The 72,089-nt window shown below is 40.5% G+C and overlaps 1 protein-coding gene across 1 annotated transcript; it reads left to right on the forward strand.

The window, feature by feature from the left end:
- Positions 1-17,836: 17,836 nt before the first annotated feature.
- Tnfsf11 (tumor necrosis factor (ligand) superfamily, member 11) lies at positions 17,837-50,868 on the forward strand. Its single transcript, XM_013032764.1, has 5 exons — positions 17,837-18,222; positions 26,220-26,384; positions 44,997-45,042; positions 45,123-45,218; positions 49,359-50,868. Exons 1-5 carry the CDS (start codon positions 17,992-17,994, stop codon positions 49,778-49,780), a joined length of 960 nt encoding a protein of 319 aa, XP_012888218.1. The 5' UTR covers positions 17,837-17,991; the 3' UTR covers positions 49,781-50,868.
- The last annotated feature ends 21,221 nt before the right edge of the window (positions 50,869-72,089 follow it).

Raw genomic sequence — 72,089 nt, forward strand, 5'->3', positions numbered from 1 at the left:
TCAAGTTGCTTCCCTTCCACATGCTTTTATTTTTGGCCTTTTTAGAATATGCTGGAAATTATAAGCAAACATGTATTAGTTCTGCATGGGAAAACAGCTCCCTCTCCCCATAGGTAAAGAATAGCATGTAGTCTTGCCAAGAATCACCTGCCCCAAAACCACCTGTGACTGTCAATCACCTGACTGTGAGTCAGCAAAGAACCCTAGGCTCAGAGGTCACTTCCTCATCCACTGACATCACTTCCTCATCCTTCTTCATCTGCCTGGTCATGCCTTCTTCAGACAGGCTCTGAGGTCACTTCCGCATCTGCTGCAGTTACATCTCCTTGCCTTTCCCTATATACTTCCTCGCCCTCCAAAAGTTCACTCTCTGCACACACACCTACATTTGGTGCAGGCCAGAAGTCTGGCTCTTCCAAATAAATTCTTCTTTGCTTGGACTGCATGGCAATCTCATTTCAGTAACCCTTCCAACATGCAGGGGATGGATGTATATTTAGTTTTACATACAGCCTCATTGTTATTTCCTGGTATTCTTCCAAGTTATCTTACAAGTTATCAATCTCGCCAGGACAGAGTGTGTTTTCTGACCACTTCCCTTTTGCAATTAAGGACTGTGACCACTCGCTTACGCAGAGTGAGACCAGCAGCCCTAACCCCAAAGGAGGTCAGAAACTCCCAGCTCTCCCCGCCAAAGGGGCTAGTTGAGAATCTGATACCATGTGTTTTAAGGTTGCGGCAAGAGCTGTGACCATAGGAACTGGGAACACCCACCAACACCCTGTCTTCCCCTAGCCTCCCTTCCTTCTCTTCAACATCATGCAGCTTGGTTGCAATGCATCTGTGAATGTTTCCAGTGGTGTTCGGTTTCTTGTTGAGTAGCTAAAATTTTAAATACTTTTTTTATTGTAAAAATACTGTACAGAGGGGTTACTGTTACATGAGTAAGGTAATGAGTATATTTCCTATCAGCATTGTTGCTTTCTCCTTTATTTTTCCCCTTCCTTCCCCACCGCCCTAACTGCTCCCCCGAATTGCTAAAAATTTGAAGACAAAGAGACAAGCAAAGAAACAGATGGCAGGCAATCCTGGACCAAACTGCACTAGGAGCAGATACACTCAGGATGAACTGAGGCCAGGGTGAGCCCTGTAAAGCTCTAACCAGAGCCCCACAAATAAAATTTGCCTTTGATATGCACCGTGGAGGTTTTATTTGCATAGGAAACCTGCCAGTCTGGCCACAGAGAGAAGGGGTCATAGTCAGAGTGGTAGGAAGTTTTCCTGTTTACTGGCTACCTTCTGTGGACGTACTGAATGAGGGGGCTGAACGTGGTTGACTAGGGCTGTCTCCTTGTCTTTTGCTAATTCTGCTGTTTCTCCAAAATCCACACTGTGCCTCTGCTCAGTGCAAAGCTTAGAGGCAAGATAAGTTCACCAGACTCATCTTGAGAAGAGGTGGGAGGTGATGGTAGAAAGGTCAGAATGCATTGTGCCATCCACAGACTTTCTCATCTGGGCAGGAAGACTGCCCCATCTGACTTCATCATGGTACCACTGACACAGCGCCACCCACAGGAACTAAACCCCATGTGGGTGGAGATGGTGTCTAGGCTGCTCACCGCTGCATGCCCAACATCCCTTACAGGACTAGGTGCATAGACTTTTAGTGACAAGTTGTTGAATAGATAAATGTCAATAAGTAGATTCACTTTCTATCAGTGAGATGGGTGTTATTTTAAAATATATAATGAGACATTTTTGTTTTCACCCCCTCCTCACAATCATGCTAGCTTTAGGCTTAGTCAGTTTGATCATAGTACATGCTGTGCAGTTTCTGGGGGGGGGGAGGGTAAAAGAAGTAACCTTCTGAGATCTGAGGGGAAGGTCACATTTGGAAGTACCACATACAAACTGTGTGTAATTTCCTGGGAAAGGGATGGCAAAAGCTCTGGTTATTCTTCCATTTGAAGGATTTTGTGTTATACAATCTTCTCCATCCATGATCGATTGCATTTCCTTAGAAACCTGGACTTTATCTCGCCTTACTGAGAAACTCAAAATTTAGAGAAATTGAAGTTACTAGATCTGTTGAGGATAAAGTTGTAGAGCACAATTGAAGATTATGAAACGTTATACTCTTTTAGACATTGTGTTGACTACAGAGAGTATCAATTACAGCCTAACACAGAATTGAGAGTCTTTTCCTATAGGTATAGTCTAGGGATCAAATGTAGAAATGAACAAAAGATCCATATCGAACAAAGTGGATTGCGTTATTCCATATGAGAATCAGAAGTTGGAAACAATTTCAATGTCCAGCAATAGGCAATAGTAAATAAATTATGGGGTATATCTAGTAAAGTAGCAAGCAGGACATTTAGTTGTGACCATTTTTATATCATGAATAGTTTCTGTCCTCAAACAACAAACCATTGAAATTCTAAGTTGAAAAATAAGAGTGATGAGTTTGTCTCAGTTCTAGAACTCCAATTCTTGTTTTCTTTGGCTCTCAACAAGATTTAGATGGGTTGGATATGCAAATAATTTATGACCAAGAGTCAAAATCTTAGTAATTTGTTTTTAATGTCACCAAGTAGCTATGGATATTAAACATACCTAATAATAAAAGAACCAAACCTTTATCTATGAAGGTTTTATTTCTAAAAAGTACTTATCAATACACATATGCTAAATCATTTGCATTATTTTTTAACCAGTGAGTAGTTATAAATAACTTGTTTCTTCTTAAGGTTTCTATTTTTAAAGACACACATACTGATTTCATATTGAATTAACTTTATGTTAAGTATAGTTTTATACTGAAATTATAAGAGCATTAAAATCACCATATGATGAAACTGGGTTAACGCCAAAGAACTAATTGATGAAAAGTGTTTTTCAATGTTGAGGCAAGTTCCTCTGGTAAAATGAGTGATTACTTCCTTACTTTCCCATGAGAAAAGTAGCTATGAGGGATTTTCTACCTAAAGGGTTAGTGAACCTGAGATGTGGGAAACTAAGCTTCTCAGTACCTCTTACATTAAAATTATCTGTTAAGTTGTGGAGGATAACTTGGTACTGCATTGAGAAATGGGTCGCTGGATTGCTTGGTGATGGTGGGCTCCCCCTCACCCCCGTCCCGCCTGGCAAGTGCTGTTCTAGTGAAGTTGTTCAACAATCTGTCCTATGGTATTTGTAACCTGCCCAAATCTCCTTTCAGCACGTCCACTTTCCAGCTCTCCTTCTGTCTACGGTGGGTGATTCTATATCTCCAATAGACATATTTACAGTATCAGACATAAAAAAACAATGACAGTTTTAGAAAACAAAGCCAGAAGCAGCATAGGCAAAGCTTCTGCCTTATGCTCCAAGTATGTGTTCCTTAGGAGGTTGCTATTCTTACCCACAGTAGAAAAGGGACAAGAGTGTGTTATCAATCCCAGAGGTTCAGTTCTCTCAGAGGTATGGATCCAGACAAGAGCAAGCATAGGAAGAAAGCAGAAGAATCTTCTGTGGTTGATGATCGCCTTTGTGGTTCTCAAAATCAGTCTATCTCTCCAACAAAGGGTCAATAACATGGCAATCCTGCTTGTGGATGTGCAATAAAATGAAGACTTCTCATCTTCTGAACAAAGTTAAGGACAACATGGCACTCATATTATTCATGATATGGAGGTAGTATACAGAAGAAGGAATTTTATGAAGCATGGATTTTATTCCTAGAGTTTCTGACAACATAGCAGTAGACTAGAAGTATCTGTTTAGAGATACTTTTCTGTTAGCCTGGATTTTTCTAGGGCCGTGCTTGGAAGAACTGGCACAGCCTTTGGAAATTCTCAGGATCTTCGTGGATCAAGCTGGATCCAGGAACTGTTTTCTCGGGGCTCTAAACACATATTAAATCTGGACATAGTGGAGGAGAATACAAAAAAGCAAAAACAGAGTAATCAATTTATTTGCCACATTGTGGTTAAAAGTGTTCATGAAGGAAACATATGTTCAGCCTCCTGAGAAGCTAGGATTACAGGTGTGAGCCACTGGCTCCCAGCCCTAAGCAAAGTAATCTTATCTCAACTAAGAAGTCTGTGACCCTACAGAGAAGGTGCTGGAAGAAGAGGACATGATTTTTCTAGGGTGATGTAATAAAATACCACAGAAATTTATTCTCTTGCCATGGGGAGGAGAAATCCAAGATCAAGGTAGTGGCAGAGGTATGGTGAAGGATTGGTTCCACAATCTTCCTGTCTCTTCTGGGTGACTTTCCTCTGTATGAGTCTATATTCAAATTTCTTGTTTTAAGGACAGTCAAGTCTGGCTAGAGTTCATCCTAATGATTTCATTTTACTCTTATTTTCTCTTATACAGACTCTACTTGTAAATATGGTTGAATTTGGAGGCACTTGAAATTAGAAATTCAAACTATGAGTGCTAGAACACAATTCAGCTTTAGCAAAGCCTATTTGTTTCTGACAGTGATAAACTCTGATATAGGAATAGTCCCCAGTCTTTAGAATCTGTAGGTACGGGGTCCTTCAACTCTTTTTACCAATGAGAGAAGGATGGAGAAAGTCAGTCAGTAAACAATGGCTTGCAATGAAACACTGAGGCACAAGACTTCCTGGAAGAGCCATCTATTCAGTCCCAGCCTACATGTGACCTGCTCTCTTACATAGAGCATTCGCAGAGAAAGCAGAGCCCTATGGTGAATCCAGACAGTCAGAAATGATGAAGCTGAGCAGTTTGGCTGTGCGGTGGAGCCCATTAATTATAGTGGGTTCTGATCATGTTTGTCTAAACTCCTTCTTGGTGTTGCAAAATTTACTCTACTTGAATGTAAAACACCAAAATGGAAGAGCTCATGCCCAGTATTCATCTTCCTATCCCCTGTGGCTTCAGGTCTATGGTGGGGAGGCTCAACCAGACAAACAGGAAGATATGCTAACCCTCACTGGGGCCAGGTCCTGCAAGGCCTGGGCTCACTGTGGCCCCATTGAAAGACATCCTTTGGAGCAGTGTAGGGGTGAATATAGTGATCTGTAACACCAGCTACCATCTCTCTTATCATCAGTCATACATTTTGCACATTAGGCTGACACATTGGGAGGGGACTAGATGGTGAAGGGAGGGAAACACTCTCAGCTCAATTCCTAAATGTCTTTTATCCTTGCCCCAGACTGTGGTCAACTAGAGCAGTGACCAGCTGGCCAGCCGTGTTTGTTTAAGATGTTGACTAATCTCCGAGTTCATGTGCTGAACTGGTTCATGAAGTTCTTGAGCTTTTATTATCCTTGGACTTCTAGCACAGAAAAAAAATGAAATAAGAAACTAGTACTGGGCTGGGAAGGTGGCTCAGTGGTACAGCGCTTGCCTTGCAATGCATGAGGCCCTGGGTTCAATTCCCCAGCACCACATAAGCAAAAAGAAAAAAGCTGGAAGTGGCACTGTGGCTCAAGTGGTAGAGCGCTAGCCTTGAGCTGAAGAGCTGAGGGACAGCGCCCAGGCCCAGAGTTCAGGCCCCACAACCGGAACCAAAAATAAAAAAAAATAAGTTTAAATTCCTAACCTATGATGTATTCCAAATAAAATAACAAATTAAAAAAAAAGAAACTAGTACTATCTTTTTAGTATTTTTTTAATTGTAAAAGTACTGTACAGAGGGGTTACAGTTACATGAGTAAGGTAATGAGTCCATTTCCTATGGAACATGGTTACCTCCTCCTTTGTTTTTCCCCTTCCAGCCCTTCCCTCCCCCTATCTTTTTTTTAAGAGCTTTGATAAAAAGAGTCACATTTAAGAAATGTGCACAATATCCATTGAGGGCTATTCTGGACCAGGCATGGTGCTAGGCTGTAGAACAGAATGAAATTTAACTTTCTCTTATCTCTGTCAAAAGCTCTATGCTCTCAGGCTGCCTCCAAAGCCAGTGGTTCATGCCGATGCCTCAGTGTATTTGAAATACAACGATTTAAATGTGCAGCATAGTAGACAGACATAAATGGTGAGATTTTACAAAATGAATATAGGCATGCGCTCTCTAGTGGGGTAGCCATTTGTGCCAGGGGCTAGGGAGGAACTGAGGAAATTCAGTTCTTCAGTTTTACAAGCCAGTGTCCAGTGTTCTCAGACAGGTATGCCTAACATCTGTCATATTGGACAAGACAGATATAGGACAGCTTATCATTGCAGGATGCTTTATTGGATACAGACCATGAACAAATCACTATGAACTTTTTTAAGACTATTTTTCACTCCAAAAAATTTTTTTTGTAATCTGTGGTCTGTATTACCTGAAGGCCAATAAAGATTGCTAGTTTATATCTCAATGCTAGTCACTATCGATTATTTAGATTAATCACTCATCTGGACTGGAATTATTGTAGATTTCCTGGACTAACTATTCATCTGCCAGCCTTGATCTTTTTTTTTTTTTTGTCAGTCATGGGTCCTGAACTCTGGGCCTGGGCGCTGTCCCTCAGCTCTTCAGCTCAAGGCTAGAGCTCTACCACTTGAGCCACAACGCCACTCCTGGATTTTTTCTGCTTCTGTGGTGCTGAGGAATTGAACCCAGGGCCTCATGCATGCAAGGCAAACACTCTACCACTGAGCCACCTTCCCAGCCCCCAGCCTCAATCTTTGATGGGCTTCACAATTCCAGTAATGGAGATTATTGTCCAAGGTAGAGGCTCTTGCCAGGGAATTCTTTCCAGGCTAAAATAGGAGAGATAATTTGATACATAGCTCTTAGAAAAGCTCATTGTTCTTTCAAAATATGAAAGAATACCAAAATTCTTATTTGTGTCTTTAGAGACCATTTACACAATTCCCATCAAAATTGTTTATAGGAAGAGTAAATGTCAAATGTGGATATGAATATCAAATAAAAATGGGTTATACCATCTGCCTATTTGTCCTGCATTTTCCTTGTGAATGCCAATTATTATAATTAAAAAACCAGAGATATTATCATAGACTTACAGATGATATATTACTACTAATAATCTTGTATGTTTCTGAAAATACGTTTTATGATTGGAACATGAACAAGTTTTTTGAATTAAGAAAAAAATCAAGCTTACCTTTTATAGCACTTATTTCCTAAGAATTTGGATTCATCATGGTAGGAATAGTATCATGTGTGTGCTTGAGTAAACAGGGTCTACTGGCACACCCCAACTTTTCCTCAGGTTTGTTGCTCTTAGTGCAATCTACTGGATCAGAACCTTGCAAACACAGAAGCTAAAAGCTTGTGACCTGCAGTTGCCCCTTGTGTGTGCTCACATTTCCTTTGGTCACCTTCCTGACTTTACCTCATCTTTCCCTACTATTTCTTTTTTTTTCTTTATAATTTTTTTAAATTGTGAAAATACTGTACAGAGGGGTTACAAATACATGGGCAAGGTAATGAGTACATTTCTTATCAAGCATTGTTGCCTCCTCCTTTGTTTCCCCTTCCCATCCCTTCCCATCTCTTCCTACTATTTCTAACTGCTGTTGGCTATGCTTTACTATAACTGAGAACTATCTCAGCTGCTTTAACTCTTCTCTCTTTATACATTCTAGGTATCTTCTCAAAGATAAGAGCTTGAGTGATTATTCCACTAAGATTTGTAGTTTCTGACACTAGGTAAAGTGTATGGTCTTTGTGGCAGCCAAGTTCCTCAGTGTCTATCCTCTTACTTTCTGTACTGACTGATATTAGCAGCAATTCGGGTGGCTGAAGCCAGGTGTAGTATGAGTGTAATCCCAGCTACACAGAAAACTGATGGTCTGTGTTTGTCATAGTAATCATTGTAATAGTAGTAGCAGCAAGAGCAGTAGTTGTAATAATAATAGTAAGATGGAGGAAAAGGAAGAGGGGGAGAAGGAGATGGAGGAGGAAGAAAAGGAGGAAGAGGAGAAAAACAGTACAAATAGCAGTGACATATATCATACATCGTTCTGGAGATTTTGTATATGTCAATTCATATGAAACTCATAGCAACCCCCAGAGTACAGGGTCCCAGTCCACCAGTAAGCTGTTCTGAGTGTGAGCTTGCAGCCCATTTACCCAGAAATAGAGGTCACTCAGCCTGTAAGTAATACAGTCTGGATTTAGTTATAGGACAAGTGTTTTCAGAGTCCTCACTTTTGTTTTTGATTTTCCTTACCTTGACACTTGATTTCTTAAAATTTCATTGTAAAGGTGATTACAGATGGGTTACAGTTACATAAGTCAGGTAATGAGTACATTTTCTTTAGAACTGTGTCACCCCTCTCTCATTCTCTCCCAGTTTTCCTCGTCCTGTCTCCCCTCCTCACCCGAGTTGTAAAGTTCAATTCCAACATAGCGTCTAGTGGATTTTACTACTGGATTAGTTCACCCTTTGTCCCACTATTTCTGTGCTTCTCCTTCTCTTCCCCAAATCAGATAAACTTATACACAAAGGGTACAGAAATAAAAAAAGTGACAGAAGGAAATAGACCAAAGAAAAAAGAAATGAAGAAAAAAGAGAACTGCAAACAGTAAAATATAAATCCTATTGTTTCCATTTCTTGGAGTTCATTTCAATAAGCATCATTTTATATGATCATATGCACATAACTATTGCGCCCTTGTGATCCTCTCCTAAGAATATCATCCTTTGTACTCACTGTGTGAATGTTCAGACTGGTGTTTTTATAATTAGAGTCCTCATTTTTAACTACTTGTTTTAGGGCAGATTTCTAAACCTCAACTTTGGAGTTGAACATAGGTCTATCTGTGCTTAAAACAATCACTTATTTTGGCTCTCTATTGTGAGGTGACACAGTGCAAAAGAAAATGTACTTATTACCAGACCCATGTGCTGCTGGGCAAGAGGCAGCTTGTAGTTACAGGAAGTCCATAAGATCTGTAGTCAGCCTGCATTCATGGGACTTTTGCTGAGATGTACAATCCATGAGTGTTTGAAGAAAGTCCTACTTGAATATCTCAGATTTCAGTCTTTTCTTTATGGGTATGACCGTTATCAGTGATACATGTTTGCGGTTGGTATGATGACAGCTGTGACACAGACTGTTTCTACAATAAGCCTACTCAGAACTATCACATCACAAATATGTTTACGTCTGTGTTGCTGCTACCCTATTTTAAAAGTCAGGAAGATCCACTTTATTCAGCAACATTGATTAAGTGTCTACCCTGTGTCAGAAATTTTGCAGCATGAGAAGAGTGTACACATAAGGATGATGGATGGAAAATACAGACTCCACATCTTCAAGGCTCCTATGGTCTACTGGGGAAGACACTAAGATACATAATTAAGTCTTGAGAATGACAGAGGTGAAAGGGTAAAGGTGAGGGAAAGACAGGAGACAATAGGCTCTTTAGAAAAATCTAGGGATCTGGGGAAAGCCAGAAATAGCCATGAGCTGAGCTGAGACATGAGGGTTGAATAGGAGTCAACTCATTATCAGCACAGGGTCATCAGCCCTGCAGGTGGAAGGCAGAGCTTGTGTAATCTGCTCTTCCTCCTGGGTGCCCATTTCAGTGTATGCAACCTGTGTGACCCCCTTCCTCTTTCTGATATCCTTATGGCCAGTCAAATCACCCATATCCAATGGATTCCATGTCTGAGTGTATCTGGGACCTTTCTCAGCTCTCTATGATATCCATCTGTCCACCAACCATTTCTTGCCTAGATTTCCCATTAATGGTGCCCACTAGATGCTTGGTCTACTGGTCTCTCACCACCATTCTCCTCCAAGTCCATTCTCCACACGAAGCAAAGCACATTCTGTAGTGCAACCCAATCCATGTTATTTCCCCAAGGGGAAAATGCTAAAGGGATCTTGTTGATCTTAGAATACAATTCAAATTTTTATCATGACAGAGAAGTCTTTATGCTTGCTTATGCAGTGTCAGATGCCCCTTTGCCTTCCTCTCTCTCCTGAGATAGACTAAACTTCTTGTAGTTCCTTGAATGCATCCTGTTTTGCTTCTTGGCTTTATATGTGTGTTCTCCCACTTTGTTTGAATACCACCATTACTCATCCCACAAGTCTCATTTTAAATATGGCTTCCTCCAAGAAGTCTTTTCTCGACTTCAAAGTCTAAGTTACAAACTCCTCTCATGTGCTCCCAAGACACATCGACTAATCACATGGTACAATAAGTGGCTGTTTTGTTTGACAGGCTATTAAGATAGGAACTAAATCCTAAGTGGCAAACTCATCCTTATTTCAAAGAATGTTGCTAGCACAGAAGGAATGTGGAAACCAGGTTAATAATGTATATACTGAGCTTGAACGAATCAGGAAATAGTTTGAGGGACTTTGACAGAAGCAAATTGGGGAGGTTGAAGTTTGTTGTAAAGTCTGAAGTGACAAAGAGATTGGGATTTGTCCTATTTCTAAGAAATCTAAATGTCAACAATTGTGGCTGAAGTTGCCCGTCTGGTGGCAGGGCTAAGACGAAGCCACACATAGTGAAAACAAACTATGTTTTCACTGACAACAGTGATGAGTATGTGCCCAGGACATGATGTAGACAGCCAGAGAGGAGAGAGTCTACAGACAAACTTTAAAGGATCCTGATCCAAGATAGTCTCAAGGTGGGCTGTGTCCTGTAGAGCATGCTGACCAAAAGAAAGAGAATGGGATGTACCATTCGATGCAGAAATAGAGAGGTGAAGGAATTGTAAACAGTCAGTGATGGAGAAAGATAGAAGGCTGATGGCACTAGTGGATGAAACGCTAAGGAATTATGGGAATTCATCATGAAGGAATTAAACATTTCATCGTGCCCAAAGAGCATCAACTCAAACTTTGAACTTTACCAGCTAAACATCTTATGTATTGTCATTCCATGTCTCACCCCACACAGGGCATCTCCCTTTAGGTAAATCTTTCAGACTGACTGCGATAGGAGGGAAGAACTTCAAATTTAAGTAGAATCCTTGTTTTTGTTATTAAACTGGATTACTTTTTTTTTTGGTGGTGTTAGGGATTAAGTCAGGACCTTAGGCTCACTACGAAAGTATTCCACTATTTGACCCATGCTGCTACTTAATTTTTTTGTAATTTTAGTTTATCTTACACATAAGATAACACATGTTTTTTCTTTTTTATTGTGAAAATACTGTACAGAGGGGTTACAATTACATGGGCAAGATAATGAGTACATTTCTTATCAAGCATTGTAGCCTCCTCCTTTGTTTCCCCTTCCCATCCCATCCTCCCCCCACTCCCCCACCCAACTCTCCCCCCCCCCACCAAAGTTGTAAAGTTCGTTTTTGACATAAGGACTTGTATGTCTCATTGTTGCAATGGGTCCACCTGTATCTGTATTTAAATGATTTGATTTTTCCCTTCCCCTCCACAAATTATAACAACATCAAAATACAGTGAAAGCAGGGGTTATATCGTGGGGGAGGGACAAACAAAGCAACAAAGAAATAATCTTATAACTGTGTTAGAAACAATTGCATGAAAGAAAAAAACATTTGAATACATATCTTAGGGTTCATTTTCCTAACATCAACTTATCTGACCTTTTCTGCTTGACTCAGACATATACTAGTTATTGCAAATAAGATAACACATTTTTATTTTTTGTTTTGGTCATGGGGCTTGAGCTCAGGGCCTGGACACTATCCCTGAGTACATTTGCTCAAGGCTAGTACTCTACCACTTTGAGCCACAGTGCCACTTCTGGTTTTTGAGTGGTTAATTGGAGATAGTCTCAGGGGAACTTTCCTGCCTAGGCTGGCTTAGAACCAGGATCCTCAGATCTCAGCCTCCTGAATAGCTAGGATTACAGGCATGTACTACCACACTGTTTTGTTCCTATCAAATCATAACCTCCCAAGATATGATTTCTTCTACATCTATTTATTTTCTTCTAGAGTTCCAATTATACATATTGATAATGTTCTATGCTTTTCCCCAAAATTATTTTTCCTAATATTTTTCCTAATACATTTCCTAATACTGCAGTTTTGTAGCATTCTGTTGAACTGCATTTGAATTCACAGGATTTGACTCAGAATGGCTGTTCAGTTAATGTTTGTTGAATGGATACATTATCAGACATTTGAGATCAATAGTCTATAAAAATTCTAAGTTCTCTATGCTCTTAAACTAGAATTGTAAGTGCAGTGCATAAAGTAAGTGGAAAGTGAAGCTAAAGATACAGAAGTTGCGAGTTTGGGCTTCTGAAGTTAGAGATGCCAGGAATGTGGAAAATCTGCCAAGTAAAACTGTAGGCAGTGATCAGAGATTGCTCCAGAGAGGGACCAAGTGGACTGCTGTCAGCAAGGCCATTGGACTTCACATCACACCATTGTGTGCCTTAGATGCCAGACACAGAGCTATAGGATCTAATTTCCCCCCTCTGAGTTTCCATCTTGTTTCAGTTCCTTTGCCCTCTCGATAACACCATTCCTCCCATTTGGGATACTAGTAAGTATTGTGCCTGAGTGTTTTATATGGAAAATACATAATGTTCCTTTTTATTTTTACAGAGGCTCACAGCTGAGGATTTGTGTATCAGGAGATTCTGAATTTGGACTTTTGAAAAAATGTTGGAAGTACTTAGACTTTGGGGACTCTTGGAGATGGACTAAATTCATTATGAGTTTCTGGAGGACTTAGGGCAGAATGTTATGATTTGAAAAATTGTTATTAGCCTGGAAACATGCATATATGTCTTGTAAAACCCATGCTTATGAGCCAGGTTTTAGGTATGCTCGGTTTCGGATTTAGCAAGTACAGTCATCCATTAGTATGTATGGATGCTAGTGGTATATTTCTGGACTTATTACATATGTGATCAGGTTAAGAACACTGAGATGAGGAGAAGATCCTGGATTGTCCACGTATGTCCAATGATACCACAAATCTCCTCCTGAGAGGGAGATAGTAAAAAGAGTCAGAGGTCAGAGGTTACATTGGTGAGCTTTGAAGATGAAAGGATGAGCCAAATAATGTGCATGGCTCCTAGAAGTTGAAAGAGGCAAGACAAGGGACTCTCCCTAAAGACTCCAAGCAAGCAAGCAAGCAAGCAAGCAAGCAAGCAAGCAAAGTACCCAACAGCTCTGCAGATCTATTTTAGACTTCCAAACTCCAAGATCCTAAAATAATATTTTTGAACTATTTAAAATCCATACATTTGTGATAATTTGTTAGAGTAGCAATAAAATTAATACACATCCCTTAGCCTACAAGGATAAGGAGAGAGGAAGGTATTACTAGGGCCTAGAAAGATTTGGAATTGTGGAACAGGAAGGGCCAGATGGGAGCTGTACCAGGACAAGCCAGTTGGGGCTAGAATCATTCATATTAGAGCTGCATTTTAAACCTAGACTACCTACCTCTAGCCAGTATGTTTGACAGCCCATTTGATGGCCATTCCTCAGGCTGCATGTGCTTTATCAGAGTTCTTCCCTCTCTGTCCAACTAACCCGCTTCATCCTCCTGGCTAGTTGCCTACACTTCCTTCTAGCAAGTTTACCTGTCTCCTGCCTGTCACATTGAAATTCTAACCTCAGCTCAGCCCTAGGGAGACATATTTAGATTGCCCATCCCATACACCTTTCATACTTAAAGTCCAACAGTGGTTTCTTATTTTAAACTTGTTTTTATTTTTGGTGTTGCTGAAAATAGTATGCCTCAGTGATTGCTGGTCATAGGAACTATTCTTTAAATAAAGGCTTAATTAGGAAACACATAAAAAAGAAACTTGACTGGCTCAGATTGAAGTAAGGGCAAGAATATTTCTGATGGAATCAAAAGCGATCTATGTGAATGCACAATTTTTATAATATATGTTAAAAGATATTAATGTTTGTAAGATCTTTGGGATTCCTGAACTACTACCATTTTTGAAATGACCAACTCCTGGTGTTCAAAATCATTCCTGGATAAGCTATCCATTCAAAGAAGAAGAAAGAACAGTCGATGTGATTTTGAGTGGAAACGCATCACCAGTGGTTTCAGCTTTAATAGGGAAACTAACACAGTAAGTCAGACTGTTAAATTTTGGTGCGGTAAAAAATGACTTCACAATTATTTCTCGCTTTTCTAATTATCTCTTTGTATGAGGCTATATTCTCATCACAGACTCAAGTGAAGTAATGTATCTCAAAAGATAGAGCACAAAAGTAGAGTAGGGTTGCTTTTTATTAAAGGGATTTGCAAACTACAGGAAGACAATGTTTTTTTCACTAGTAGTACAGTATTTCAAAATCAAATTTGTTTTTCATAAAAAGTTGCATTTTATTTCAAATGAATAAAGGATGTCTTTTTTGAGTTTTAGCCATTATTATAGGATTTTGACATACTTTATTATTTTGAAAATAAATTGATTGATATATTACTATACTAATAAATAAATGAGTAAATTCATGAAAAATCCAACAGACATATGCAAGTGAGAAGATACGTTAAAGGATTAATTATAGCAATACAACCACTTTTGTTTAAGATAAGCAAGCTCTGGCTGTTGCTGTTGGATTAACTGTAATCAATATTTGTGTCTCAGAGCCTTATCTGTGTCTTTGGAATAGTTCTGGCCCCACGATTCCAAAGGTTATCATTGTACTTAAAGTTTACCCCTAAAACATTCACCATGGCTTTGTTAATTATATATGACAATTTGTGCAATATTTCCCCCTCTCTTGTATAAGCTTCATGTTCTATCTCGATGTCCGTGCTCCAGGAATCCAGCACAATGCTTGTATATAATCTGTACATTGTGTGGGTACTGTTTATGACTACCACTACTGCCACCACTGGGGATTGAATTCAGGCTTGCTAGGCAAGCATTCTGCCGCCTGAGTATCTGTGATCATCCTATCTCTGCTTCCAATTAGCTAGGATTACAGGTATGTGCCATCTTGCTAACACATTTGCAAAGTGGATGGATGTGTGCATAAACGTCTATGGCAGGAGAAGTTAAGGGTGACCTGAGAACAAAAATCAGAGGGAGCCACTTTGAGTGAAGGAAGCAGGAAGGACATCTGGAGAAGTGACTTGGCAATTGAGACAGGATGAGTAGGAGAGTCACCCAGGTATGGGAGATGGATGAAAGCATGCTCTAGATAAGGGCAGCATTTGAAACGGATAGAGACAAACGAGTCTTGAGCCAGCTTGCTGAAGGACCATTTGAGGCTTTTAATCTCAGGATGCTAAAGTGTGTGCAATGATTAGAAGCTATTGTTAGTGTAGATATAATGTGTAGATGTGTATGCAGGTACACTATGCACATGCATACTTGCTTTTAAAGCAAGTTCTGATCAATGTGTACAGAACTATTTGGAGCTGAGCAAGACGAGAAGCAGTGGGATCGGTTTGCAGATGTGATGGATAGAGGAAATCATAGTGTGGCTTGGGCTTGGAGAGTGGCAGAGGCTTCGAGAATTCCTTCACTCATTTTTCCTTCAACAAGAATTTACCACACTTCAGCTGACAATATTCTAGGAAATGATGAATGTCATAGAGGTGAATGATACAGAAAATGTCCTTGAATATACAGGGTTGGTACATTAATGGGGGAATCAGATATTGACAGATGAATGAATAAAATGGCCAGGAAAGATAAAAGTACCTGAGAAGCAGCAGCTAGAGGACTGGCTGGAATTTCCAATACAGACTATGGGAGCCTATGTACTATGGAATGGCATGTTCTCTTTACTAATGAGAAATAAATGCCAAAAAAGTAGACATGTCTTAGGAATGTTTTAGGAATGTAATGCATATTTTATACCAGGTTATGAAGCTCGTGGGTGAAACATACCTGAATGTGATTTAGAAAGGACCTTTTGTTGTAATCTAAAGATCAAGATGTCAAGGAATGAAAAAAGATATAGCAATACTATTATAGAAAACTCAAGAGAATAGAAGAGTGCTGTGGGTTTAATTGTTAACAACATATTAGAAACAACCTTTCATCTTAATAAAGATTCATTAGAAGGATGAAATGTAAAACTGTCTCCCACATAAAGAAGACAAATAAGAGGAAGAAGAGGAAGGAAGAATATTAGGAAGAGGAGGAGGAGTGGGAGAAGCAGAAAGCCAATGATTTCCCAGTGTTAACCGAGAAAAAGTAGGAAGCAGTTAAGGATGGCATGGAACGGATGATTAATGCTGTTTCTGTGCTGGAGTTTGAAAAATTATTTCCTTTCCCTATCAACAGCATTTTAAAATTGGAACAGATCATTTCATTTGCATCGTACCATTTCTTTAGTGTCCAGGGTCTCACTATATAGTTCAAGTTGACCTCCAACTTGAGATCTTCCTGCCTCAGATTCTCCAGTGCTGATTACAGTGTGCAACCATGCCAGCAAAATGACCCAAAATCCATTTTCCATGTTCAAATAGCTCAACTCAATCACTCTTCAACATGTAAGGAGATGTACCCATTCTATTTAGAAGATATGCTTTAGTAACTCAGAGATGTGTCACTTGTGATAAATGTGGTGCCCATTAGAAGTGGCCATTAGAGAACTGGGCAGAAATAGGATGCAAACAAAGTATAATTAAAAAGGAGGGCATGGCCAGACGCTGGTGGCTCATGCTTGTGATCCTAGCTACTCAGAAGGCTGAGATCTGAGGTGGAGGTATGGCTCCAGTGGGAGATTGCCAGTCTTGAAAAAGCCCAAGGACCCCCCCCACACACACACACATGGAGGAAACATCATCAGTTTTATATGTGTTTAAAATTAGACAGCCCTCCTCCTCCTCCTCCTCCTTTACTATAGATATATATATAGTATACTATATATATAGTATATATATATAGTATATATATACTATATATAGTATATATATACAGTATATATATAGTATACTATATATATATATGTATATATCTTTACTATATATATAGTAAAGATAATGTACAGGGGGTTACAGTTACATGAGTAAGGTAATGAGTACATTTTCTTCTTTCGTTCGTTCTTTCTTTCTTTTTCTTTCTTCTTCCTCTTCCTCTGCTCCTCCTTCTCCTCCTCCTCCTCTTCCATCTTCTCTTCCTTCTTCTTCCCTCTCTGTCTCTGTCTCTCCTTGCTGGCATTAAGGAATGCTGAGCTTATCGTTTGGCCCCTCCACCTCTCATGACTTGTTGAGCCTCCTTGGGTGCTGGCTTCTCTTCTGGATGGACTTGCATAGCCCTCTGATCTTCCTCTGCCCATCTCCTTCCTTCCCTCTCTCCTCCTTGGCAGTCAGCTGTCTCTAGGTTGACCACTGCTGTGGACACTCACACTCTGCCTCCCTAAAGCCACTTTGAAAAGATGCAAAAGCAGGGATTTGCAAAGGGAGTTCAGAAATTTACCAAGTCACCACAGACAGGGGATTCACATCTGGAACCAGACGGAGAGGACAAACTTTTAAGATGGATGAGAGGTCTCCTCGGTGAAGTTTTGGAAGGAGAGGATTGGAAGGGTCCTGGAGTGGTCCCCAAACCTAACTTTCTGGATCCCGGCTGGGGGGTGGGCGGGGGGGTGGTGGATGAGCACTTCTGTGAGGGACATGCAGGTGGCCATTCGGGTCCTCTGCCACGCCCTCGTCTGCATCCTCCACAGCCCACCACCAACATCCCAGGAGAGGCCTCTGAGGGTGGGCAGAGCCTGGAAGCACCGGTCGCACCCACAGCCTCGTCTTTGGAGGCCCCCACGGGGACGGGTGGGGGGAGGAGGGTTTTGGTAAGAGTGAGGGAAGGAGGGAGGGCGAGAGGAAGGAAGCGGGGCAAGAGGTGGGAGTGGAAGAGGCAGCCTCGCCGGGGCTGATTGGCTCTGGAGCCAGCCCTGCCGATGTGGTTTATAAGAGTTGAGGCTGCCCAGGGCGCCCCTGCCCGCTCGGTCACCCGCGCGCCCCGGGAGCCACGGCCGGGCATCCAGCAAGCTCTCCACGTCTAGGCCCCGCCTGGCCCCGAGTCCGCTCCGCGGCGGCTGCTTTGGAGCTGGCTGAGGACCTCGGAGTAAAAGGAGGGAACCGCAGAGCCAGGAGAGCGCCCGGAGTAGCGGGCCAAGCGTCATGCGCCGAGCTAGCCGAGATTACAGCAAATACCTGCGAGGCTCAGAGGAGATGGGTAGCTGCGGATCCGGCGCCCCGCACGAGGCTCCCCTGCACCCCGCGCCGCCTCCCGCGCCCGCCGCGCCGCCCCCGTCCCACGCGGCCTCCCGGTCCATGTTCGTGGCGCTCCTGGGGCTGGGGCTGGGCCAGGTGGTGTGCAGCGTGGCTCTGTTCCTGTACTTCCGCGCGCAGGTGAGTGGCCGCTCCTCCAGGGCGCGCCCGCCTCGTTCTTCCCGCGCGCGCAGGCGCGAGACGAGGGTCGCGGCCTCCCAGACCTTGCCCATTGGGGAAGGGGCAGTGAGTTGGAGAGAGGGAGCTGGCGGAGGGGGGAGTGGGGGGGGGCTCGGACACGGTCACTGTGGGGCGCTCTCATCGGAGGCTTGAGGTCTGCGCACATGCGCTTCCCCCTGGCGCGCAGCAGCGGCTGGGCACATCTGGGCAGCTGATGGGGTTTGAACATACCTCCCCCACCACACACACACACCTGGAAACTATACTAGCCTCTCTCACTAGGAGTTAAGATTTGAGCAACTTTTAATTGAGTTGGGGAAAAAGGTGTGCGCCTTCCCAGGGGGCCATGGACAAGAGATCTTTTCCTTCCCTCCTGCCACCTGGTGATTCCCAGGGTTGGAATGGCTTTACAAGGACGCTCAGGTTCAAGGTGCTAGAGAGGTGCACGGGGCCCGTGTCCCGATATCCAAATGGGCAGAATGGGATAGCCCTAATTGAGATGCCCCTCCATGGTCTGTGGTACTCTGCATTGGACTACATCATGAGCCTGACAGCAAGCAATGAGGTGGGTGGAGGAAGGAAGCAAGGGTGTGTGTGTGTGTGTGTGTGTGTGTGTGTTTGTGATGGCATAGCCTTGCTGCTGCAATCTAGCCAGCAACCGACCTTTGAAGAGGCCTTACCCCGAAGGCTCAGTACTGCAGGGAGATGGCAGAAAGGAAGGGGTGAAGTGGTAACATTATGCTTTCTTGGTGGTTTGTGCTCTTGTGTTTTCTTGGAAATTGCAGAGCAGTTGGTTGGATTCATTCGAATCTTCTCGTCTGGTGTTGTAAACGCTTTCTCAGAGGAAGTGGGGGTGCTGACTGTGCGTTTTTTATGGGAAAAGAAAGTTGGGTTTGGACTTCATGGGTTTTCAGATTCAAAGGTGATTACTAAACCAAGCTGGATGCCTTAAACTGTGGCATGGCTTCCAACACATGGGTTTTTAACATGTGCCAAGTCTTGATTTCTACTTTTAATCATAGGTTCTTTTTTGGGGGGTTTAATATTCATTATCCACAAATTTGCATCTTATATTATTGGTGTGGTTTTCTCCTAAAGGAAAAGTAGCAATGATATGAATCCTACTTCAGAAAATTGTATTATTAGTAGTCATAACCTTACCTGTTGAAAGGATAATATTTGAATGGTTTATTTGCAACCTGAATTACACAAGTCCACGTGAAAGTGACTCCACTTTTTTTTTCTTTCACTGGTGAACTTGGCAGTCAAGAAGGAATGGCTTATCCATTTTCCCATCCAGCATCTTGCTAACAACCCTTGCTTGCACGTGATGCTTGTAAGTGGTGTGAGATAGGACTTACGAATCACTATTCAATACCTGTGTGAAGTCCAGTTGACAAGGGGGTCATTATTGATCTAATTCTTGGTCCAAGGAACAAGCAGTATTCACGACCGAAGAGGCATTTCTCTACCTTTGATCGTTTCTAACATTTGGGGCATGACATTTTCCTAGCAGTCATAGTGACATGAGGATTCTGTGTAGAAAGAGCAGCAGGGGTTGAATAAGTTCAAGGGACCACGAAAGCGTAGCTTGCCAGGAAGGATGCGAGGGAAATTGGCACAGCCATTGCAGGCAAGTGACCAGCCGGGATCTGGTTACAGTTGTTCAGCTTCCTTGAACAGTAGGGATGGGCCAGATGCCTGTCCCTCTGTTGTCACCTCCCATCACATAGCAGTCTAGGTGGCAGAGGAATAAAAATGAGACACTGAAAATACAAATCTCTCCAAGGTAAACAAGAAGGTTTTCATTTACAGAATTTAATGCCATCTGAGTTTTGAGTGCCATTTTCCTAACTGTCATGATATTGGGTTTCTCTAAGATTTTGTGCCAAGTGTTATAATCACTATTCTGAAACCAATTCTGTACTCTGTGAGTGTGTATGGGGGGTGTGGGTACTGAGGCTTGAACTCAGGCCTTGTGTTCTTGCTTAGCTTTTTTGCTCTAAGTCAGTACTCTATCACTTAAGCCATACCTCCACTTCCAATATTTTGCTGGTTGTTTGGAGATAAAAGTCCCTTGGATTTGTTTGCAGAGGCTGGCTTTGAATTGAGATTTTCAGATTTCAGCCTTATGAGTAGCTGGTATGGCAGGTGTGAGCCACCAGTGCCTGGCTTGTATTGCATTTTTAAAAAGGTCATCTAAGAGTAGCGGGCTCATCTGAATGTACCAGTAGATCTGAGTGAATTTTAAGAGTGTGGTATCTACATTTACTACCTAAAGGAATGCTCATCATTTAGAGATACATTCTGAACCAGTAGCAAATGAAACACCAGGATGTCTGGTATTTGTTTCATGGTCTATGGAGTAAATAAATGCTGCTTATAGATGAAGCAAATTTCCTCTTGGATTGGAAATTGCAGAAGCCAGGCTATGAACATGTGAGGCTCTGTCTTCAATACTTTCCATCTTTATATGTTTGGAAGGCTCTCTTTCACAGTTCTAATTAAGAAGATTCGATTGGGCTAGTCACTGATTTAATATTTTTGCTTTTATTGATTCCTTTGAATGAGATCTTGGTGCCAATTAACAGAGGTGTTTGGAAAATTGTGGATCCAAGTACTTAGGTTTCTGAGTGCATTTGAATGAGAATAAAATCATGAAGCACTAGGGGACATGTTCACAATTCTAATTTAAAGAAAAGAACTAGCCAGCTACCTGTGGCTTATTGCTTGTAATCCTAGCTACTCAGGTGCCTGAAATCTGAGGATCTTGGTTTGAACTTAGCTCTGTTAGGAAAGTCCATGAGATTCTTTGCTCCAATAACTTCCTATCCCCCTCCCCCCCAACCCCCCCCCAGAAGTACAGCTGTGGCTCAAGTACTAGCATGCTATACTTGAGTATTTAAACTCAGGCCCTGAGTTTAAACCCCAGGATTGGCACACACACACACACACACACACACACACACATGTATAAACACATACATACAAGAGCTTCTTTTAGAGTCAGTTTTACCCTTATAGTTTAAAGGTGGGGGAAAAACTATGCAAATTTATAAGGAAAAATTATTCAGTGTATTCAAAAAAATGCCTGGAGTAGTGTAAAAATTATGGTGACTTAATTTTTTTTTTTACTTTCAACTCGTGTTTAAGCTGGGCATGGTAGTACATACTTGTAATCCCAGACCTCACAAGGCAGAGGCAGTAGGATTGAAAGCTTGAGGTCAGACTGGGTTACAGAACCAATCTGAGGCTACCTTGGGCTACACAGTGAGAACCTATCTGGGGAGTCAGGGTGGGGGAGGGGAAGAGTCCACTGGTTTTGAATAATTCACAATGAACTTTGTGGATGTTTCAGATTGGCTGTGCTCAGATTTTTCTTTCTTTCTTTTTTAAAATGTATGTACTAGACCCTTTGTAGATTTGCCAAAGTGAAAATAACATGTGGCTTGTGCTATATATTTAACCACATAGTACTCATACTTTGGTTTGCAAAGGAAAGGAAAAAAAAAACTTTCTAAAAACGTGCTTGTAAAATGTGTGTGTGTGTGTGTTTAACGTCTGTGCAACCACACTCAAAGGGGGAAGGTTCATCTCTAAGATAAGCTTTTCAAGCTCTGTTCCCTTTTAACTCCTTCCCTTAACCTCCCAGCATGCCCCTGCCCACCCTGGGTGCTCTTTACCTAGGACAGCAGCCACTGCTGAGAATCTGAAAGGAGGCGCCTGGGCCAGATAAGGAAGTAGGGCAATGGAGCATCCTGCCTCACTCAATCTGCCAAAGGTTCTGTGTGGAGGATGGCGTATTAAATAAAAACATTCCTTTCACAGCTACTCCCTGACCTGAGGAAAATGCACTTTTAGAGTGTGTGTGTGTGTGTGTGTGTGTGTGTGTGTGTGTGCCAGTTGTAGGGTTTGAACTCAGGTCCTTGTACTTACTAGGCAGATAATCTTTCCACTTAGCAATGGCTCTAGCAAATAAATGTATTATAAAGTCAATTTAAAAAATCAGGTATTCAGGATTGCCTAGGTACAACGAATTCATTTGGGAATCAGCATGGCTGTCATCTATGTGGAACTTGAGTTTTCAGCTGGCTGTAGTTTTCACAAAGACAGGGTCTGCCTAGTGTATTTAATTGACCTAAGGGGCCTTTCAAATGACTTGCAACACTGCACCAAAGCCCACTTTTAATTTATGGCTATGTACATTATCCTCTCAAAAGATAAAATAGCAGTCATGCAACTCCTCTACACAGACTGCGGTGTGCTGAGAAACAAGTTGTTGGGTGAGAGACACACTCATTGGGTGGCCTGGATGCTGGTTGAAACTCCAGCAGCAGTTTTGCCCTAGCCCTGTGGTGTGTTGGCCTCATTTACTTGTGAGTGTGTTTAGTATCATACGCCCCAGCCCCTCTCAAGCTTCCGTATTGGCTTTTCTCCTGGGCACTAGAGTGAAAACATGTGGTCATAAGTTACACATCTATATCCAAGCTGAGTATGGTGGTTTATGCCTGTAATCCCAGAAGATCATGAGTTCCAGGTCAGTCTGAGCTATGTAGAGAGATTTTGTTTAAAAGGCAAACCACCGAGGATCAATAGCTATGCACATATGACCATATAAAATGATGTTAATCTAAATGAACTCCAAGATATGGAAACAAGAGGTTTGTTGTTGTTGTTTTTAATGTACTGTGTGAAGATATTTCTTTTTTTGCCCCCTTGGTTTATCCCCTGTTGTCACAATTGTATATACGTTTATCTGATTTGGGGAAAAGAAGGGGGACAACAAAATGGTGAGACCAAGGACAAAGGGTGAACCAATGCAACAGCGATACTCATAAGACACTATATTGAAAATGAACTTTACAACTTGGTGGAGCGGAGGGGAGAGGATAGGGAAGGGAAGGGGGAGATAATGAGGGGGGGTAACACTGTTCAACAAGCAATGTACTCATTTCCATATGTATGTATCCATAATCCCTCTGTACATTGCCTTTACAATAAAATTATATAGCAAACAACTCCCACCCAAACCAAAAAAACAAAACAAACACACACACTGAGAGAGACAGAGACAGAGAGAGACAGAGAGATGGAGAGAGAGAGAGGAAAAAGTCAGAAAGAAAAAGAAAGTCTATGTCATCCAATCATGGGTTCTTTGAGGGAATAAACAGTTGATAAAGTTGAAAACATATTTGAGCTCTAACCAGTGGCTCTCAACTGCATTTTTGAACAACTTTAGGGAAGATGCAACCACTGGACCTGTGTTAGGGGTCCCAATAAAGCCATTCCCAATAAGGGGAATGAATGAGGTCTGGGCATAGTCATTTTTAAGAGAAGGGACAAGATATTTGCATTCTACTTCTTTCTATCAAACCATGAACTAGGATGAACTGTTTCTGTAACTTTTGTACTACTTACTGATAATTGTGAAATGATATGAAAACTTGTGTCCTGGGAAATTGAGTCATTTTCATAGCATATTATCAATATGGACTTTAAAGCAGTATCTTTCAAACAGTTACATGTTTGAAAACCACCTTGGCTTTAGTTAAAATGCAGCTTCCCTGGCAGTGTGCCAGGGTAGAGCCAAAGATGCTGCTTTTTATTGTTTTTGTCATACTAGGAATTGAACTCGGGGTCTAGTTGTGCTAGGCAAGCCCTCTACACTTGAACCATACCCTTAGTGCCTTTGGGTTTTGCCTTTGAAACGCTCTCCTGCTACATTTTTGCTGGCTGCCCACAAACTTGCCATTCTCCTGCTCCTGTCTCTGGAGAAGCTAGGATTGCAGGTATGCCTATCATGCCTGGCTCCAGATTTGAGAACATGTGTTTCTGTCATGCTCCTAGTGAGCCCATGTAGCTGTTGGTGCTTAACTGCACTGTGAGCATTGACATTGTATGTTCCTGCTGCTTCTGTTAGATAGCTCTTAGTTTCTCAGCATGAGTCAAGCTTAGTCAGTGCTGGAGTTCCTAGGCTTTTTCTCACTAGTTGTATTGTCCTCTTTGCTCAGCTCTTATCTAGGCATGAGCCAGCTCTGGCCTTTGCATGATAATACTTGGCTGAAGTCTGAACCCAATGGGCCTTCCCTCAGATGCCCTGCTTTTCTGGTTTTGTGGGGTTACTTATAGGCTTAGTGACACTTTGTCTTCCCTCCCTCCTTTCCTTCCTTCCTTCCTTCCTTCCTTCCTTCCTTCCTCGTGACTGAGTGCTGTCCTATAAACAGTCATATAGTCTGACTCATACTAATTATTCTCAAAAATATGGATTGCACATAGATTTGCCATGGTGATATCTCCCCCATGCTTATAGATTATTGTTGCATTTAAAAGCTTAGCACAATACAAGGGAGTGGTATAGTGGATGCATGTTTGTTAAAGGCTATCACTCCATTTTCAGTTTCAAGTATAGCTAAGGTACTTTCTAATTTATTGCTGATGGTTGGTTGATAAATCTGCACAATTTCCTGATTATGTTTCAAAATCTAATTAAATCAAGAAGAGAATTCTTATTAAGTTGGATTGAGCTCTAGTTAATATAAGCTTATCAAGGCTTTTCTTTCATATTTCTTTTATTTTCTATATTTTTAGTGTCTTTAAATAGTCATGCAGAGGTGTTTCAAGCGAACATGTTAGTTTATGAGTACAATGCATCTAGATCAATGATCAATGTCACCCCTTTTGTTATTTTTTGACTAGGGTCTACTATTAAGTAAATACATGGGAAATACATAGAATTTCTGATAATAAGGACAGGTCAAACTATTACGATTCAGGCAACTGAGAGATAATTATCACTTCCATTTCCTTGGTGGTTGAAACTAGTGCAAAGACTGCCAAGCCCCAAAGCAGCCAACAGACCAAATCCGTGAGGCAGTGACTAGAGACAGACACTTGTTTTTGGCTCCTGCTTTAACCTGGCGATCAGCTAATAATACCAGAGGGGATTTGGGGTAGGAGAGTCCCTTCCTTCCATCCCCAGCACTTGTTGTATGGTCTACTTCTGCAGCCCTCCCCACTCCAGTGTGATGTAAATGTTACCTACACATGTCCAGACACCTTCTGATGGATGGACCACTCCAAACCAAGAAACGTGGATGAAGGGTTCAGCTAAGAGAAATTGCACAGGAACTAGGAAATGGATTTTTCTCTCCTTTGTTTGGTTGATTAAAATACTCACTGAAGTCAAGTGCAGGTGGCTCACGCCTGTAATCCTAGCTACTCAGGAAGCTGAGATCCGAGAGTCCTGGTTCTAAGCCAGCATGACTAGGAAAGCCCTTGAGATTTGTATCTCCAATTAAGCACCAAAAAAGCTAGAAGTGGAGTGGTAGCTCAAAATGGTAGAGTGCTAGCCTTGAGCAGAAATGCTCAGGGACAGTCTCCAGGCCCTGAATTCAAGTCCCAGGACCAGCACACACACACACACACACACACACACACACACACACACACACACACACACACACTTCATCGAGGAAAAGAAAAGGGTAAGCCACACACAGTTTAAAGATGATGTTAACTTTGCCTTATTTATGTAGCTTCATGTTCTAAAACCTCCAGGTGAGCTGCAGGATACCACCTGGCCCAATGAATAGAGATAAACCTTTTTCTCTGTCTGTATGGACTGATTACATGTGATTTCCTTGATGGTATCTCTTGTCTCTTACTTCACTGTTGTTAGACAATTTTGAGAAGAACCCTGTGAGTCACATGTATACATTTCTCTTGAAGATCTACCAGGGATATGCCTGATATTGTGGGTGACAGTCAGCTCCTCATCAAAATAAATTAGAAGCCAATGTTTTCATCAACCAGAGGGTAATCATATTAACTGTGAATCACCAGGGACATAAAAACTCTTCTAAGAATAAACATTTTTATTCTCACCATTTTTCATTCAATAGCAGACTAATTAACAATAGCCACTCTCATTTTCTTTTCTGTTTTTTTTTCCTTTTCAGATGGATCCTAATAGAATAGCAGAAGATAGCACTGAGTGCATTTATAGAATTTTTAGACTTCATGAAAATGATATGCAAGACACAAGTGTGGAGAGTGAAGACACTAGGTTAATACCGGATTCGTGCAGGAGAATTAGACAGGCTTTTCAAGGAGCTGTACAAAAGGTAAGTCAAGGGCCCTTGCTGACACTACAGTTCTCAAATATTAAAATTTACTAAGTGCTATTCACTGTTCTTTTTCTTTTAATAATATGCAAAAAAGAGTGCTTTGAAGAGATTAGCAAAATCTTCTGATGGTGGTGGTAGTGATTTATTATGACACCGAGAGACATTCATGCAAATTCTTTTCTTTCTAAGAGGAGGGATGTACATTAACGCTTGGAAGGAGTTCAAGGGTAGCTTGTGCTTAGTACATGGATCAGTTTGTTCACTGGAGTTGCTTGGCTTAGGTTCCCAGGGCTTTCTGGTAGGTATTTCTTTTACATTTGCCTTTGCTTTTGGTTCACTGTGAGCAGGGCTCTGATGAGAAGCAGTTGAAGTGGCCCTCTGTTGTCTTGTGTGGTGAGGAGGTAAACATGCAGGCCAGGAAGTGATGTTTGCAGAGTTGGAAGTTATGTGTCTGTGCTCTCACATTTGGGAGCGTGAGTTGACTGAGAGGAGATGGGGGACACACAAGACCAAGGGCTTTCCTTAACCCATAGCTTAACTGAGATAACTCTGTAGACACTGCTTATCTTGTTTTCCTGAATTTAGCCACCTGGGAATTCTGCAGCCTTAGAATTAGTGTACTTACTGACTCCCAAGAATTAGGTAGAACCCAAATGCAAGGTAGCTGTTGCATTTTTGATACTGCTTGTCCATAGGTCTGCATCTGTGTACCCACTTATCTCCCCAAACGTCTACTCTGCCACTCCCTGGATTAGCTCTTATCATTCAGAGTAAATCTGGAAGTTCTCAAACCTTTAAATCTTAAGTTTCTTAAGATTTAATAACTAAATCTTAAATTTAATTCTATTACATTTATTTAAATTATTTATTTAAATGAATTCTATCAAATTCTATTAAAAAGTCACATAAAGTATAACATATTTTTAAAAGAGGGTGGGGCTAGGAAGTTGGCTCAGTAGTAGAGTGCTTGCTTTGCATGCATGAGGCCCTGCATTTGATTCCTCAGCACCACATAAGTGGAAAAAAACCAGAAGTGGCGCTGTAACTCAAGTGGTAGAACACTAGCCTTGAGCTGAAGAGCTGAGGGACAGTGCCCAGGCCCAGAGTTCAGGCCCTACTACCAACAACAACGATAAATAAATAAATTAATAAACAAATTAATTAATTAATAAAAGAGGGTGTCAGAGCCAGGTGCTGGTGGCTCTGTAATCTTAGCTACTCAGGAAGCTGAGGTCTGAGGATCGAGTTTGGAGTTTCAACTCTAACCATGGTAAGAAAGTAAAGTCAATGCTATAATTAATCTCCAATTAATCTGACTCCAATAAAGATGGAAGTGGAGGTGTAGCTCAAGTGCTAGAGTACTAGCCTTGAGCACAAGAGCTCCGGGAAGCACACAGATTCTGAGTTAAGCCCCAGGACTAGCACCAAAAAATAAGTAAAATAAAACACAACAACACACAAAAAAGAGGGTGTTAGTCAGAGGTAGAGGATGAGAGGTGAATCTGTTTTATAAAACTAAAAATAAATATAACACCTATCAAGTTGAGATTTGCTATTTTTGGGGGGGGTTAAATTTAGGCACCATTTTCCAGCTTATTTCATTATTTCATACATCACTAAGGAAGAACCATCATCAGATTTTATTGGTATCTTCCTTTTGGAGAAACTACAGTGAGAATTGTACATCATAGAATCGATAAAGTACATATTATTGTAATATGTATAAAAGAACAAGTACATCTGAAAAAAATGTTTTGTTATAATTAATATGTGGTTGCTTAGCTTTATTAGTAAGTGTGTAAATTTGGGCTTAAATTCACTGACTATTTTATATTAGATGATAGCCTTCAAGCTATACCACAGTCATTTTGCTGATCTAGTCATTGCTATGTTCTGTTTTATATGCATGGTTTTTGTTTTTGTTTTACCCCATTTGTGAAGCTTATCTCTTCAATACTGAGTACTACAAATGACCATTTACATGTGCTAGGGCTAATCCATTACTTCAAGACTGAATCTCTTAAGATAATGTGGGTTAGGTAAATGATTGGGTACTAATTTTCTGTTTATATTGGCCCATATTGAATCGTATAAAATGAAGAGATAAAAGTTTAATGAGCGCTGGGAAGGTGGCTCAGTGGTAGAGTGCTTGCCTTGCATGTATGAGGCCCTGGGTTCAATTCCTCAGCACCACATAAGCAAAAAGAAAAAAGCCGGAAGTGGCGCTTGGCTCAAGTGGTAGAGCGCTAGCCTTTAGCTGAAGAGCTGAGGGACAGTGCCCAGGCCCAGAGTTCAGGCCCCACGACTGGACCCCCCCCCCCAAAAAAAGTTTAATGACATTGATACTTCAGTTCTTCAAAAGTATCTTTTGAGTAAGCTAAATTCGAAAATGCATTATTAGTGAGAACCAACACTATTTTTAATACCATTTATAATGTAAGAATTGTTATCTCTTTGCTGGCCTAAAAAGAAAAAAAATATATTATCTCATAGATCTTAAAAAGTGACTGAAAAAATTCATCTACTTATGTTTAAAATCTACTGATAAGTGAATATAATTAGATGGGCTCTTGAGGTTATCACAAGATCTTAAACAGAAAATTAGTTGATGAAAAGTAAGAGCATATTTTTTAAAGTTAGGAAGATAATAGGCAGACTCCAGAAGATTGTAGTTCAAGGCCTTGGGGACAGAGAGTGAGTTAATGAGACTCTGTTTCAAAGAACAAAGCCATATATGTTAACATGCACTGGTTAACCTAGATATTCAGGAGGCCTAGGTAGGAGGATCATGTCTATGGCTGGTTCTAGGCAGTGAAACACTGTATCTAAAAATAACTATGGTGAAAAAGGCTGAGGTGTGGCTCAAGAGTGGCAGAGTGCTTGCCTAGCAAACATAGGCTGAGTTCAAACGCTGAGTACTGCTGAAAAAAATGAAATAAGAATAGTTAGGAATACAACAAAGATACCCACTGCCCCACTTCATTTAACATTGTTCTGAAGGTGTTAGCAAATACAATTATACCAGGGAGTGAAATGTAAAATATGAAACATGATTAGACCTAGATTTTACAATAAATTGAAGGGCTTAGACAGTGTTTTAAAATTAATATCAAATTATACAGGGGGGAGAATAGGATGGGAAAGGAAAACAAAGGAGGAGGCTACAATGCTTGATAAGAAATGTACTCATTATCTTGCCTATGTAATTGTAACCCCTCTGTACAGTATTTTCACAATAAAAAAAGAAATGTACTCCTTAAAAAATAAAATAAAATTAATATCAATCATTAGCTGTCTCTATACTTAACAATATTTAGAAGTTATAGTTAGAAAATGAATGAGTCCCTTTTAAATTTGTAGAAACAAGAAAAGAAAAATACCTTATACAACACAAAAAAGTGTTAATGTTTATACAAATAAAACCCTACCAAGGCATTTACTGTGGATTTGTACAGTACAACAACATAAACATGTAAAATCCTGACAATTACTGCCATATTAACTTGGGTTAAGTTTCACAGAAAAATATAATCACAAAAATGCCTTCAAGTAGATCGTACTGTGTGTGAATGTATGTATGCATATACTTTAATATAAAAGTATCAAATAAGTGAACATAGTTTTGATTATTAAAAATGGATTGGAACAATGTGTTCACATTTGTTTTCTAACAAATGTCTTTATAATTTTATTTATATTTTTATTGTCTTTATGTAGTTGTACAAAAGGGTTTCAATTTAACATGTCAGTTTGTGAGTACAATGCGTCTTGCTTTAAAACAAATTATAGCTTTCCTATGGTTTAATGGTAGAATGAATGTTTAGTATTTAAGAGGCACTGTGTTAAACCCCCAGCCCACCCCATCCCTCACCCAAAATTAAAATAAAAGTACCACCCATCTATTATCTTCTAGGGACAACAAATTCCAGGCAGTGGAGTCCTCCAATACTCTTTTTTTATTTTTACATTTCTTTTTTATTTTTTATTTTTTTTTATTTTATTTGTGAACATACTGTACAGAGGGGTTACAATTACATGGGCAGGATAATGCGTACATTTCTTACCAAGCATTGCAGCCTCCTCCTTTTGTTTACCCTTCACATCCCTTCCCAGCCTCCCCCCTCCCCCCCAATCCGTTTCCAATACTCTTGCTCTAGCGAGCGTTTCTCTTTTTCCCTGTACCCCCAGAAATTCCCTGTCCATTGGCTTCTGGGCTTGAGATTTCTGATTGCCTGGTTTGATAGTGTGAACAACTCAATCGTACTCAAAGATTTTGAAAGGATTGCTATAATGGCAGAATTTTTTTTTTTTTTTTACAAGTTGAAGTGCTTGTTGGAGGAATGGTTCCTCATTTAAAATTAGTAAAAATACTAATAAGAGATTTGATTACTGGCAGCCAAGAGGACAAAGACTTTGGGGCAGGCAAGAGTAATTAATGACTCTTCAAAGACAATAGTCTTAGTTATAGTACTAAGACATGTAGTATTAATTATACTATTATGCAAAGATATATAGTATTAGGTATACTACTAGATTTTTATCTAAAACTTTATTTCGTTTGTTTTCCATTTGCTATGGGATTTTTTTTAGGGGTGGGAAATCATATATACAACCCTTTTTAAAGAACAAGGAGCTATTAACTACTAGTATAATATACCAATTAGCTTAGTATACAAATGTATACTGGAGATAGAACATTCCATTTATTCTCCCAGACCACATCTTTATGAAGGAGATGAATGTTATTGGTAACTTATCATTAGCTTCAAGCAACAGCCATTAAGTGCAGATACTGACCTAGGCATTTTGACATATCATTTCTATGAATACACAAGGGTTTTTTTTCTTTGCCTAGTTCAGTGGACGGTTTGCCAAATATCTTCTTCTTCAACAAGGATTGTTAGCTGATGTGACATTTTAGATATTTTGCCAAAGCAGTCAGATTTCTCATTTCTCTTGCTAAAATTTGAATGGATATATTAGCCATTCGGAAGTAGGTTTGTGTATAACTTTTAGTTTAGACATAGATATCAAGCGAGCCCATAAAACAAAATTATATGTGTGGCTACCAAAACTATTGAGAGATCAACCGATCTGGTGGTAACAAATACCAGACATAAGCACAATATTACATTATATGTGTGCAAAAAGTGGTGTTCACCCAGCCGGTTTGGTCAGACAAGTAATGCTGTTTTTTTTTTCTCTCCCCTCCCCCCTTTTTGTTGTTGTTTGTGGTTAGATTTTCTTGGCTTTGTTTTTTCCACTTTAGCACAGAACTCTGAAAGTCTCTTAATGATCCAGCTCAACCAACCACAATTTATAAAGTCTACCATAACAGTCTACAACAATAAAGACAGCTTGAGCACAGAGATGATGTCTGATTTGTAAAATGATTCTTCTTTTGTTTTGGGAGCCTTCCTGGACTTGCCTGGCTGGCTGGGGTTGGGAGGCTGGTGAGCGCAGGCCTCCCAGAGGACTGCCCTGGAATGGCAGGGAGGATACTTGGCCTCAGAACTGCTGGCCAGACTCGGTGGAAATCTACCTGTTTATGCAGTAACTATATTCCGGGCCTTCAGAAGTGTGACTCTACTTGAGTTCAGCATACAGAGCTGTTGATTTCACATTGCGAGCTTGTTTGCTCAGGACTCTGAAACTTTACTAGTGAAGGCATTTGGATGAGTGATACATGGAACAGAGATGAATATAAGAAATGTCAGCTGTGTGCTGGTGGCTCATGCTTGTGATCCTAGCTACTCAGGAAGCTGAGATCTGAGGATTTCCAGTTTAAAGCCAGCCAGGGCAGAAAAGTCACCGTGAGACTCTTATCTCCAATTAACCACTTAAAAACCAGAAGTGAAGCTGTGGTTCAAAGTGGTAGAGCACTAGCCTTGAGCAAAAAGTGCTCAGAGACATTGCCCAGGCCCCGAGTTCAAGCCCCATGACTGACAAAAAAAAAAAAAAAGTTACAGAAATCACCTCATTCTTTAAAAGGTATGACCCTTTAGATATTAGGAGGGAGGAAGGAGGCATGAGGATTTCCCAGTAAACTAACTTACCTTTCTTTCGTTCTTTCATTCTTTCTATTTTTTATTTTTGTCGGTCATGGGGCTTGAACTCTGGGCCTGGGTGAGTGCTCTACCACTTGAACCACAGCACCACCTCCTGTTTCCTGGTGGTTAATTGGAGATAAGAGTCTCACGGACTTTCCTGCCCCAACTATCTTTGAACTGCGATCCTCAGATCTCAGCCTCCTGAGTAGCTAGGATTATAGGCGTGAGCCACTGGTGCTAGGCTTCCCTGTATATTAAAAAAAATTGGTTGATAAAGGCTGGGTTTAAATTGTAAATATTATAATGTAGATAATACACTAAGTTTTCAATAAGAATAGTGTTTAATGTTTTTAATTAGGATGTAAGTAAATAAGTACATTTTGGAGTAGAAAAATATTGTTTCTGATAAATTTGAACCACCAACGTGATGGTTGATGCCTATACTCTTAGTTACTTGAGTCTGAAATCTGGATTGTAGTTCAAAGCCAGCCTGGGCAGACAACTGTGGAAATATGATCTCTAATTAGCTAGTAAAAGGCTGAATGTGTAGGTGTGTCTCCACATCAGACTTAGTGAAAAAGCCAAGCTAGAGTGTGAGGTTCTAAGTTTAAGCCCCAGTTCCAGTGCATATGTATATATGCCTGCGTGCGTGTGCACACACGCACACACACAATTGAACAACCAGAAATGTTGAGAGACTGTGGAATGAAACTTACAGCTCCATGAAAACAGGAACACATTTGAATATATTGTGAGGGGCTTATTGAACTCTGTACACTAATTCTTCTGAGTGAAATGGAACATAGGCAGGGTCTTATTTATCTGGTGTCTCATCAGAGTGACACTGGATCATAATGGATACATGAGGCAGGGGCAGCCATATTCCTCCCCCTCTCCCTTCCACCCCCTCAACAGCTCTGTTGACCTCTCCATAGCTTATTCCCTTTAGACCTGAAGACTGAGGGACTACAATGTGAACTAAAAACTTGTTTCTGCCTCCTTAGACAGTTTTTTTTTAACTCTTGGATAACACTTCAGAATATAAAATGCCAATGATGTTAAAGACTACCAATAAGTTATCTTCTTGGCTTATTCTAGAGTATAGGTGTTTGAGCTTTTAAAGATTTAGTAGGGAATGGGAGGGGTGGGGGCATAAGACTGGAGAGCTACAGTGATTGAATAATTCACCCTTACCTCAAGTTCTTTTTTATTCTCTGGGGGATCAGTATATATTTGCCTTCATCTCCTCCAGAATACATAATGTAAATGATACTGTTTATTGATATGAAGAACAATGTTCCCGAAGATTTTCAATGCTTTGAACTTCAATAAAATATTCACTGTTATTTGGTATGGTCTAAGCTGAGTAACAAAGAGACCCATAAATTCAGTACCTAACGAAGATTTTTTTTTCATATATTAATCCAAAAGTGAACCACCCAGGGCTTGTCTGGGTTGCTTCTCCTCCCTCAAGGTGTACCTTCTACCTCTGGGTCCAGTTTGGCTTCTCCAAATTATTGGAGAAAGCTTACAAAAAAAAAAAAAGTAAGGGCAGTACCTGGGAATGAGACATCGCTACTAGTGCATCCTATTGGCTAGACATTACTCATAATACCACACCCTGCGCAAAGCAGGCTGGGCAATGTAGTCTCCAGCTGACTGGCCATGTGTCAATACAACTTGAGAAAGAGGCTGCCTATAACTAGTAGAGGCAAGGTGAGGATGGGGAGAGGGGAGGAGAGGTTAGTATGAGCAGTCTCTGGCATTCACTAATCCTGGGTAGGTAGGAAAATAGATTCACTAATGCTGAGTTTATGCTGAGAAGACTCAAATCTGGAAGAACTTTTATTGGTCAAGATTTTTTTTTCTAAAATTAATTTACTTGAGGATTATTTGGATTGCAGGTGAGAAAATTTTTTTAAAGTAGATTAGACAGTTTTTTGGATCCATTTAGACATATGAACCTATGGTTTTACCATTTGCTCAGGTTTTTGTAGTTCTGTGGATTATAGGAACATCTTTGAACACTACTAGAATTTGAATTCAGAGTTTGGGGCTTTCTTTGGCAGGCCTTTTACCACTTAAATCATGCCCCCTAACCAGGAATATTAATTTAAAACTACAAATTTTATCAGGTTAACTGATAATATTTCATCAAAGTATTTGCCAGTTCTGGGGCTTGAACTCAGGGCCTAGGCACTGTTACTGAGCTTCTTTGGCTCAAGGATAGCACTGTATCACTTGAGCCACGTGCCTCCTCAGGTTTTTTCTGTTTATGTCCTACTATGGAATTGAACCCAGGGATTCATGCATGCTAGGCAAGCACTCTACCACTAAGCCACATTCCCAGCCTTCCTCATATGTAAAACTTATCCCTGGATAATCAAGATCAAGATCTTGATTTAAAAAATTCCAGTTTTTGTTAGAGTTATTGATTATAGCCTTTCTAACTGGGGTGAGGTGTTATCTCAGTGTTGTTTTGATTTGCATTTCTTTTATTGCTAGGGAAGTTGAACATTTCTTCATGTGTCTATTGGCCATCCTTCTTTCTTCTTCAGAGAAGTTTCTCTTTAAGTCTTTAGCCCACTTATATATTGGGCAGTTGTTTCTTTGAGGATTTGTTGTTGCGGGATTTAATTTTTTGAGTTCCAGGTATATGTTAGATATGAGACCCTTGTCCGTTGTATGGCTAGTGAAGATCTTTTCCCAGTCCATGGGCTTTCTATTGATCTTGCATAACAACAGATGCTGGAGGGGCTGTGGACAGAAGGGAACCTTATTGCATTGTTGGTGGGAGTGTAAAGTTGTTCAACCACTTTGGAAAGTAGTATGGAGATTCCTCAAAAGACTCCACATAGAGCTCCCCTATGACCCAGCAATCCTACTTTTGGGCATTTACCCGAATGATAACAAACAAGACTATACTAAAGCTACCAGCACAACTATGTTTATTGCAACATTATTTACCACAGCTAAGATATGGAACCAACCCAGGTGCCCCTCAGTAGATGAATGGATCAAGAAAATGTGGTATATATACACAATGGAATTCTATGCCTCCATCAGAAAGACTGACATTGCCCCATTAGTTAGGAAATGGAAAGACTTGGAAAAAATTATATTAAGTGAAGTAAGCCAGGCCCATAGAAACATAAGTCCCATGGTTTCCCTTATTTGCAATAACTAGTATGTGCCTGAGACAAGCAGAAACGATCAGATAAGTTGATGTTAGGGAAATGAACCCCAAGATAAGGACTCAAGTGGTTTTTCTTTCTTGCTATTGTTTCTAACATATTTATAAGGTGCTTTTTTTGTTATTTTGTATGTCCCTCCCCCACGGTATAACCACTGTTTTCACTGTATTTGATGTTGGTATAATTTGTGGAGGGGAAGGGAAAAAACAAATTGTTTAAGTAGGGATACAGGTTGACCCATTAGAACAATGAGATGTACAAGATGCTATGTTGAACAGGGAACAAAGGAGGAGGCAACAATGCTTGATAAGAAATGTACTCATTACCTTGCTCATGCAATTGTAACCCCTCTGTATGGTATTTTCACAATAGAAAAACTTATTAATTAAAAAAAGCAAAAAAATTCCAATTTTGGCCATGTATCACTGGCTCACGCCTGTAATCCTAGCTACTCAGGAGGCTGAGATCTGAGGATCTCAGTGCAAAGCCAGCCCAGGCAGGAAAGTCCATGAGACTCTTATCTCCACTAACCCAGTAGAAAACTGGAAGTAGCCCTGTGGCTCAAGCAGTACAGCCCTTGCCTTGAGCTGAAGAGCTGAGGGACAGTGCCTAGGCCCAGAGTTCAAGCCCCACAACTGACAAAAAAAATCAATTTTGGACTAAAATAAATAAGAAATCAACTAAAATTTAGACAGATTGTCTTCTTATGAAATTGCTATCATTGGAGCTGTTATATAATTTCTAATTTGATCTTGAGTTTAGTTTTTGGTGTTTTTTTTAAAACAAAGACATAGGGAAAAATGAGCCCTCCTTTATTGTCTCTTTGTCTTCAGAGACAAGAGTATACGTTCCATGAAATTTTTTTCATAAACCCAAAAGGAAACTGGTGTTCCCAGATCAAGATGTTAGTCATGTAGTGGTTTTCCAATGGGATTTTGTCTCTGTTTGCCATAACAGTTTTGGGAACTGCAATTCAATCCCAATCACAGTTAGCATTTATAAAAGCTGCCTTTATGGGAAATCTGAAGTAAAACTCACAGGGTTTTCCTTCAAAACCCAGGCCATCCACTGCCCTTGGCTGGGCAGTAAGCTATGGAAAGGGTGCTCAATCTCACAGGATACCCAGGCAAGAAGAACTTCCCTAATCTGACTGTGCTTCACCTCTCTACTTCTCCGCTATGACTTCAGCACAGCCAGAACCGAGAGGGCTCTGTCCTGTGAGTGGGGTAGGATTCTATCTGCTCACAGCCATCCTTGAACTTAAGTGGATGGATGACTGCATTAGATACTTTGTACCTGGCCTTTCAATTCCATTTTGGGCCCTTTTGTGAGGTCTGAAAAAAAATTTTTTGGTAGTCTCAAAATTCAAGTCAGGCATTATTTCCCAATGCAAGTCAGCACTGGTGCCTGCCCTCCTCCCTAGGGGATTGGAGGTCACACCTGGGGCTTCTTAGCATCAACCATAGTGGACAGGGGTTACTCTGCCTCAGACACCTGTGACTTTCTGAGAACAGGGGCTCTGTGATGTTTCAGTTCCCTCCCCGCCCCCACCCCCCAGGAGCAGGCAGATGCCTGACAAATTCTCAAATAACATATTTGATGAATGGACTCATCTTTGCCCAGACTTGCTTTCAGTGTCATCTGGTATCTGGTTATTCACTATTGTCAGAAGTAGGCACATAGTAAATTCACAAAATTCTATCCGAGTATGTGAGAAGAAGATTTTTTTTTATTTTTTTGCAGAGGAGATGGAGTTTTGAAAAAATATAGAAGGCACTGCCAATGTAAAGGTGGTGTTATTATTTTTCATTTGGAAGAGGAAAGCAGAGACATGGTAAATAGCACAGTTAGCTCAAGATGCCTTAGCTCTGCCAACTCCTAGATTAAACCTTTTAACCAAGCAGAGTTGTGTAAGACATTTGAAGATCGGAGCGCTTTATGAAGACTAATATTGCTGTCATAGGGCTACTTTTTGAAAGCCCAAGGGGACATTTAACTGTAGCAGGAGCTTTCTCATTTAAACCATGAAGGTTAAACAATAAAAACTAATTTTCTATTCCCAGCATACCCATCTCACTGCCAGGAAAAGCACTGCTCTGCTGAGGGCATGCTGGCCTCTGCCCTTTGGTGGGTAAGAGTGCATTAGCTGTTCATAGACATGGATCTGTTCCACCCAGCACACTTCTTCTAAAAGAGATGGTATCCCAGTTGATTGTATTTGGACTGACAGGAGATTCTGTCACCAATGATTCTTCCTAAGGATTTAGGGTGGTCTTCAGCCAGCTTCATCCAAGCCACGTTAATTATGCATCCCCCAGCCCCCAGATCCTGTGGATTTGAAAGGTCAATATGTGCTTTAGAGGAGGGAGGAAAGCTGAGCCAGCAGTTCTAAATCTTGTCTCTTCAGTTGCTGCATTAGCCCTGGTCCTGGCTGTGCTTTCTGTACCATGAACCGAGATTGCCTGGAAATAAAAACCAGGTAGGTGGTTAAAAAGGAGCTATTGCAGACGAATGCCTGAGGCATCCTTGCCAAGAGTGGTGGAGGTCAAGGTGTAAGTGTGCAGGTGTTAGGATCTTGAAGGTAGAACAATCCCAGAGTCCTCTCTGGCTGGAAACAGCCAGCCTTTTGGGAGGAGGGTGGGGCTTGCAGGAGAAGAAAAGCTGGAGAGCCAGGCAAGCCTGGTAACATGACTAAATGAAAAGCAACTCTTTTCTTTATGTTAACATGTTAATTGGCCATTAGTGATTGAAACTATGGTTAAATCTGTCAGCCGTTGATGATGGAAAACATTCTCCATCCTTTCTTCCTTCCAAGAGGATATGGGTGGGACCAAACAATAATCATGAAATTGATGACTCTGGTAACCAGTTCCCAACCTCTCAGCATCACCTCACCAATATAAACTCAGGTCTGGTTAGTAGAGACTTATGAGTAGCAATGTCCCTCCCATCTTTCAGAAAATTCCAAGAATGGTAGGTGTTTTGTGCTAGGATCTGGGATGCAGGCCAAGCGCATATTTCTTTTCATATCACAATGTCACACAGGGTGTCATAAGCTACAGCAAGAAACATGGACTTGTTCCTAAAGTGGAAGCAGCTCCCAGAAGATTGTAAGAAGAGAAAGGACGTGCTGCTCCTTGTGCTTTAAGATGAGCAGTATAGCAGCAATGGATCAGTTTGAAAAGGGCAGGAGACAGAGAGAGGAGGCACAAGTCTGTTACCTTATCCCCAATGAGAAGTAATGGAGGCTTAAAGGCAGGCAGTAGGACCAGGGATGGAGAGGAGGGAGAGACATTCTTTTTCCTGTTTCCAAGGTGGAAGTCTGCAGGACTTCTCTGTAGGTTGTTTCATTTTCAGAAACAACCCACGTGTGGCATTCATGTGCTAACTCACTGATGAGTGCACTATTCTTGTAACTAGGTTGGGGAATTGCATGAAGGGTATCATTAAGATGTTAAAATGAATGCATTACATATGTTAACAAGTGTATGAACCCTGTATTATATTTGGCAAACGGGGTGTTAAATCCTTGTTCAACCAGCCAGATGTCCCCGCAGCTGCTCCTGCTACTGCAGAGGGAGGCAGCCACCTGAGAACCCAGCTACTAACTGGTGCCAGTGGTTTTAAGCATCTGGTCATATGAATTGCTTCTTCTGTGCTCTGATGGACAGGTATCACATAGATCACATGATTCAGCTGACATGACCCAGGTGGGACTTTCAGACTAAGAAACCCAGGCTCCAGCAATTTGACCCTTTCAGGGAATCTTTGCAGCTAGGGGATACCATCAGTTAAAACAGAAATCTCTTTACATTATTTTGTCAGATGAAATGAAGCATTAGTGGAACAAACTTAAGACCAGTATAATAACATCCGCTCCTGAATTGAAACCCCATCAGAGTCTTGTTTCAGGCATTTATTCAGCTGGGTTTGCAAAGGGGGACTTGTTGTTTGCTGTAAGTGTTTATGATGTCATCTGCCCATTAAAGAATCCAAGGCCGGGGAAGTTTATTTGAAAGTGAAAGAAAAGCCTTGAAAGAAAGGAGCAAGACTGTGTATTGGAGCCCTCATGGAGGCCCACCCCCCTTCTGCTCTTGGCTTCACACTGCTTGCCTGATGGCTGTGCATGCACCACCCTGGTTCTTTTCATTGTTTGAGCAGGTATTCAGGGCATTATGGAAGGAAGAAACATTTCAGCAGGAGCTCACAGCGTTATGGAAAAAAGCGACGGTGAGACACATGTTATCTGCCCTGTGTTAGGCTTAACCACGTTTTATCCCTATCTCCTTGGCAGTTCCCCTTTCTTTCTCTCATATAGACTTCCCTAGCTGCCAAGAGAGGCCTTAAAAGTATTCCTACCAGTTTCTTTCTTTCTTTTTTTTTGTCGGTCGTGGGGCTTGAACTCTGGGCCTGGGTGCTGTCCCTGCACTCTTCAGCTCAAGGCAAGCACTATACCTCTTGAACCACAGTGCCACTTCTGGTTTTCTAGTGGTTTATTGGAGATAGGAGCCTCAAGGACTTTTCTGCCTGGGCTGGCTTTGAACCATGATCCTCAATCTCAGCCTCCTGAGTAGCTAGGATTACAGGCGAGAGCCACCGGCACCCAGCTCCAGTTTCTATTTATTTGTATATAGTATGGCTTCTTGTAAGTAGGCCCAACCTATAAATATAGATCCAGCTATGGGATGAGGTCCTCTTTCTTATGTTTGGAAAAAGAACCTAAATAACGTTGTGAAAGGTGATCTGGGGTCAGGAAGGAGCAAAATCCTAGAAAAGTGGGGTGAATTTTCTTTATTAGGCTTTTAGGAAATGGTGATATTTGGTTAAGTTCAGGAGAATTTGTAGAGCTACAGTTCTTCAGATCACAGTGACATGATCACCTCAATCTTTTGTATGCTTTATTTCCTTTAGGAGAAATTGTGAAAGCCCAAGATTATTTTTTCCATGAGTTAAATGAAAGTTGAGATTAAAAAAAAAAAGGAGTCATATCAGTTGTTTTCATGTTTGTTCAAATATGCTCTGACAGCAAAAATGAAAAATTAATGCAATCTAAATAGAATGATGCCACGAGGAAAAGCTTTTTAAAAAATGTTATGAAGCTTCCGTATCTCTACTGTTTATAAATGTGATTGATCTGCCAAAGCCTGGCCAGTGGTTTCCCTAGGCTGGTCACTTTTGCACAGTGTCCACAAGGTGGCAGTGTGTCAGAGGGTTTCTTTTAGCCTTGCTTAGGCAGTCATTTATTTTTTTTTTTAATTTTCTTATTTGTCCTGTTTTGAAGGGTTAACAGAAGTGATTATAACTTTAGACATAAATCATGCCTTTTTAAGAACGCATTTACATTTTCTGTAAAGTCTACTTGTTACAGTTTGACCATAAATAAGTTCATTCATTCATGTATACTTTCTTAGTAACTTACAGGTATGATCTTGTCTTGGGGAGTTATAGAAACCAAAGGTTTTCCTCTCCCTCCCCCCCAGTCCTCTGCATGTAGGAGACAATACATTCACTGTACTCTGAGAAGGCTAAATGTTGATTTTTTTTTCCTGGAGGTGGGGGTGGTCAGAACATTAAGTTCTCTTGGAGATTATTTGATGTGGCTCCTAGCCAAGAGAAGAAGCTGGAGGGCTTGCTGCCCTGTGTCCTCATTCGGAGAACTGTTCCTGGCTTCTGCTTCAAGCTGTTTTCTGGGAGGTGTGTGGAGCTACCTGTACTTCGGTATGCAAATTGTGGGCATTCTAGTAGTGTAGGCAATATGTGTCTACAATGGATGTTTATGCAGAGAATTACCTAACTGCTTTTTATTAATTTACAGCTGGCTTAAAAAAAGATAAAACACATTGATTTTTTTTAAAGATCTCTTTCATCTGAATAATTTGTTCAGAAGAAAGGAGACAGGTTTCTCTTTGTGCTTCCCCCAAATTAGATCATCAGAAGCTCCCCAAATTCAAAGGAACTGGAGGCAATAGCTGAATAAGACTTGGAGGGGGAGGGGAAGAATTTTATGAATTCTAAAATGCTGTAATTAACTTGAGAGATGTAGAAGATTAATGGGGATGAAAATCAATGTAAAGGCGAAGCTTAGAAAATGGATGGGGTTGGCAGTGGAGAAGTCTGGGTGTCTCTTCAGAAAGGTTTGTGTAATCTTGAAAGTGATCAACATTGGGGGACATTCAAGGACTCTAGGGCTGTACAGAGTCCATATCTGTGGCATGGACTCCATATTGTCTTGATTAAAGATGGGCTGTTTCTGAACCAGAGGACCTACAGACCTTCATTTGGGGGGCGGGGGATTTACCTGTTAATCCCATCCCATAGATTAGCCAGTTCTGCACTAGTTGTTTTCTGAGGCTCCCATGGATTCGGAGCTCATATTTCCAAGTGTTTAGGCTGCTTTTGTCAGATCCTTAGGGACACAACAGTCACATGCACAGGCAAGGTGCACCTCCTTCTCAGAGTTACCTCTGGGGTGGCCAGCATGTGTGTGTGTGTGTGTGTGTGTGTGTGTGTGTGTGTGCATGTGCCATGTAGTAAGGGTTACTAGGCTATAGATTCTTTTCTTGAAGCTTCCTAGAGTGTATTTGATGATGATGTCTTATGAAAATGATGAACATAGCTCCAGAAGGCAGAGGTTCAAGTCCCAGCCTTGTCAGGTGAGTTCTTTCCCTCTCTCTGTGTCCTTAGGCTTTCTCAGTCTGAAAAAAGAGGTTCATAATAGTTACCCAGGTTCTGATTCTCTTAGGTCAGCTATGATCATAAAAAAGAAAACATCATTGGCAGGGAATGTGAGAAATTATTTACCTTTCAACACGTGGAATAGAGACATAACTTGTGAGAATATAATAGACCCTTGACTAAATGAAGGTGTCACCAATGACTCTTCATGGGAACACTCAATTAACAATAGTTTTCTCAGCACCTGCTGCATATTAGAATTGCTGGGGGAGCATCTCTTTTTTTTTTTTAACAATATCAAGTCAATATCAGACTAATTCAATTAGATCTACTGTGAATGGGGCCAGACCCACCCCAAAGTTCCCCCTACAATGTGATGAGATTCCCACTGGCTTGCATTTATTTCTACTCACATTTTTTAAAACAATCTGGAAGCCTAGAGATATCCTAAAAACATAGTCTTAGAAGAATGTTATGTCCATGATTGCACATGAAAAGCTATAATTCTAAGCTCAGATAGTTGGAATGAAGATGTCCATTCTGGGAATACATTTTTTTTTTGGTAACCTAAGGTGGTAGACTCATCACAAGTTTCCTTTTGCACACTGAAACTTCCTTATTGATTTTCTGAGATGAATTGCAATTCTTGGATACCTTAGAGAAATAACACAAGAGAAGCATTACCTCATGGGTCTCTAACTAGAGATTTAATTCATCCCAGGGCATGAAATCTTTTCTCTGACAAAAGACATTGACAGTGCTTCTGAGAGGTGCTAGTGATTGAATTTTCTCATAAGTAAATGGGTCTGTGGCAGCGCTGACCTAGAATCCATGGATTATATGGGAATGTTGGAAATGTTAATTCTCTTTCACCTCTCCCGTGGGAAGGAACTTGCCTTATTCCTTTAATCAATGACTTGAGCTGCAGCTGCTTTGGCTTAGGTCTTAGGCTTCCAGGTAGTTTCTGCATTTTGCCAACATGTGAATCTCTGCAAACTACAAATGGATTTGTCATTGTCAAATTAGGCACCTGCCAGTTGCAAACATTCATGGTGTATGCCCCACAAATTGTGGCATGAGGGCTGCGTCCCCAGTGCTCCAGCTCTATACAAGGGCAAAGGGTGACTTGTGACGAACCTCTAACACTTCTTTCTAGAAGTCAGCCACATTGTGATGTTAGGACTTTGGAATAAGTAACTGAAATGAGCTGCACTGTGTCTTTCAAGGGTCATTAAAAATAGCTTACCATAGATTCTCATCTCTTTTGGGGCTCCTAAAGGCAGAGAGAAGAATAAATGTTATCTTATTTCTAGAATCCTTTTAGCTGATAACAATTGAACTTCTGTTATTCTATCTATCTATCTAATTTATGTGTGGATCACCTATCAGTCTACCTATTATCTATCTACCTATCTGTCTGTCTATATATCCATCATCTATCAATCACCGATCTCAAAACACTTCTAACTTGGCATTCAAAGAACTTAAGCTATCTGGCCTTTTAAACATCACAGGATGTAGAACAAATGGTTATCCTACTAAGAAGAGAAATCAGGACTCTCTCCAGCATTTCTAGTACATAGAGAGTTGAATTTACTTTCTCTCAGCTAAGTGCCTACTTGCTTTATCTCATTTAGTCTTCTTAAATAGACTATGACGTGTTAACATCCTCAGTCCATGAGGAACTTTAAACCAAGGTGAAAGCCTGAGCTTTCATCCACTCTATCTTATTATGTGACATGATGGCACATTTAATGCTAGCGAATGCCTGGATTTAGGTGGGCATGTGGTTCCCTATTGAAGCCTTCATTTTGAGAGGTCAAATCAAGATAGTCACTTATTTTTGCTCTTTATATACTTGTATTCCTGGTTTGTGCTTTTAGATTTGTATTTGAAGCAACATTTTAAGTTAATTATTGGTACTCTAAAAGCTCTTAGGCTTCCATATTGTACTTTAAGTGCACTGTAACTTTAAATAAAAAATAACCATTGGGAGCTTGGCATTTTTCTGTTTCCTGTGGGTTGAACTTCAGTGTTATACCAAGAATGCACTAATGGAATAGACAGAGTGTCCCTATGATTTAAGAGGATCATATGTTCGGTCTAATTATTGCTTGGCTATTGAACTTTATCTCCACTTGTGTACTTGCTTCAGGGTGTTAATTAGGCTCAATTATTTCATGTTTTGGAATTTGTCTTTTGCTTCCTCTCGTGGTCCACTGGATTCTGTCTGATGGCACATCTGGTAGACTCTTTAAGCACATCAACATTTGTTTCTCTGGGGAAAAACTTCTTTGTTAGCAATCTAACCCAGGTATTCCATGGTCTCTGCACTCTGGCATCTTTTTTTTTTTTTTATTTGTCTTTTAGGTCCGGTCGTGGGGCCTGAACTCTGGGCCTGGGTGCTGTCCCTCAGCTCTTCAGCTCAAGGCTAACGTTCTGCCACTTGAGCCATAGCGCCACTTCCGGCTTTTTTCTTTTTGCTTATGTGGTGCTAGGGAATCGAACCCAGGGCCTCAGGCATGCAAGGGAAGCGCTCTACCACTGAGCCACCTTCCCAGCCCCCACTCTGGCATCTTTTAAAGGAAAAAGGAGTTAAATTTTCATATGTCTAACACTCCTACATATTCTTATTGCTTTAAAGAAAGAATGAGTTTATAAATAAAATTCCCTTTTCTTTTTTGTTTCAGGAATTACAGCATATCTTTGCATCTCAACACATCAGAGCTGAGAGAGGTAATCACAGATTTGGGGAAACATTTGAAACCACAGAAGGTCACTAGTGCCTGGGTTAATATGGTTTCTCTCTTCTCTAGTTGTGGAAAGTTCATCATCTGGTCTGACCAATAGGGGCAAAGTGGAATCTCAGCCTTTTGCTCATCTCACTATTAATGCCACCAACATCCCATCAGGTAAGTTCTACTTTCATTTAGCCTGGAAGATATTTCAAGAGTCATGCATCAGCTCAGTGAAATACTCAAACCTATCTGGCAGCCAGTGGCTCACACTTGTATCCCTAGCTACTCAGGGATGATATCTGAGGATTAGGGTTTTAAGCTAGCCTGGGCAGAAAGGTCCCTGAGTCTCTTATTCCCAATTAACCACCAAAAAACTAGAAGTTGGCTCAAGTGGTAGAGCACTAGCCTTGAGTACAAGAGCTGAGGAATAATTCAAGCCCGGGTTCTGGCACCAATTTATAAAAAATACTAAAAATGACTCATTATTAGCTATTATTATTAGCTCATTACTAGTTTTTTTTTGAAGGTTGTGGGGCCTGAACTCTGGGCCTGGGCACTATCCTCAGCTCTTCAGCTCAAGGCTAGTGTTCTACCACTTGAGCCACAGTGGCACTTGCAGCTTTTTCTGCTTATGTGGTGCAGAGAAATCGAACCCAGGGCCTCATGCATGCAAGGCAAGCACTCTACCACCGAGCCACCTTCCCAGCCCTGTTACTAGAATTTTTGAGAACCTTTACTTCTAAACAAAAAGAAGGAGTCTTAGTCTTCATTTGACCCCCATCCTGGGAACAGTGTCTTGTCAAATCGTGTCAGAATGGACCATCATCACACTACTTACTCTCTGATCATAGGAATGGGTGTGTATTTTGAGTGACTGTTAGTTGGAAAGGCTCCTTGTATTATGTTTATTTGTTTTTACTTATACTGGAGGTGACACATGCCCATGAAGGAATTTATACAGGTAGTCAGAGACTTAGCTGTTTCCTACAGAGATCCAGGTTAGGGCTAACAGAATGACCTGTATAGAGACAGTAGTCCTCTGGACAATGACACGGCCATTCTCTTTCTCCAGAGGCCACTTATTTCCTTTGGGGAAAATTAAATTTAATATAGAGACCTGATTACCTTGGGAAAATAAGGACCCAGAGTTCTGTCTGTGCCTGTGGCTACCTTCGAGCACCAGATGTTACCTCACATGGCCCCACGTAGCCTTGAGTTAATTGAAGATCAAAAACATTCCGATAGAGACCTAATGGAATATGATTGTAATAATACTCACTTTAAACTCTGTGGATCAGGCATTTTACTCTTGTGTTCTTTCCCTTCATCACCACAAGGCTGCAAGCTAGTGATGAACCTCAGATGTTGCACACAGGGAAACAGGTTCAAATAGTTTGTCATATGCTCAAGGTCACAAAGGTAGCACAATTAGAAGCTGAATTTCCACTCTCAGTATTTCCAAAATCTAGGCTTTTAATGCTATAACCTAGCCTAAAAGCAGGCTACAAAGTACTTGGGATGAGTTGGCTCGGCCAAACGTAAATAATTCAAAGCTCTTAGGTTCTCTTTCCTTGTAAGAAGTAGATTCATGTCTAACGACAAGGACTCTAAGAGCTGACTGCTAGTGTACCATTTACTGTCCAAATGCCTTGTCCGAATGGCTGAAATTGGTGTCTCTAACCTCTGTTTCATTACAGAGGCATGTAAATGGTCATTGTGATTGCATCTTCCTTGTAGGGTAGCTGTGGAGACTGAGAGAGGTCACAGGCTCACCTCCTCTAGAAGCAGCACAGGGCAAGCACTCAGTGAATGTGTCTTGCAATCATTTAATTATATAATTTATATAAGTAATCTTAGAACTTGATTTGAGTTTAAGTATGCATACTCTGCTTTGGTTTGCAAATGACCTAAGGGTTTTTTTTCAGCTGAAAAAGTATAACTTTTAATAAATAATTGTGAAGACTGAGCATGGAGGGATATATTTTTTTCTTGATTAAGTCATAAAAGTGAGAAATCAATTCTTGAGCTGTTTTTATTTTTGTTGTTGTTGGTGGTGGGGTTGGAACTTTGGGCCTTGGTGCTGTCCCTCAGCTCTTCAGTTCAAGGCTAGCGCTCTACCCCTTGAGCCACAACACCACTTCTGGTTTTTCTAGTCTTTTATAGGAGATAAGAGTCTCATGGACTTTCCTGCCAAGGCTGGCTTTGAACCACGATCCTCAGATCTCAGCCTCCTGAGTAGCTAGGATTAGGGGAGTGAGACACCAGGTCCAGCTTTGAGCTGTTCGAACATTTATTAAACTACCTATCCTGTCCTGACCCACAAACTTACTACATAAGAAAACTCTCTTGGTCTGTATGTACCTTGTGGTAGATCTACACTATTTTTCTCTGAGAGGAAAACTATTTTGTATGTTTGCAAAGGCAATCAAATTAATACTGATGCATCAGCTGTGCGTGCTGTGAATGTACCCTACACTTATCTTTTCAGTTCACTCTAAATGGCATGTGATAAATATTGCATTAAACTGTGTGCCAAAGTCTGGTTGGCAATAGCAAGCATGTTTTAGTTATAAAGCTCTCTCTGCAGGCACCTAGAATGAAGTCATTGCCAAAAAACAAAACAAAGCAAAAACTCCTGTTTATTTCTGGAATTTGATGGGTTGGTGATGGAAGGAACTAAGTTAGTATAAATGCTTGTGTTTAAAAGGAACTCAATTTGCTTCTCTGGTTGAGTCAATCACTCCTTGAGCCCACTGATCTTTCAGAGCTAGCCAGTATTGTATGCTTCAGAGGATGATGACTTTAATTTATATTTTCAGTTTAGACTCTTGTATTTTTTTTTCTGGTATTGGGGCTTGAACTCAGTGCCTGGACACTGTTCCTTAGTTTTTTCATTCAAGGCTGGTGTTCTACCACTTGAGCCACACCTCTACTTCCAGCTTTTTTGGTAGTTACTTGGAGAGAAGAGATTTTCCTGCCTACACTAGCTTTGAACTACAATTCTCAGATATCTGCCTCCTGAGTAGCTGAGAGTACAGAAATGGTTAGTGTAGGTATGATTATGGTGGCGCACGTAGATGGATTTATACATACTTTTTGGATAGCTGCTCAGTTGTGTGAGTCTTGGAATCATGTGGGGTATTATAGGTGGAGAAATTAGATGACAAGATGAATAGAATCTAAGTGTTGGCCATTTCCCCAAAATTACTACAACCCAGGTTTTTATAAAGAGGGGAGGAGATTAAGATGTGTGACATATGGAAATTAGCTCTCTATATTAATTTCTTGCTCTCTTGTCAAATTTGTCTCTGGCTTGTTCTGCTTCCACCTGAAAGGACCTTTTTACTCCTGTTGGTGTGTCCAGATCTTATTCCTCTTTTAAACATTCTAGGCTAAGCAACAACTCTACAAAGTCATTTAAAATTTTTTTCCTGGATTAAAAAAACTGTTTTCTAGATCTATGGACAGATACTTTGGATATTGTTTTAAAAACACACACCAAAAAACCTGTTTTCTTTGAAATCTCATGGCATTCATATGCATCTGTCCTTCCGTCATGTTCTTCCTACTTCTTATGTCAACTGGGTCTTCTTTCTCTTTAGTTTGCTGTTCTTTTCTCTTTCTTTCTTTCTTTCTTTCTTTCTTTCTTTCTTTCTTTCTTTCTTTCTTTCTTTCTTTCTTTCTTTCTTTCCTTTCTTTCCTTCCTTCCTTCCTTTCTTTCTTTCTTTCTTTCTTTCTTTCTTTCTTTCTTTCTTTCTTTCTTTCTTTCTTTCTTTCTTTCTTTCCTTCTCTCTGTCTTTCTTTCTTCCTTTCTGTCTTTCTTCCTTTCTGTCTTTCTTCCTTTCTGTCTTTCTTTTCTTTTTTTTTTTGGTCGATTGTGGGGCCTGAACTCTGGGCCTGGGCGCTGTCCCTCAGCTCTTCAGCTCAAGGCTAGCACTCTACCAGTTGAGCCACAGCGCCACTTCCGGCTTTCTTCTTTTTGCTTATGTGGTGCTGAGGAATCAAACCCAGGGCCTCATGCATGCGAGGCAAGCACTCTACCACTGAGCCACCTTCCCAGCCCTGCCATCCTTTTCTTGAGGGTAGGAAAACTGTGTATTTGTCCCCTGTTCCTTGTCTAACCTAGTATACTTGTTACATATGAATGGATATATGAATGGATCTCTCCTATATAGCAAACTAAATTCCAAGAAAGGAAACTATCATTGGAATAATGGCTGTTATACTGATTTTTCCCCCTCCTGCCTCATGGAATCATGAGGTGGCTCTCCTTCAAAGAATGAATTTTAAGTCCTGTGCCTCTCCTCTCCACAGGTTCCCATAAAGTGAGTCTGTCCTCTTGGTATCATGATCGGGGCTGGGCAAAGATCTCCAACATGACTTTGAAGAATGGAAAGCTAATAGTTAACCAAAATGGCTTTTATTACCTGTATGCCAACATTTGCTTTCGCCATCATGAAACATCAGGGGACCTACCCACCGAGTATCTTCAGTTGATGGTCTATGTCACTAAAACCAGCGTCAAAATCCCAAGTTCTCAAACTCTGATGAAAGGAGGAAGTACGAAATACTGGTCGGGGAATTCTGAATTCCATTTTTACTCCATAAACGTTGGAGGATTTTTTAAACTCCGCTCTGGTGAGGAAATCAGTATTGAGGTATCCAATCCTTTCCTGCTGGATCCTGACCAAGATGCCACGTACTTTGGGGCATTTAAAGTTGGCGATATAGATTGACGTCTGTTTGGTGGAGCAGTAGCACACTTCTTCTTCTTCTTTTTTTTTGAGATGTTTGGAAACTTTTTTTCAAAACAAGCCAAAAAAGATGTATATAAGTGTATAAGACTACTAAGAGGCATGGCTCAGGATGGTACCAAACTCGCGACCTGTAAATGCATATGTGTTTACAGCCAGGGAGATATGGGATACTTGGCCACGGTGGTCACACAATGGTTTTATAATTTTGTAATGAATTCATAGAATTAAACCAGACTGGAGCAAGTGTGGAAGGAGTTTATTTTCCTGTGGTTTGGTGCTACCATGGACCTTAAAGCAGAGAGGGTGCCATGTCATAGCGGATGAACCATCATCTGAAGGGTTAAATTCTTCCGAATTGTTACATCATGCTGGAACCTGCGAATTAAATACTTTTTCTAACAAGGAAAGAAAAAATGTGTATTTTTATATAAGGTCTAAAGTTATATTTCAGATGTAATGTTTTCTGTGCAAAGTATTGTAAATTATATTTGTGCTATAGTATTTGATTCAAAATATTTAAAAATTTCTCACTGTTGACATATTTAATGTTTTAAATGTACAGATGTATTTAACTGGTGCACTTTGTAAATTTCCTGGGGAAGACTTGCAGCTGAAGGGTGGGGGGTGGGGAGGAATACTGTTTTTCTAATATCAAATGTAGTATATTTCTTCATTCTTTTTAACTTAAAACATTTTTCAGACTTGCCAAGCCTATGCAAAAAAAAAAAAGAAAGAAAATAGATGCCTTGAATAATAAATAGGATGTGGTCACCAGGTGCTTTTCAAATTTAGAAGCTAATTGACTTTAGAAAGCTGACATTGCCAGAAAGGATACATAATAGGCTACTGAAATCTGTCAAGGGCATTTATATAATTATTGAACAGGTGTCTCTTTTTTTTTTTATCAAGTGTTTCAAACTGTAAACTTTGAGGTGTTTTTTTCCATAGAAAAGTTAATAGTGGTTATCAGCAAAAATCTAGTTTTTAATTTAGTAGAAGTTATACTGTATAATAAAAAACATTGCCTTTGAATGTTATTTTTTTGGTACGAAAATAAATTTCTATGAAACCTGCTTTATTATTTTTTGTAGGTCTCTTTAATGTCTGTCTTGCTCAGTGCTTCTCTTCTCTTCAATATGAAATGGTTTCTTTTTTCAAAGATTAGCTTGAAGACCGGCAGATGTAATTTAAAAACGAGGAACAGATTCAAGGAAATGAATGAACCTTAGAATTTGAAAAGAAAATAAATTATAAGGGATTGGTATACAAGGATGTAGTCAGAGAAAACAAGTTTCTTCACCAAAAAAAAAAAAAGGACAAAAGTTTATGTGGGTAAATTCATAATGTCCTGAAAAAAACCAAACAACTACTTGACCTGGGGAACCATCTGAACCTTTTCTATCTTAACGCGGGAAAGAAGGCATGCCCTACCGGCCTGGACACCTGTCCTCATGGACATTTATGTGGGTGAGCTGTCTGAACCAGGTTGGCAACTCGTGAGAAATAGATACGAGAATATGAACACTTTAGAGAGGCACAAGAAGCCATAATTCAAGGCACTTGCCATTTGTGGATAAATGTTTCTTGATGATGCTGGGCGCCGGTGGCTCATGCCTGTAATCCTAGCTACTTAAGAGGCTGAGATCTGAGGATCACAGTTCAAAGCCAGCCTGGGCAGAAAAGTCCGTGAAACTCTTATCTCCAATAAACTACCAGAAAACTGGAAGTGGGGCTATAATTCAAGTGGTAGAGTGCTAGCCTTGAGCTGAAGAGCTGAGGGACAGTGCCCAGGCAGAGTTCAAGCCCCACGACCCACACACAAAAAAAATGTTTCTTGATGGTTGTGACAGGCCAGAAGCAGAGAAGAAATCACAGATATTACAAAGGAAAAACTGTATATTTTAAACATCTGAGTTGTAATGGCAGAATTCAGTCATTAGCCAAAATATACCCATTGCTTAAAAACTGCCAGTAAATCAGAGTAGAATGATGCAAAATACGACTTCTGTGTTGTATATCTCAATTGCTGTTTCTTGGTTTAAGGGCAAATTAATTTTGGTGAGCAGCCATTGGTCTCTTCACTTTCTGTTGACACAGAATCTTGTTTTGGCCTCTTTTTATGATCCTATCATATCCAACCATGAATACCATTCATTTGTTTGTAGATTGCTATGTTCTAGGCATGGTATCAGGCACTTCTTGTGAGTACTATGCTTGTCTCCCTGCCTTTCAGTTTTCATTCCAGGTGGGTGCCACTCTACAAAGGGTATGGGAAACTGCAGAGTATAGGCTGCTGTGGGCACAGGGAAGTTTGTGCACAGAGAGAAGGCTATTGAACTCTTTCTGGGACATCATAAAACTTCTGAAAATGAAATCAGACTGGATAGAAAGTGGGATTAAAAAGCTTCAAAAATGGAGGTAGAATACCATTACCATTTCTTAGAGGCAATATGTCAGTCACTTTCGCATGGTTATAATAAATACCTTACAAAAAATGTCTTAATGGAGGAAAAATTTGTTTTCTCACATTATTCTAAAGATTTCTGCTCACCACAGCTGGAAGGATTGTGGAAGAGCAGAGCATCTCACGTTGTGGTGGCCCAGAAGCAGAGACATAAATACCTACGCGCTTGGCTATCTCTTTTTTTATTTTTTAAAGTCTTATTGTAAAGGTGATATATTGAAGGGTTACAATTGCATAAATAAGGTAATGAGTACATTTCTTTTCTAGCACTGTTACCCTCTCCTTCATTTTCTCCCACTTTCCCACTCCCCCAACTCCCCTCCCCTCCAAGTTGTAAAGATCGTTTCCAAAATAGAATCTGTTGTGTTGGTTCACTCTTTGTCCTACCTTTTCTGTGATTTCCCTTTCCTTCCCCAAATCAGATAAACTTATATACAAGACACTGGATATTGAAATCAGAAATAGTGACCACAGGAAATAAACCAGAGGAGAAAAAAATGAAATACAAAAGAAATAATTGCAAAAAAAGAACAACCACCACAAAACCCTCTTGTTTCCATATTATAGAAATCATTTTGATTACTACCATTTTATGTGGTCATATGTACATCGCTATTGGTTTATTGGAATCCTCTGCTGGGACTATCTTAGATGTATGCTAATTATTACATATGAAGGAAACCATGGAGCCCATGTTTCTTTGGGTCTGGCTTACTTCGTTTAATATGATTTTTTTCCAAGTCTTTCCATGTCCTTATGAATGGGGCAATGCCATTCTTTCTGATGGAAGTGTAGAATTCCATTGAGTATATATACCACATTTTCTTGATCCATTCATCCACTGAGGAGCATCTGGGTTGTTCCATATCTTAGATAGGGTAAATGACGCTGCAATGAACATAGTGTACTGGAAGTTTTACTGTGGCCTTCTTTGTGATCATTGGGGTAATTGCGCAGGAGTGGGATTGCTGGGTCACAGAGAAGCTCTATGTTTAGGTTTTTGAGGAGTTTCCATACTGCTTTCCAGAGCGGTTGAACCAGTTTGCATTCCCACCAACAGTATAGTAGTGCTCCCTTTTTAACACATCTCTGCCAGCAGCTGTTATTATTTGTTTACTTGATAATGGCAATTCTAACTGGGGTGAGGTGGAATCTCAAGATAGTTTCAATTTGCATTTTTTATGGCCAGAAATGTTGAACATTAATTCATGTGTCTATTGGCAATTCTTATTTCCCCTCCAGAGAAGTATTCTTTTAATTCTTTAGCCCACTTATTAATGGGTAGTGTTTTTTTTTTTTTTTGTCGGTCGTGGGGCTTGAACTCTGGATGTGGGCGATGGCCCTGGGCTCTTCAGCTCAAGGCAAGCTCTCCACCACTTGAGCCACAGCACCACTTCTGGTTTTCTAGTGGTTTTTATTGGAGATGGACTTTCCTGCCCGGGCTGGCTTTGAACCTTGATCCTCAGATCTCAGCCTCCTGAGTAGCTAGGATTACAGGCGTGAGCCACTGGTGCCTGGCATGGTTGATTTTTTTTTAAAGAATTTGTGTTTGGGGGTTTAATTTTTTGAGCTCTAAGTATATTTTTGTAAGAAGCCCTTGTCTGTTGTATAGACTGAAGATTTTCTCCCAATCTGTGGGCTTTCTATTGATCTTTCTAGCTATGTCCTTTGACATGCAGAAACTCTGTAGTTTAATGCAATCCCATTTTTTCCAACCTTTCTTTGATTTGTGGTGTTTCTGGATCTTTATTTAGGACGTTTCTATCTGTGCCAAGGAGCCCTAGTGTTTCCTCTATCCCTTCTTGTAAGATTTTCAGGATATTTACTCTTACCTCAAGGTCTTTGAACCATTTGGAGTTGATTCTGGTGTAGGGTGATATGTAAGTATCTAACTTCCTTTTTTTTTGCATGTGTATAGGCAATTCTGCCAGCACTATTTGTTGAAGAGGCTGCCTTTCTTCCATCTGATAAGTTTGGCTCCCTTATCAAAAATTATATGGCCCTAGGTCTGTAGGATCATTTCTGGGTCTTCAGTTCTATTCCACTGGTCCTCAGGCCTGTTCATGTCCCAGTACCAAGCTGTTTTTATAACTACAGCTTTGTAATAGAGTTTTAAGTTTGATATTGATATTCCTCCAGCACTGCTCTTCCTGCTAAGGATTGTTCTCATTATTTGGGGTCTTATATTATTCCATATGTAGTTTTTGGTTGCTTCTTCTATTTCATTGAAGAATGAGGTTGGAATATTGATAGGTATCACATTGAATTTGTAGATAACCTTGGGAAGTATTGCCATTTTCACCATGTTGATCCTCCCAATCCAGGAGCATGGGAGGTTTCTCCACTTCCTAAGTTGTGCTTTAATTTCCTTTTTCAGGTTTTTAAAGTTTTCATCATAGAGATCCTTCACTACTTTAGTTAACTCTTACATATTTGATTTTTTTTATTTTTTTAAATTTTATTTTATTTTATTTGTGAACATACTGTACAGAGGGGTTACAATTGCATGGGCAGGATAATGCATACATTTCTTACCAAGCATTGCAGCCTCCTCCTTTGTTTACCCTTCCCATCCCTTCCCAGCCTCCCCCCTCCCCCCATCCCACCCCCCGCACCGACGTTGTAAAGCTCGTTTTGGACATGACAACTTGTACTTCTCATTGTTGCATCAGATCCACCTGTATCCTTAAACAACTGGTTTTTCCCCATCTCCTTACATATTTAATTTTTATGGGCCTATTACAAAAGGAGTTGCTTTCTTGATTTCAGCCATGCTCTTCTCATTGTTGGCATACAAAAAAGCCATTGATGTTTGAAGGTTAATTTTATACCCTGCTACTTTGCCAAAGTTTCCAATCAGCTTGAGTAATTTGGGAGTGGAGTCCGTGAGATTCTTTAAATACAAGATCATGTCATCTGCAAAGAGGGAGAATTTTACTTCATCTTTCCCTATTTATGTTTGTCTCTTGCCTTATTGCTCTGGTTAGGAATTCCAATACAATATTAAAGAGGAGTAGAGAGAACGGATATCCTTGTCTTGTTCCTGGTTTTAGAGGAAATGGTTTTAACTTTTCACCATTAAATAAATTCTGGCTGTAGGTTTGTTATATTCAGCCTTTATTATATTGAAGACTGTTCCATGGATTCCTAGTTTCTCTGTGTGCTGAATCTTGTCAAATGCTTTTTTTGCTTCTATTAAGATGATCATGTAGTTCTTGTCCTTGCTCCTATTGATGTGTTAAATTACATTCATTGACTTGTGCTGGCTCTCTCTTTCTTCCTCTTTTATTCCAACTCAGGGCCACTGTCTATGAAAATGTCGCCCACATTCATGGAACATTTCCCCTTTTAGTTAATCCTCTTTGGAAATGTCCTCACAGACATACCCTAAGATATACTTTATTAATCTTCCAGGAACATCTTCCAGTTGACAATCAAAATTAACCATCATGGGCAACCAACGTTCCATCTTTCAAAGATGGATAAAATCAACTGAGGAATGGAAGGTGCTAATATCTGCTAACGCAGAACATGGTGGCATCAGTCTGAAATGTCAAGGAAGATCATCTATGTAGGATGACAGCAATTTAGTTAGCAATGTGGATTTTATGTCCAGTGTCATCCTGATTGGTTAGAGGGTTTTACAACTTTCAGGAAAAAAGGAACTAATAAAATGTTTATAAATAGTCTGTGCCATGAAGAAGGCTACAGGATATAGGAGGATGTTCTGTTTTCTAGCCATGTTCTAAGCTCTAGGCTTACCAGGCTCTGAATAGTATGTCAAAAAACAAGAAGAAATACACTGATTTTTCCATTTTTATGCCATTTTTTACTTCTACATTTTCTTTTCAGCATCCATTTATCTTTTTTTCTATTCTCTATGTTTTAATCTGCCCTCTCTCTGTCTCTGTCTCTGCTCTGTCTCTTGTCTCCTTGTTTGATCCTAATGTCTGACTCTCCCCAGGAGGACCATTTAGATTCTCTGCTGGTCTGTAGGTTATATGGAGGCTGCTGCATCTTGAGATGGAACCAGTCACATTACTACTCAGCTACAGCTGCATATATGAAGTGAGATATGAGGAAATCATATCAGGAAAACAACACCTACTAGATACAATGACAATCTCAACTGTTCATTTTATTTGCTCCATTTCAAGCTGCTTAAGCTGTGCCAAATCTGAAGGAAAACAGGCCAAACTTGAAGTTGTCTTCTCTTCTTGCATCAGTAATTACAAGTACACCAGACCCACCTACCTTTGTTTCTTTCCAAAACCACATGTACAGCAATTCTTGCTCTGTGTGCTTGCTTTCCATGTTGCCCTTTGTCTCATTAACATCCATTAGACCATCTTGAAAAATACCTGTAGAAGACTTATTTCCTCTGAGGCTTTGGCAGGAAGTTGAACCTCTCATGGCTTATTCTTTCCTCTGTTTTTTTTTTTTTGTGTGTGTGCTTATTGATTTGACTTGAGATAGTGTATCAGGATAATTACATTTCCAGAGGGCAGATCTTTGACCTCACTTGTAATCCTACTTTTAGCCTGTGGATTCGCCAGGGGCACAGCACACAAATATTCGCTTCACTTTTAGCTATGAAACTGAAATATGCTTCCCAGAGCTGCATTTATAAATGCTAATTAGTTATTGATTCACATTATCATGATTTAGCCTTGTGTCACTTTTTTATAATAAAAATGTGTACATAGTGCATACTAGACTCTAGCTATAAAACAGAAAGCCATCCTTTTGATAAATGATATTTTTATGATGCTTCTATTCTTGTAACTTAAGAAATTCTATTTCTTAGTCATTTACTCTCAATTCCCCCTCTTTCTTCTTTTTTTTTTTTTGTCGGTCATGGGGCTTGAACTCTGGACTTGCACACTGTCCCTCAGCTCTTCAGCTCAAGGCGAGCGCTCTACCACTTGAGCTACATTGCCACTTCCAGTTTTCTAGTAGTTTATTGGAGATAGGAATCTCACGGTCTTTCCTGCCCAGGCTGGCTTTAAACCTCAATCCTCAGATCTCAGCCTCCTGAGATAATCCTAGCTAGGATTATAGGCGTGAGCCACCGGTGCCTGACTTTCCCCCTCTTTCTTGTTAATGGATTTCCCATACACAGGCTTGTTGCTAGTGTATCTTGACCAGTGCTCTGGCTATCTGTAACAGTAATCTCTAGAATATAGGATATGAATGGAACTAAGAGTACTGATGCCAAACACAGGAGAGGAATGGCTCAGGTCAGGCAAATTGGCTCTTTTACTTTGCTTGTATTCTATTCAGATGTTCAGCGGATTGGGTAAGATCTACCCACATTAGTGAGAATAATCTTTTTTTTTTGGAACTCTGTTTATTAACTCAAATATTCATCTCTTCCAGAAACATCCTCCCAAATACATCCACAAATCATGTTTTGTCAGCCATGTGGTCATTTCATAACCCAGTCAAGTTAAGACATAAAATTAATCATCATGGGCCACATGCTGGTGGCTCACCTGTAATCCTGGCTACTAAGGTAGCTGAGATCTGAGGATCCCAGTTTGAGGCCAGCCTGGGCAGAAAAGTCTATGAGACTCTTATCTCCAATTAATCACAGATAAAGCCGGAAGTGGCACTGTGGCTCAAGTGACAGAACTCTAGCCTTGAGCAAAAGAGCTCATGGACAGCTTCCAGGCCCAGAGTTCAAGCCCCAGGTCTGGCAAAAATAAAAAAAAATTAACCATCATGGTGTACTGAGGACACTTTGAAAAACCTATGCACTTTCCTATTCAAATTTAGGAGAATGAGATCCTAAGACTTAATAGATGAATGGAGACAATTTCACATACAACTCTAGGGAAAACACAAATAATAGACAAGACAATGAAAATCTAAATGAAGACTAGTGTTATGAAACATGTATTGAAGCTGAGATGATATCTGAATTATCATGGCTCAGAGAGACATTATCTATAAGCCCAGGCGAAGAGGGACTCTCTCCTTCAGGATTGGATGTAAACCAAGGATAGGGTAACACCCTCCTTCCTATCTCTTCTACAAGTCCACCCATCCAAGTGACCCAACTTGTGTTGGTCACTTCCAAAACACAATTTCCAACTGAGTTCAAGCCTAGGTGTGTATTATAGGAGTGAGTGGTAAGAGGCATGTGGGTTGTAGAAATCAAGTGGAGCTTGGGCCGGGGAGGGGTGAGACTCCACATTGGTTCACATTGGATAGACATTAACACAGATACCATTATAGTGATTTTGATCCAAGAGCTCAAAATTGAAGATTAAACTCTTGAAGATAAGCAGGATCACTAGAAATGGGTGCAAGTGACTGACCAGACATGAGAGATGCCTAGATGGAGCAAGAAACTCCACATGCTCATGGTCCCTGGGCAGAAAGGACCAATCTGACAGTCTCTCCAATGGGGTAGATTTGGGAAATTTCCATGCAATCTTATCTTGGAAATTATGAAAGACTATTAACTTCTGTATTACTTTCTGGGACTGCAATAACAACTTACGACTCTTGCTAGCTTAAAAAAAACAGAAATATTTTCTCAAGGGTGTGGAGCGAAAAGTCTGAAATCAGGTATTGGCTGGAAAGTGTTCCTTCTCTTCTAGAGGCTTTAGAGATGATGTCTTCTTTGTCTCTTCCAGCTCCAGTGGATGGAGAAGACACTTGTGGCAGACTCACTCCAAACTTTGCTTCTTTACTTTTATGAAGAAGGCTTTCTAATTTGGTTCCTTGTATATTGTTTTTCATGTGTTTGAGACAAGGATGGATTATGCAGCCCAGGCTAGCCTCCAGAAGGCTGACATTACAGGCATGTGTCATCATGGTGGGATACATTTGCTTCTTTTTCTTTTTAATTTTGTCAGTTGTGGGACTTGAATTCAGAGCCTCGGTACTTTCTCTGAGCTATTTTGCTCAAGGCTAGTGCTCTACCACTTTGAGCCACAACTCCACTTCCAGTTTACTGGTGGCTAATTGGAGATAAGAGTCTTAAGGACTTTCCTGTTCTGGGCTGACTTTGAACTGTGATCCTCAGATCTCAGCCTCCTGAGTGGCTGATATAAGCCACTGGTGCCCAGCTTGACATGTGCTCTTTTAAGAAACAAATGGAGCCAGGCATCAATAGCTTACATCTGTAATCCTAGTTATTCAGGAAGCTAAGATCTGAGGATTAGAGTTCAAAGCCAGCCTGGGCAGGAAACTATGTGAGACTCTTATCTCCAATTAAACACCAAAAAGCCAGGAATAGAGTTGTGGCTGAAGTAGTAAGCACTAACCTTGAGGGGAAAAAGAAAATGCTTACCTGGGCCTTGAGTTCAAGCCTCAGGACCGACAGGCGCGCACACACACACACACACACACACACACACACACACACACACATGAAAGAGAGAGAGAGAGAGAGAGGAAGGAAGGAAGGAAGGAAGGATAAGTAGTTACCATGTACTTACCATTCAGGTGCTGGTAGCTCATCCCCAAATCCTAGTTATTCAGTAGGCTGAAACCTCAAGACTATGATTTAAAGTCAGTCCAAGCAGAAAAGTCTATGAGATGATACCAATTAACCACCAAAAAGCTGGAAGTAGAGCTGTTGCTCAAGTCACAGAGCATCTGCTTGAACAAAAAAGGTCAGGGACAACAAGTTCAAGCTTCAGGACTATGTCTTTCCCCCACCCCCACCCCATGGCACTTATTGTTGGATTTAGGGTTCCTCTGATAATCCAGGAAGGATGATCTCATCTCAAGATCTTAAGCTTTATTGCATCCACAATGACTCAACCGAAGACGCATACATAAATTCTGAGATTTAGGATGCATCTTTTGTGGAGGGTCAACATGCATGTGCTACTATGCTCTCTAAGATTCACAATTGTGATCCCAACTGCTACAGGCTGATCACTCTACTACGCTCTTCCCTTTTGGGTTAATGGCTTCCAGGGAAGGACAGGAAGCTTACAAGAAAAAGACTGAGATTGTGAGATTACTAAATGATATGGGTGCCTCTGTAGTCTTAGCAACTCAGGAGGCTGATATCTGAGAACTGATGTTTGAAGCCAGCCTTGGCAGAAAAGTCCATGAAACTCTCATTTCTGATTAACCACCAAACAGCTGAAAGTAGAGGTGTGGCCTTGAGTAAAAGAAGCAAAGTGAGAGTACTCTGGCCCTGAGTTCAAGCACTGGTACTGGTGTGCGTGTATATATACACATACACACACAGTCGTAAAATAGAGAATGATGCAAATTCTTTTTCTTTTTTTTGGGTCCAGTCGTGGGGCCTGAACTCTGGGCCTGGGCACTGTCCCTCAGCTCTTCAGCTCAAGGTTAGCGCTCTACCACTTGAGCCACAGCGCCACTTCCGGCTTTTTTCTTTTTGCTTATATGACGCTGAGGAATCGAACCCAGGGCCTCAGGCATGCAAGGGAAGCGCTCTACCACTGAGCCAACTTCCCAGCCTGATGCAAATTCTTAAATCGTCATATTTCTAAAAGAAATCCGCAGAGGGAATAGATAATCAAGAGCCCAAAACTGTTAGGGAGGGGGTTTAATGTGTGTTTACTTCTTTTCAGAATTTCCTTACTGTTGTTATACTGCCATTGAATTCAATGATAAAGAGCATCAAAAAGATTGTTTTTTTCAACAGAGAAAAGAGATTGCGGCTTTTGGTGTAATCTAGGCTCTGAGTATGGGCCTATGTGCTTGTGAAAGGGAAAACCCTAGGGTCTTGGGCAGAGCACAGAAGCTGCAATAGAGCCAGCGTTTTAGAGAGAATGAAGTGGCTTCTCCCCATACAGGGGCCTACTGCTGTTCCCAGCCTTTGTCTTGGGTTGTGTTCAGAATTAGGGGCTACAGACCTCTGCTGGTGCTAGGCTCAGCTTCCAATAGTCCATCATGTCTTCTAGCCCCTATCTTCTTCACATTCCTCCTGATTCTAGAAGACAAGATGAGGAAGCAGAACAGTTTGGTAGGAAGAGAATGTTTCCCTAAATACCTTAAACAGACTCAAGAGGCTCAGAGTTCCTTTTTTCTAAGATGGCTTGACAACTTGTTTTCTGCCATCATCAAGGGAGTAAGGGTGGCAGATGGAAGGATTAATTGGAATGTCCCCCTTAGCATGTAAACTGCCAGGGTAGAGAAGGGGTCGTGTGCCATGACTATTTAATCAGGTATGTGTTTTAACAGATTGTCGAAAGGAGCTCAGAGTCAGATGCACATTATTTTGTACATAAAGGTTTGTGAGAAACATTTCCTCTCATAATAGTATTTTTCTCTAATCCAGGAATCCCTGTGTAAGACTGAGGTATTAGCACACAGAAGGCCACCCTTGCAGGATGCAGTGTCTAAAGGATGTGTGCCGCCCTGAGAATAGGTTTTGGCGGTGAATAGGTGGTCCAAGAGCTGTGCAAGTATTCAGATTTTCTTTTTTCTTTTTTTATTGTGAAAAAACTGTACAGAGGGGTTACAATTACATGGGCAAGATAATGAGTACATTTCCTATCAAGCATTGTAGCCTCCTCCTTTGTTTCCTCTTCCCATCCCTTCCCATCTTCCCCCCGCCCCCCTACCCAATCCTCCCCCCCTCTCCACACCAAAGTTGTACAGTTCGTTTTTTGACATAACAACTTGAACATCTCATTGTTGCAATGGGTCCACCTGTATCCTTATTTAAACGAATGTTTTTCCCCTTCCCCTCCACAAATTATAAAAACATCAAATACAGTGAAAGCAGGGGTTATACTGTGGGGAAGGGACATACAAAGCAACAAAGAAATAATCTTATAAATGTGTTAGAAACAATCGCATGAAAGAAAAAAAAACATTTGAATCCATATCTTAGGGTTCATTTCCCTAACATCACCTTACCTGACCTTTTCTGCTTGACTCAGACATATACTAGATATTGCCTGGCTTACTTCACTTAATATAATTTTTTCCACGCCTTTCCATTTCCTAACAAAATGGGGCAATGTCAGTATTCAGATTTTCTATTAATAAAAACTAACAAAAGCAAATATGTTAGTCAGCGTTCTCCAGAAAGAGAGAGAACCAATAGGCCCGTCTCTCTCTTTTCTTTGCATCAGTAATGGGGCTTTTCTCTTGATAATCATCTTTTTTTTTCACTTCTATTTCATTTCCATTAAGCTAAGAAACAATGAGTGTTATTGTGTCTCCTTATAATTTTCTTGGGAGCATGACAAAAACCAAACAGACAAAAAACAAAACAAACAAAATACAAAAAGGTATTCCTGCCAGAGCAGGAAGAAGCCCATTGTTTCCATCTTTTAGCATTTCACATGCCACAGGCACTCTCCCTTCCAGCCCATTCTGTTTGGCTCAGTTAAAGTTACTATAGTCATAACACCACCTCCTTCCAGCTTCAAGTCCATCCTTACCATGGGACAAGGTTTATGGATTATATATCACATTAAATTGTTAAAACTTATCAGCGTCTATTAATAAACTTTCACGTATTTTTTTTTTTGCCTGGATGAATTAAGAAACATCTGAGTTTTATCCCTTTTTGGAGAATCATGCAAGCACATGTCTAAGTGGGAGAAAAATGAGGGAGGGGGTAACAAGTTGCACAAGAAATGTACTCACTACCTTACGTATGTAACTGTAACCTCTCTGTACATCATTATGACAATAAAATTAAATTAAAAAGATGGATTGGGCAGTGGGCAGAAAGGATACGATAGTATCAGATGACTCTGCTACTGGGCAGGTTGGCTGAAAGTTTTGAGCATCTCTTAGTGCTGACCAAGTGCTAGGGCTGTTCTCACACACAGTGTCTCTTAACTCTCACTACAATTTTATAGAGTGACTACAGTTATTATCTCATTTTGCAGACTGGAATCCTCAGTATGTATGAATGTATGTATGTGTGTGTGAAGGGAGGAGGAGTAATAAGCTTTTAGAATTCTAAGTCCTATGGAGAGGTTCAGATTATAGGACTCCAAGTCCAGTCCCTCTTAGATCTGTTCACAGCAGGCATTTTAGGCAGCCTTTGTTAGTATACTTTTTCAGTGAGTATCTAACTGCTAATCACACACACACACACACACACACACACACACACACACACACACACACACCTCTCTAAAACAAACAATTCAGTAGAGTCATATGGTATGCATTCATTATAAAGAAATGAAACACATTGGCAGTTGTCCAGACAATTAGCAAGCCTCTCTTATCTATGATGAGGGGAAGATTCTGGCCTTCTGTAGAGTTGATATACATCCTATTGCAAAGAACAGCTCTAACTCCCTTTTTTCATGTTCCTCTTATTTCAAACAGTGCCATGTTTGGTCTGCGGTGAAGCGTAAAGTGGCCTATTGCTGATTTATGATTTAATGGTGAAGCTGTAGAAGTTTTGATAAGCAGGAGACTAAGTAAATCTTTACTGGGAGATACCTGTCACTCCACTAAGACTGAGTGATGTGAGAATTGGACTGGATGGGGGCTCTGGCTGGTTCCATGCTCCCAATGAGAGCTACATACCTTTAACTGGGTTAGGCCACTCTTCTGAGGGCAGGCGCTGTCTTACTCCATGAGCTTAGGCAGAATTCTGTGAGCCCACAGCCATCTTAGTATCCCTTTCAGCAGTGGTCCTCTAGCTTTCCTGTTCCTTTCAACCTTGTTGTCTCCTTTATCACTTGGAGAGCTGATGCCAGAGCAAGAGGTAGGAATAGAACAATAAGTGTTGGTAATGCTCAGAAAACTTCTAGCTCCCAGGATGGAAAATGTCTACTGGACTCAGATGCCCACTGGATTTGCCCACAGCGTTTGTTCTAAGTATAAAAGATGAGTTGACAGATCTCAATAATTGCACAGCATTGTCAGGTTGGCAACTCATGACTCCTGGTGTGCTTGAAATTTCCATTCGGAGGAAAGTAGAGAGTCCTCCACAGGACATGTGTAGGCACCATCCTGGGCCAAGAGGCTTCATGGCAAATTAGTTTTCCATTTGTTTAGTGTCTATTAGTGCCAGACAGGCAGTGAGAACAGAAGGATGAACAGCAGAATTCCAGACTTCTAGGAACTTTAAGGAGACTAGATTAAGGGAAAAAGTGTTACAATAATACAAATAGGTGTTTGGGCCTTTGGCAACACAGAAGAGGGGCCTGGTGCCATGTCAAGTTCAGAGAGGGCTACCAGGTGCTAACAGCTGAAGCAAGTCTCACAGCAGTTCAGCAGATGAAGAACTGAGTGGGGACAGAGTAGAATCCAGGACTTAGACAAGACTGAGAAGTTGGAAGAATATGAATCCACTGGGGAGGTGAAGACAAGAAGAGGTCACCACAGAAGCAGAGTTGGGAAAGAAGGGAGAGATACCAAGTATGAGAACCAAGGGGTGAATCTATGTAGTTTTTCTAGTCTCAAAGGATACAGTCCTCTACCTATCAGTCAAATGTAGAGGCCACAGAAATACTTCCTTGATGAATAGCTTTGTTTTTAAACACCAGCAGTGTAATTTGTCTCCTTTTGGGAGTGGACAGCCATGTGCTCTTATAGAAGCTGAGAATGGGACCTGGAAGGAGCAGGTCACTAAATGGAGCCACACACACTCGAGGTCTTTATGGATCAGTCCCTTCCTGGTCTGTTCATCCATATGCAAGACACAGAAAGAAACTTTCCCAGGGGCTCAACTCCTTAGATGCCTACATCTGCTTTTAGAAGGTGTGGTAGCGGGGCTGGGAAGGTGGCTCAGTGGTAGAGTGCTTGCCTTGCATGCCTGAGGCCCTGGGTTCGATTCCTCAGCACAACATAAGCAAAAAAAAAAGCAGAAGTGGCGCTGTGGCTCAAGTGGTAGAGCACTAGCCTTGAGCTGAAGAGCTGAGGGACAGTGCCCAGGCACAGAGTTCAGGCCCCATGACCGGACCAAAAACAAAAAAACAAAACAAAAAAACAACAACAAAAACCAGAAGGTGTGGTAGCAAACGCTACCAATCTTCCTACCAATTCGATTCTCTTCCTCTATCCAATATGTGGGCATATTACACAGTTCTACCATATTGTAACTAGATAATTTTGGATGTAGATTGTAGCTTAAGTGATATCCAGGTAGAAACATCTAATTTCTGGTGTCCAGATCTCTACTGATCTCTTTCCTTTGTCACCAAAAGCTGTAGTTTTCCATAGGATGTATTTTCCAACATTGTAAGTAAAACTAAGGAAAAACTTAAATAATCCTTTTAGCTTTGCTTGCTTTTAGTTATTTGCTTTTATCACTAGTGTTAGAGGTCACTAGATAAGCAATATATTCCCATTAGCTTTGTATCAGTAACACCTCCAATGTGTGTGGTCACTATGGTAACAATTGTTTAGGTAATTTTCAGGAACTTGGAGACTACTTTTGCCTACCTCAAGCTGGTTGAAATCACTAACCCTTCCCTTAAGCCTGTGCAGTTGTCTAGTGGCTGACTTTCTAATGTCAGACAGCAAAAATGTTACCTGCCATCCATCTTAAGATTGTTACCTTCTGAATCTGTGTCCTTTGAGGAGCCATGTTATTTACACATGGGTAGACCACTAATGATCCCCCTTTCCTTATTTCTATTTTTTTTCTTTTCTTTTTTTTTTTTGATTGTAGGGCTTGAACTCAAGGCCTGGGCACTGTCCCTGAGCTCTTTTGTTCAAGGCTAGTGCTCTATCACTTTGAGCCACAGCACTACTTCTGTTTTTTTTTTTTTTTGTCCAGTCATGCGGCCTGATCTCTGGGCCTGGGTGCTGTCCCTCAGCTCTTCAGCTCAAGGCTAGCGCTCTACCACTTGAGCCACACTGCCACTTCCGGCTTTTTTCTTTTGCTTAGGTGGTGCTGAGGAATTGAACCCAGAGCCTCATGCATTGCAAGGCAAGCGCTGTACCACTGAGCCACCTTCCCAGCCCCACACTTCTGGTTTTTGAGTGGCTAATTGGAGATAAGAGTCTGACAGCGACTTTTCTGCCTGGACTGGCTTTGAACTGTAATCCTCAGATCTCAGCCTGCTGAGTAGCTGGGATTACAGGTGTGAGCCACCAGTGCCTGGTTTCCTTATTATTTCTAGACCACCCCGTTTCCTCATGCCATAACCAACCCCAAGTTTTATCCTTATGGGGGCAGATTTGAGTCCAACCCCTCCCCTTTAGATTTTGCCATGAATCTCTCTATCTATCTATACATACATATTATATTTTTCAAAACTCATTACTTCAGGGATTGGCATACTTGGAAGCAGGCAAAAATCAACCTGGTTGGGAAACATAAGCACTGAGTAAGGCAGTGAATCCCATTAATGCATGAAATATGAGTAAGAAGTAAACTTTTGGTTTGGAACTTGGAATTGTTTGTTGCTGCAGCATAACAGAGACACCCCCCCTCCCCCACTGTCCATGGAAAGACGCAGATGGGCCACCACTCCCCTGGGACTTGAAAAGTTGCCACCTGGACTGGTCAGCAATACCAAGCACAACTGACCCAGGCTTGGCCTAGATGTTTGGCAATTCCCACAGACCACCTGCATCTAGTCAGGAATGCAATGAGTGCAGAGGGAGCTCTTTGCTTAGCTTATGGAGAACCATGATGATAAGGACTCCATCCATTACCATTTCTGTGTAGAGAACACCAATAGGAAGGTTTGTCTGCAGCAATCCCAACTTGAGCTCTAATGTACTTGTGGCTGAACCTTCCCTTCCCCTGCGACTTGTATTACCAGAAATGATTTGGGGATGATTTTTTTCTACTCTGTGTACATTTTTTTTTTGAAATCAGAAATTCCCTTGAACACTTTTGTCTTAGTGTACTAAGGAACTGTGCTAAAAACTTCCCGTTCCTTTTACTTTAGCCCTTTTTTGGCTTGATGGAACCTCTATTCAAGCCTTATTTTTCCAGACTTGTTTGGCTGCTCAAAGCAAGATCAATAATCATTTCAGGTTCCTAGATAACAACTATTTTTGAACCAACTGTACAACTGCTCCAAGTGACTGCAGGAATTGGCCATTAAGATGACCGAGAAACATGTTTCTAAGGAACAACAGTTGATTTCATGTCAGAAATAAATGTGGCTGGGTCCCAGCCAGCTCTTTCTGTCCACCTCCTACCTCCACAAAGCTCCCAATCTACCTTGCCTGTGTTTGGAAGGGCAATTTTCTAAAAGAGGGTGGTAGTCCTGTCACTCACTGTTTCCAAAGCCTCCTGTCATGTCTCACTGGCAACAGATTAAATGCAAAACCTCTTCTGACATCAGCCACTTTTTGCAACATTTTTCTCCTGAAATCTCTGTCTCTTGGCATAGGTGTATATGTCACAGCATGCTGCCTCCTAAACCATGTGCTTGCCTCCACGCCTCTTTTGCTGGGCATCATGGTCTGGGCAGCCTTTCTCTTTCTCTGTCTCATCACATGAGATCCAATCACTTATCACCTTTCCTGTGAAGCTTTCTTTTCTCTCAGGTCCATAAGGCTGTTAGCTTGTCCTGTGAGTCCTCTGTGGTACTTCGGTGCAGCCTCATGGGTTGGTTTGGATTGCTCCCTTACCTGTTTGTTCTTTCAGTAAGGTTAGGCCTGTGTGGTAATCATCTTTGTGTATGTGGTAGACCATACAAAAAACAGTCACAAAGAGCTGTCCAAGGAATATTTAAAAAGAAGGCATGGAGGAAGGAATGGAGAAAGGAAAGAAGAGAGGGAGAAAGTGAAGGGAGAAGAAAAGAAAGAAGTGAGTGTGTGAAGGGAGAAAGAAATATAATAGAGATAGAAAAGACAGGTTGATCGTCATGGGGAAGGCCTGCTGTTATCGCAGGAGTGGAGGGAACTCCAAGCCTCCTGTGAGGTTCCATTGTCCTATCAGCCTTCAGTTCTAATAGACAAAAGAACAAATTTGTTGTCTAAGGCAGAGCCTTAAGTCCCAAGCACAGGTACTTTCTGGATACAGAGCCCAGTACAACCAAAGTTGTTTCCTGCATCTGCCCTGCTTCAGTAAGTCTCAGAGTTGGATGATCAAGGACATGGTTCACTTGGGCATAGACTCAAGCCACTAAAGGCCACATCTACATAAGTTGCAAACAGTAAAGCCCCAGTTGGGGTCCCTGAGTAAATGCTTCTAATCCTCCACCCACCTTTTTGGAAACCTGGAAAGTTGTTCTGTTGTTTTTTTGCTGACCATTATCCATTGGGAGTAGGAGTTTGACAGTCATGTTCAATGGGCTTGAAGTGGTTATGCTAAGTGAAAATAAACACAAATAAATCCTGCCTTCTGTACTGGGTTCGCATGTGGCTTTGGGGAGCCATTTGTATCTATCTTTGTTTTTTACTGAGGCTTACCATAGAAAAGTAACATTATTCACAAGTCACTGTTGGACATAAATTTTATTAGATATGGGCTTCTAAAAGCCATTCCCTCCAGCTGGCTTTAACCCACTACTGACATGAAATTACCGCAATCTTCACCTCCAGTGAGTCTTGTTCAGGTAGGGTCACTTGGTTGTATTTGACTCATTTCTAAAAATAGCTTCCCAAAATGAATCTCTACAGAAGAAGTAGGCTTCATTCTATCAGATAAAAGAACCAGTTAATATCTCATATCTATGTAGCCAATGACATAATCCAAAAGCACAAAAAGAGAATTTTGTATAAAATCCCACTTTCCATATCTAATAGAAGGGTCCCACATGCAGTTTACCTTTTAAGAACATTTCCTAAGAGTATATTTTGGATGCTTTTTATATCCTATCTAAAACTATAATGTTGACTACAGGATATATTAAATTCGTATGGAATTTTTATTTATCAGTATAATTATTTAAATACTTTGAATCGCTTGAAACATGCATTCAAAATGCATCAAGTTCATAAAAATGTTTGTACCTTTTAGTGGAGAAATTCTAGTTAAAAACAAGAGTTGGAGATAAATACCTATTTAAGAAGATGTTTACCAAAATATCATTTGCAATTGCAAGTCATTGAAAATGACTTAGTTATCTAAGAAAAGAAAGGCTACATAAATGAAATAACATTAGATAATCAGTAGATTTGTCCCTTATTATCTGTAGGGGATTGGTTCTAGAAGGTTCCACCCACCTATGGATACCAAGATACCCAAATCAATGGATGCTCAAGTCTCTTGTAGAAAATAGTATGGTATTCACATCAACCTGAACAGTTCCTCCCACATACTTTAACTCATCTCTAAATGACCTAAAACAAGTAATTTCTATGTAAAAAATTTCTATGTAAAAAATTTACTGTATTGTTGGGGGACAAACAACAAGAGAAAAAAATACATTTAGTAGAAACCTATTTCCACTGAATATTTTCAACCCTGAATCTGAAGGAGCTGAACCTGTAGATACATGGCTAACTGGGTAGTTTAAAGGCTGAGTGGGTATTGGAGTCAGGTCTGAGTTCGAATATCAATTTCTTTTACCAAGTAATTTTATGACATGGGACAAGTCGAATTTTTCATGTATTGTACTAATTAGCTATTGCTAACTAAAACTCATTGGCCCCAAACAGTAAACATCAATTATGTTATTTCACACATGTGCAGGTTAGCTAAGCAGGCAAAGAAGCTTTGTGTGTGTATATGTGTGTGTGTGTGTGTGTGCACGCGTGCACACCCATACACACATGCACGCGTGCATGCACATGCACGTGTATGTATACAGTTCCACATATTACTTGTCCTTCTCTCATCCTAGACAGTGGGCAGAGCATGTTCTGTACATGATAATAAAAAGCCAGAAGACAATGTTACAATGTCACATTTAAATGTTCATTCTAGTCTACTGGCTAACGTATGTCAGAATGGAGGGGGGGGGAGGGAGAGAGAGAGAATCACCTAATAAATAAAAGGCAACTCTCTAGCAGAGTTTCAGTCTTCCTACTTAGTGAGCTTGAGGTTAGATTATTTTTTCAATCGTAGGAGGTCTGTCTTATGCATTGTCAGATGTTTAGCACCATCCCTGGCTTCTCTGTACACACTAGATGTCATTAGCATCCCTATAGGATGACAACTAGCAATATTTCAGGTACTGTGGAATGTTACCAGGGCACAGAAGTGGACCTCGCCCTATGGTACATGTGTGAGTACATGTATGTGTATATGCAAAGAATTAGGGGCAATAATTCAATATGCCATATGGGGGTTAGAATGTTATCCACCTTACATTGGGTTTTAAAGGATAAAATGAAATCACTGCTATCTTAATAATTTATTAATAAACCAAGTAGGGAAAAGGTGTGAATATAAATGCAAATAGATGACTAGGAAACTGCACAATAAAAAGTTAAAAAGTGTTTTCTCTTCTTCTGTAGTCTATAGAGCCTGCTTTTCTTGATTATTCTTATTTTTCCAAACTTCTTATGAGTTGGTATTTATTTCTTAAATTAGAAAATAAATTTCACACATAAACACATAGTTATTTTAAATTTGTTTAAATGGGGACAGCCTGGCTTTCTCCCTCTAATGCCTTTAAGAATTATTTCTTAAACTAAGAAGGGACTTTAAAAAATCATTCTATTTTCATTGATTTTTTTTGGAGTAAATGTTGTTATAGGTGGTCAATAATATTAGAATTTGATTATTACTTCTAGTAAGAAATACTTGGCTTTAGGCCAAATATGTATTAAATTGGAGGAAGAAATTTAAAACATTAAACATTAGGGATTATTTGGAGGAGGAAATATATTTACATACTATAGCTGAAATGATAAATTGTTACAATCATATAAAAGATAATCAGTTCTTTAAACTGCTCATGCACATGATCTCCATATCTAAGTAACTATATTTCTTAAGCAAGTGATCCAGGGATGTATATTAAAAACTGTTAAATATAGATTTTTGATAAATCATTATCTGTTACAGCCCAAATGAGAAAACAATGTCCAATGAAAAATATATATGATGCACTGTTCTATTGCTGATAAAAATTCTGTGTGTAAAATCACATAAACATTGGGAAATACTCATTGTTCACTGGTGTTTAACTGCTTCTGGTTCTATTTGGTTTTGTTGCAGTTAGAAATACAACCCTGTACCAAGTTCTGCAAAGACACATGGTTTCCTACTATCTAGAAATGGAGATGTGACCGGAAGTGATGAGATGGGTAGAGATTAACTACTATTAAAAGAAAGGAGTTGTTTGCCATTGCTTTCCACCCCTTTCTCTGGCTTTGAATGCACATGTGATACTTGTGAGCAAGTGCAGTTCATACCTCTAGGATGGTCCCCAACAGGCAAAAGAGAAGCAAGACAGAGACCGCGCCCCTAATGTCCTGATAAACAGAGATCATTTCAGTTTCCCAGCTCCTTATTTTATGTGTGAGAGAAAAATCACTAGCAATACTGCATTTTGATATCTTTTATAACAGTAATTTAGCCTGAATCATAATGAAACCTAAACTGATACCAGAAATAATAGGCTTCCCAGGTTACAGAGAAATAAATCTATATCAGACTCTTTTGTCAATTTGGTAATAGACAACAAGGAAGCAAATATTACAGGCTGGAAATCTGGGGAGATTTCTCAAGACATGGCAATATGTTTGGTAAAACTGGTCCCGTTGACAACTGGAAAAGCAGGTTACCTGCTTCCCACGCTTGTAGCTGTGGAGGAAACAGTGAAACAAACAAAAATATTGGTTTCCGTTGGCTCCTCTTTTCTGCTGGAGATGAATTTTGGCAAGAACTCCTCAGTTTAAGCAGAGAGAAGGAAAAAAAAGCTCTGATAGGACTGCAACCTGAACTGACTAGCAGTCCAGTAATTTAGGCGTCATGGAGTTAGAAAATTGCATAGCTTCAGTATCATAAACAGAAAGAGATGATACTGTGTCTAGAAGCCTGGA

Source organism: Dipodomys ordii, unplaced genomic scaffold, assembly GCF_000151885.1.
Source record: "Dipodomys ordii isolate 6190 unplaced genomic scaffold, Dord_2.0 Scaffold1, whole genome shotgun sequence".
NCBI classification, from domain to species: domain Eukaryota; kingdom Metazoa; phylum Chordata; class Mammalia; order Rodentia; family Heteromyidae; genus Dipodomys; species Dipodomys ordii.

Excerpts from the sequence above, each read along its gene's own strand:
- Tnfsf11 (XM_013032764.1), top strand. The coding sequence starts at position 17,992 with ATGCGCCGAGCTAGCCGAGATTACAGCAAATACCTGCGAGGCTCAGAG. Across the intron at positions 26,385-44,996 it reads TTCAAGGAGCTGTACAAAAG|GAATTACAGCATATCTTTGC; the intron begins GTAAGTCAAGGG and ends TTTTTGTTTCAG. Across the intron at positions 45,219-49,358 it reads TGCCACCAACATCCCATCAG|GTTCCCATAAAGTGAGTCTG; the intron begins GTAAGTTCTACT and ends TCCTCTCCACAG.